Genomic DNA, 59793 nt, shown 5'->3' on the forward strand with positions numbered 1-59793 from the left:
GGGGGAGGGAGAGGATAGGGAGGGAGGGAGGTAGAGGATAGGGAGGGAGGGAGGGAGAGGATAGGGAGGGAGGGAGGGGGAGGGAGAGGATAGGGAGGGAGGGAGGGGGAGGGAGAGGATAGGGAGGGAGGGGAGAGGATAGGGAGGGAGGGGAGAAGATAGGGAGGGGAGAGGATAGGGAGGGAGGGGAGAGGATAGGGAGGGAGGGGAGAGGATAGGGAGGGAGGGGAGAGGATAGGGAGGGAGGGGAGAGGATAGGGAGGGAGGGGATAGGGAGGGAGGGGATAGGGAGGGAGGGAAGGAGAGGACAGGGAGGGAGGGAAGGAGAGGACAGGGAGGGAGGGAAGGAGAGGACAGGGAGGGAGGGAAGGAGAGGACAGGGAGGGAGGGAGGGGGAGAGGACAGGGAGGGAGGGAGGGGGAGAGGACAGGGAGGGAGGGAGGGGGAGAGGACAGGGAGGGAGGGAGGGGGAGAGGACAGGGAGGGAGGGAGGGGGAGAGGACAGGGAGGGAGGGAGGGGGAGAGGACAGGGAGGGAGGGAGGGGGAGAGGACAGGGAGGGAGGGAGGGGGAGAGGACAGGGAGGGAGGGAGGGGGAGAGGACAGGGAGGGAGGGAGGGGGAGAGGACAGGGAGGGAGGGAGGGGGAGAGGGGAGGGAGGGGGAGAGGATAGGGAGGGAGGGAGGGGGAGAGGACAGGGAGGGGGAGAGGACAGGGAGGGAGGGAGAGAGGACAGGGAGGGAGGGAGGGGGAGAGGACAGGGAGGGAGGGAGGGGGAGAGGACAGGGAGGGAGGGAGGGGGAGAGGACAGGGAGGGAGGGAGGGGGAGAGGACAGGGAGGGAGGGAGGGGGAGAGGACAGGGAGGGAGGGAGGGAGGGGGAGAGGACAGGGAGGGAGGGAGGGAGGGGGAGAGGACAGGGAGGGAGGGAGGGAGGGGGAGAGGACAGGGAGGGAGGGAGGGAGGGGGAGAGGACAGGGAGGGAGGGAGGGAGGGGGGAGAGGACAGGGAGGGAGGGAGGGGGAGAGGACAGGGAGGGAGGGAGGGGGAGAGGACAGGGAGGGAGGGAGGGGGAGAGGACAGGGAGGGAGGGAGGGGGAGAGGACAGGGAGGGAGGGAGGGGGAGAGGACAGGGAGGGAGGGAGGGGGAGAGGACAGGGAGGGAGGGGGAGAGGATAGGGAGGGAGGGGGAGAGGATAGGGAGGGAGGGGGAGAGGATAGGGAGGGAGGGGGAGAGGATAGGGAGGGAGGGGGAGAGGATAGGGAGGGAGGGGGAGAGGATAGGGAGGGAGGGGGAGAGGATAGGGAGGGAGGGAGAGGATAGGGAGGGAGGGGGAGAATAGGGAGGGGAGGGGGAGAATAGGGAGGGGAGGATAGGGAGGGGATGGGGAGGGAGAGGATAGAGAGGGAGAGGGTAGGGAGGGAGAGGAGAGGATAGGGAGGGAGAGGATAGGGGAGGAGGGAGGGGAGAGAGAGGGAGAGGAGGGGGAGTGGGGGGCGGGTTGAAAGGGGGAGGGGGGAATAGTAGGGCCGGAGGTGAAGGGGGAATGAGCGGAGAGAGCAGAGGCATTGAGAGATGGGAGTGGGGGGGAGACAGGGTAGATGGGGGTGGAGAGGAGGCGGGGGGAGAAGAGGCGGTGGACCTGGGGAGGAGAGGCAGGGGAGGGTGTGGGGCAAGCAGGAGTATGGGGGCAGAGGGGCAAGTGGAGGGTTGGGGGTAGTTGAGTGTGGGGGGTGGGTCAGGTGGGCTCTGGCAAATGTGGGGTTGGCGAGTGGGGGTTTGGGAGGACAAGGGCAGGGAGCGAGGGTGGGAGCAATGATGCGAGTGGTAAGCAGGGTGCAGGGTAAGCTGGAGATGTGAATTTGAACACCAGTGCTTAACCTTTGTAAAAGCAACTGGTTTGTTGGGAATCTGAAAATAAGCACACCACCCTTTATCCGCAGTGTACAAAAACATTAACCCAACTGAAAAACACCTAATTAAAGGGAAGATATTCTTCTTGGACAGTCCCTCACGATCAAAGATCACTAGCTTCTACTGCAGTTCAATCGGTTCTGAGATGGCTGGTATGTCCTATGCATGGTCTGCAGACTCTGACACGTGCGGAGCAAATGGTGCATGAAGGATTGGGTAGATGAGCAGATCGGAGGTTTGTGCACCTCCTCCTATGCCTCAACTTCGCGTCTACATGTTCCTGACAAAGTCTCCAATGTGTTTGGTGCCTTCATGAATGAGCCTTCTCCATTTTGTTTGGTCACCCGAGAGTTGGTGGGGATGTTTGGCCTTTTCAGGGATGCTTTTGAGAACATCCCTGAAGTGTTTGTGCTGTCCTCCTGGGCGTCTCCTGCAGCGACTGAGTTGCAAGTTGAGCAGTTGCTTCAGGAGTCTGGTTTCAGGTAACCGAATGACATGTCACACCCAGCGGAGCTGGTTTGCAGTGATTAGTGCCGCAATGCTAGGTGAGTTAGCTTGGGAGAAGATGCCTTACTTGCAACTAAGTTTGGAGGACCTGGCCTAGGCACCACTAGTGGTACTTCTCCAGTGCTTTGAGATGCCTGATGTAGACTATCCAAGTCTCCAAAGCATAAAGGAGCGTGGGGAATCACTGCTGCCCAGTAAACCACAACTTCAGTCTCAGGTTTGAGATCCCGGTTCTCAAATATTCTTTCCCTCAGTCGGACAAAGGCTGAGCTAGCACATTAGAGTCGATTATAAATTTTGTCATCGATTTTTGTCCTCATCAAGAGGAAGCTTCCAAGGTGCGAATGTTCGTCCACATTTTCCAAGATCTCACCGTTGAAGTTAATCGGGTGGGAGGAAAATGCAGTGGGAGCTGGTCGTAATTCAACATGACTTAATAACATCTGCCTTTGCAATTCAAATGACTGGATAATTTTCAAATGTTAGTGCAAAGAAATGGCTGATTTATCAGTGGACCATATATTCATTTTAAGCAGAGAATTATTAGTACAAATATCAGTTAACTATATTCCATTTACCTTCCTCACACTTGAAGTGTCAAAACAATAAAATTGTAATTGGCCCAAATTAGAAAACACCTTTTGGGGTTTTATGTGTGCTATAATTACATTGTCGGTACACCATGTGAGAATTACAGTTCAGTGCTATAAGTACAGAAAGTTTATAAACAGTAAAAGCACTGGTTTATGCCATATGCTTCTTATATACTACAGTAAATTCATTAAATTGTAATTCCAACATGTGAATGTTAAAAATAAGGAAAATTTAACAGTGATGAAATTTGGGTCATGCCAATTTTAATAAAAGTTTACTGATACTCAGTAGCCATATGAATTTTATAACAGTGTATGATATTAGACACGCACCCTTTGGGTGTTCCAATACAATATTTGGTAAAGTTTAATTTTCACATCAATCACAATGTACATTTGCATATGCATTTAAATAATTTACTTCCACTGTTACACTAAATATTTATAAAAAGTTAACTAATACCTTTGTTAATATACAAAAAAACAGAAGCTTAAAGGTAATACAAGGTCAAACCTAATGCTGCTTCTGAATGAATCAGCAGTGCTTTATTTCCCCAACTCATTTGATTTTTCACTAGCTGAACTGCATTTTTCAAGATTATATGTACAAAAGCAAGCTAACAAATTTAACATCTAACTGTTGATGTAACTTAACATCACCTGCAGCTATAAATTAATAGCACATATAGTAAAAGACCATTCTTTATAAGGCAAACTGCAGAAAAGAAATAACTTCAGAGTTTGCAGATGTACATGTTATGAGAATTACTGATTTATTGTGTATTGCACTGAAAACCATGTTGAATTTGGATTTGAATCCTGACATCAAAAACCTTAAAACATTAATCATTAATTTTGATCTGCTCTAATTATTAAGCAATTTCGTTTTGCTTGGTGTTCAAAACTTCTTGCAAGTAATTCAGGTCACTTAGAACTTTGGCTGGTACAGGTAAACTTGTCCACTAAGGCACCCAGAGGCAAGCTGACAATGAGTTGGTGAAAACTTGGTTGTAAGCACAACATCACTATGAGAGTAAATAGTTCTGATTTCCTGCAGTGGAGTGGCTTCTTTGGGTAAGCAATCACACAGTTCATTGCACTGGCTGTCAAAACCCAACAAGCGGATTCCATACCCAAAAGGAGAGCAAATCAGTCGGCCATCTGGACTGAAGCAAAGTTCTTTAATGTAACCACGACCCACATTAGCTTCTTCAATGTAGTGCGTGAGGCAAAGAGAGCAACGAGGAGAGGATGCCCGAACTGGAGGTCCATCTTGGAATTCGTAAATGCAAGTCCACTGGTGAAAACAAAATCATAAGAGATTACTGACCTCCTCCATGGCATTACAACCTCCTTCAGAGTTTGAAAAAAAACTAAGGTATTTTATAAAGTGTTGGTCCAATTGTAAACTACTAAATGATACTGTTAATTGACAAATTTTCAATCAAGTGTTACAATTGAGATTCAAAATTGTTGTGTTTTGGGATGTGTTTTGGGGATCATGTGACCTGTTCCGAAGTCTGCTTGATAGCAAGCCTGGATGCTAATGGTGGATAGCCTGAGTCTCCAACACTTTTCTGGACCTTTGGAATGTCAAGTTATAAACAGTTGTGCTTTAAATTGTCCATTTAGCTCAAAGATGAAAGACTCGACTGCTCAACGATAGCTAATCGGTATCTCCACTTGGATACGAGGTCCATGAGATTCACATTGCCATGACAATAGGCTTTGAGATTGGAAGGGTACAGAGGAAGCCTCTGTATTGTGATATCAGGTTACAGACTTCCCGAAAATATCACTGAATGTCACAGACAGTTTGGTCTTCTCGGATCCGGGAGAGAGAGAACAGTTAGAGGTCAAAAGTCTCTATGATTCACTGCGCCAAAATGCAGGTGAAAATTCGTGCTCAGATTGAAAGGACCAAAGTTGGGAAGGGTTAAAACAAAGCTGAAAGATTTGCCTAGCTTGTGCTAGGAGGAGGATCTCCAGTAATGTTCTCACCGTGAATGACGGTTCTGGGGTTAGAAGTTACCAGGAAAAGAACAGAAGTAAACCCGGGAATTAAGAATCATTTTGGATTGATTCTGGGAGAATTGAATGTCTACTTAAAGGATAGTGTAACATACCTATGAAGTGTTCTTTCGGTTGTGCTAAAATAATAAGGGGGAGTTTCTGTTCCGAGTATAAGTTGTCGAAAACATGGTGATTTGTCAACAGAGTTTTTAGTCTTTTGTTAGAGTGAACATCTTAAAATATGGAATCTTGTCATGTCTTCCTTTCAGCTATTAACTGGAAGTTTGAATTTCTTTTCAGAGGTTATCAGTCTCCATGGGGATCGTAACAATAGTAAAATAGTTTTAAAGTAGCAGACATTCACAAACCTAAACAAAGAACATTTTCTCCACAAACATTTTATAATCCATGGGAATAGTAGCAAAATTCAGCAGGAAACTAAAATACGATGAGATTTATTAAAAATATTTTACTTTAATTGACAGCATTAGTTAGCTAAGAAACAACTACCACTACCAAAGAAATCAGTAATCCAACAGGAAACCAAGGATTTTTCATGCTTTGATGGGCTTTGCATCCAACATTGTATGTTAAGACACTGAAGCAACGATGGTTGCTTCATTAAGTCATGACATTATGTCAACCCGCCCCAAATTATTTTTAAAATTAATTTACAGTTCTTTAGCTCCATATGTCAGAATTTTACACCAAGAACATTTATGGTTTAGTTTAACCAATGTAGTTTTTAAAAACAATGGCTTTTCATAATCTAATCAGTTTCTAAAACCCTAAATCTTACAGAAATAGAAGTGATCTAAAGACCATGACTTAGATTGTTACAATATTCCTCCCAGACTGAATCAATGCTTAGACTCAGCATGTAGAAAGAACCATTACATCACCTATTTGCCTGAACCAGCACCTGCACCTGTGCTTTTAATTTAAGTCTAATTTATATGGTGAGATGCAAGTTTTAAAAAAGCTCTCAAACTGTACTCTCACATGTAGAAGTTAACAGGAGTGAAGTGACCTTCCAAAGGGAGCATCTACAATTCACCTTTAAATGGCATAGGACTGTTCTATTTTTAAAATTAATGATTGGTTCATTTTGAACATCACTTATGTCTTTAAACAGGAGATTGTTGAGAATACATTTCTGGTAATTTAGGAACTAGAAGGCTACCTCTTAGGACTGAACTTGCTACTTGTTGATGAAAAGATGCTGAATGTCATTAAAAGACCCAAAGTTAGTACCACTTGGTGTTCACTGCATTGCTCTGCTTATTTGGTAGATATAATAAGTGAAGGCAAACTGGAGAAGAGGAATAGCAATTCAATGGCCAAAACCAACAGTTTAAATATTGCTGAAACAAGACATGTTGCCAAAGCTTTGCATATTGCTGAAAAAAGAGACATGTCTAAACTTTTTGTCTTGCACTCATCAGAACACTCGCAAGAATACCAACATAAGGGGGAAAACAACAATTTATACTGTATGTGGAGAGAGTGCTGATTGGTTGGCAAATGGCATTGCCTAGTAGAATGCACCACTGACAGTTAACTTCCAAGCATTGTTTGAAATTTAAACCAGGCTTGAACCTGATTGGTCAACGCATTGCCCTGAGGAATGGCTGTCATTACATTGCATTGCGTGAATCAGTATTCATTGAACTTATGAACTTGGCAACTCGCGCAGTTTTGAGTTCAGTTTTAATGACACCAAGAATGCCCAAATAGATGGTGTTGCCATGGGATCCCCTCTAGGCCTACACCTAACCTCCTACCCCTCGCATGTTTCCAGTATGTAGATGATACTTTTGCTACCCTGCAGCTGCATGTAACAATTTCCTTACGTGTCTTAATAGGTTCCATCCTGCGCTCAAATTCACCTACGAAATGGAGCAGTCAAATGAATTCCTTTTCCTTGATGTACTAGTTGAGAAGTCTGCCAGGGGATTCTCTGCCACGGTCGACCACAAGCTTACCTTCACTGGTCAATATACGCGTTGGGATCCTTACAGTTCCACACACTATAAGATTAGTCTTATCGGCAACGCTATAAATAGGGCCTGAGCCATTTGCTTGCCATGCAAGCTTGATGCTGAAATAGAGTGCATCAAAAGGCATCCTGCAGGATAATGGCTCCCCTGATCAGACCATTTCACGCTGTATCTCATGCAAACTCATGAACGGGTCTAAGGCCATCACTTTCAGCCCTGAAAAGCGCCCAGTCTACCTCAGATTATCCTGGAAGGGCAAGGTATCTCAAAAATTTGTGCAACAGCTGAAGCGAGCTATTTCAAGCTGCTATTATGCAATAGCAACACAAGTGGTGTTCGCCACTAACAGGATGCTGCTGTCAAGCCAAAAAAATGTTCTGCCTATCACACAAATGAGTAATGTGGTATATGAATTTCAGTGCCAGTGTGATGCTAGGTACGTAGACCGTACATCCCAAAGACTGGCAGATCATAACAAACAGCATGTTCCAGCCGCTGTTCACAATGGGCAGGGTACAGACTGTACCCAACCAGCCATACTTGCAAAACTCAAAACATATGTTCAACGTTAGATGTAATTCTGCGATTGGACGACATTTGCTAAATAATCCTCAATGTTCTAAGAATTACCCTGACAACCAATTTAAGATTGTCAATTGGGCTCGCAATGTGGTGCATTTGTGTGTACTGGAAGCTACATATATTAATACACAGGACCTTGTTCATTGCAGACAGAAAGAACATGTACATACATTGTGCCTGTTTCAGCTAAACAAAATAAGTGACAGCCATTCGCTGACTCATTCCTCAGGGCAATGCGTTGACCAGGGTCAAGCTTCCTGGTTTAAATTTCAAACAATGCTAGGCAGTTAACTGTCAGTCACGATCAGTGGTGTATTCTCCATGGCAACGCACCTACCAGCCAATCAGCACTCTCTTCACATGCAGCATAAATTGTTGCTTTCCCCCGTATATTGGTTTTCTTGCGAGTGTCCTGTTGAGCGCAAGACAAAAAAGTTAAAAGTTTTGCCTCTTGCACTCATTAAGAGAAACACCAGAATGCAAAATTTCAAACAATCACAATTTATACCACAAGAGAGGAGAGTTTCAACTAGTTGGCAAGTCAACCTCGGTCAATGAGGAATTGCAGGCTCCCAAGCTCCCAGGTAATTTTAAAAAAGACACAAGGCTTCAACATATTGCTTTTGGACTGAAGGCAGCATCCCGTTAGTGGAAAATACCACTTGCGTAGCCACTGCATAAAATGGCTCATTCATGCCTGCTAGAAGCTACATATATTCATATGCAGGGCATGTCCTCTGCAGGCAAAAGAAACATGTCCATTGCAACATTTCGCCCAATTAGAGCCGATTTGTAAACCAATTAGGACCCTTTTCTCATGCAGTATAAAACATTGCTCCCGTTGAAATTTGGCGTTCTTGCATCTGGCCTGATGAATGCAAGACAAAAAACTTCAATAGCATGCTTCTTTTTTTAGCAGCTAAGTTCTGTGTTACAAAGCAACTACTTGTTGATTGTTTTAGAATGTTGTGAATTGTCTCAGCTGCTATAGTGAAAATTGTCACAGTTGTCAAACTGTGAGCAAAGTTTTCAGAGCGGGTTGTGGATGTGAATTGGCCTGAAGTCTCCTCAGTGAGATGGAAGCTCTTAATAAGAAGTTTTCTTTTTTCAGCTTAGTAGTAATAGAGCAATCAGGCAAGGAAAAGCCTCGAGGAAGAGCTGTGTAATTGCAATTATGTTGAGTTAACACAGCGTGGTGGAGGTATGCACTCTACTGAGTGCTCTTTTCGCTTGTAATAGTAATGAAGTGAATACTTGATAAATGCGCACTCCAGTATAGAACTTTGCTCACTGGGAGTATATCAGGAATTTGTGCAGCTAGCAGGGGCAGATTGGTGGAGAATAAAAATAAAATATGCTGGAAATACTCAGCAGGTCTGGCAGCATCTGTGGAGAAAGAAACAGAGTTAACAGTTCAATAGAAGCCTTTTGCAGCCAGTAGGCATTGCAAGATATTTCTGGCATAATAGACTTTACCTGACAGTTAGATGTGTAACTGGGGAATATAGATTTAGTTCAGATAGGTTGCATCGCATTTTATCACTATCACTCTCCCTAAAAGGGGTATATATGAAAAACATTCAGTAGCATCTGGTGTAAACTGGTGCCACCTCCATTGACCCATTTAAAATATGGTTTATGGTGTATTAGGAACTATAATGTGAAACAGCTCATTCTTTGTTATTAAGGTTAAGCATCTTCCATTTAGAAAGGACTGACACTGATTGTACCAGATGTAGTACTGATCAATAAAGGAAGTTGCCAGTCTATATCAATTCATATCATCATACTGTGGTCTCCGCCTACGAGAAATTGGCCATTCCGTCCATTGTTATTTGTGCAATCCTGTTATACGTTGAGCCTACATAACAGCAATCACTCTATCCCAAAGTATTTCCTATATGGGATGCACTTTGAAATGTTTGAGATAATAAAGTGATGTATCTTTATCTTATTAGGAACAGTTTCAAAAATGCCACAACTTTTGCACTACTCTTGATCTCGTGGCAAAGGTCAAAGAAAAAGATAGTACTGCAAAACTAGGTCTGCTGAAGCAAATTCTACTACCTGAACACTTTCACTCAGGGGATTCCCTAATACTATCCAATGTGAGGCTCAAGGAGTCATATGGCCTACTCCTGCTCTGCTCCTATTTCTTACTTTAAATTTCCACTTTTGGTAACAAATAGACTTGAAAGAGCCTCATGAAGGGCATTATACTGGAGGCTGCTTAGATAGCAAAATTCATCTTTCTTGCTGTCTAGATATAGGAAGAAGGCAGAAGAACCCCCACACTGCTCATCACTTGAAATGCAGCTATGTCTTTATGGTTATACGAAAACTTCTAAGATTAATTGTTACAAATCAGTTCCTTAGGTCTTGCTAGGAGCCTTTTAAAGAAGCTTGATTCCATTTAATTTTTATTCATGCATGGGATGTGGGCGTCGCTGGCTAGACCAGCATTTATTGCCCATCCCTAACTGTCCTCGAGAAGGTGGTGGTGAGCTGCCTTCTTGAACCGTTGCAGTCCATGTGGTGTAGGTACACCCACAGTGCTGTTAGGAAGGGAGTTCCAGGATTTTGACCCAGTGATATATTTCCAAGTCAGGATGGTAAGTGGCTTGGAGGGGAACTTCCAGGTGGTGGTGTTCCCATGTGTCTGGAGTCCCACCATCAAACTTTAAGTTTTGCACTAGACATTCTCTCAATCCAGCATCACTACAAGCAGACTTTGCATCTCCTACAATCCAGAGTGCACCTTTTAATGCACAATACAAGTTAAAATAACAGGATTCACATCAGAAAACCTGTTTATTGAAAACTGAAATTTAATTTGTTGCAACTTGCCTTTTCCTCTCTTTATGGAAGAGGGACTGAAAAGCACTTGATTTGGTTGAAACACAACTTTAAGCGAACAGACTGATTTATGTTACGAAAATAAACCAATGAACAAAATAATTTTCAAAGTGAGAACAAATAATTTCCTACGTGCCTCCGTTGGTGAAAAGTAATAAGGTCAGGTCTTTGCTGACTCACTTCTGCTCACTTACAAGTACCATGTTCCAAAGCTACCCAATCCGTGCTTTCCATTACTGGCTGTTAAGTAAATTGCATCTACTCAGTCTCCAAGAGAGAGACTTCTCTGACACTGAAGTTCAGTCATCATGAACTGTCAATCGCAAGGGCTCCAGGTTGAGCCTAGAATTGTGGACAATGGTTACCAAGCAAGAACAAATAAAAATAATCATAGAATCATAAACCAAGAATAGCACAAGAAGAAGCCATTCAGCCAATTGATTCTGCACCAGCTCTTTCAAAGAGCAATCCAGTTAATCCTTTTAACTAAAGGACTTCTCAGCAAGTGCTTCATTAGAAACTTAGATTGGCATCAGGAGTTCAAGCTGTGAATCTTTTTTAAAACTCTGCTCTTTTTCTGGCTTCTTGCTGGAGGTACAATTGCACTGGGAATGATTGTCCACCAGTTATATGCCTGGTTGGTGATTATTTATGCGAACCTTGTGTCAGGAAGATATAATAATTCTCATATTATTGGAATTAATTGTAAAATAGAGTAATAGTGGGATGTGTGTGTGTGTGTGCGCGCGCGTGTGTGTGTGTGAGAGACTTAATTTGAATTAGTCTGTGTGCTTTGAATGTGAGAAGAGAAGTTAGGTTTGAAATGTTAATTAGGTAAACATGGGGAAGTTTAGAAACATAGATGTCAAGGGAACATTTGCATTTTTAAATAAACTAGACTAGATTGTTATCAAAGGGAGGGTGAAATGCGTCACCTAGCCAGGTGAAGTTTAGAAACTGCATTTATTCTTCCCCAAAGGTTACTGATAAAACTTAGTGCTATGAGAGGTTTTTATTATCAGGAAGATAATGTCCAAAGACATAGTGAAACAATGGATATTTGCATTCAAAGGGGAAAACATGTATAAAGGAGCAAAGGCTGTGTGTAAGGGTAGGCATTTTTAAGATCTTACAAGTGTGAAAAAGCCTTCAGCATCTATGCTGTCTTCAAAGGACCGAAGTTAAGAAAACTCACTTTGAATTCAGCTTATTCAGGATGTCATGTTTCTTAATCCAAAACAAATTTTGCTTTTATCTGTCATGTTTCTTTGCCTGGGTCTTTTAAAAATCTGTGTCTTACTGTTGCCTTAACGAAAGTATAACTGGGAGTTAGATTAGTATGGGATTTAGAAGTTATCGTAGTAATAATATGCAGATCTATGTACGTATTTAAAAACCATTTCTCTTATTAATAAATGTTTAATCTAGTTTTGTAAAAACCTATAAGACTTGGTGGTCTTATTACTAATTAAATCAAGGCAGGCATCTCGAAATTTATACAAATTGAAAATTAGCTGTGACAGTTGTTTCAGGTTTCCCTCTGGGATTTGAGCAGCTCAGCATTTACCACCTGCTGTGTCACAACACTTAGCGGTGAACATGGGCACCCTTTTCAATTTCGGAAGACACCAGAGCCAAGTTCAATTCGTCTTCATTAGTTGGCCACTTACATCTATGGATGGAAAACAGAAGCAGCGCTCCTAGACAATTTCTTCCTCCCACCAAAGAGGCAGAGGCAGGTTGAAGCATGCCCACTGAATCAGGTTGCTCTGCACAGACCAGAGATCAAAACTTTACTTTTCTGGCCTATTATGGCTAAGCAATTTACTGGATAAACTTACTAAACCATCAGGAGGAGACACTGAGAATTTGTGTCATGGTTGGAAACAAAAGCACTCAACCAGCATCCAATTGATCGTGAATTTGACATTGAAACAAATCATCTTACAGTTAAAAGTCTTATTTAAACCACTCACCTCTTGGTCATCAGTGTTGCTTGTGCACCTAATTAATGTAGCCCAGCCTTTGGGGTGAAGTTGTAATGATGTAATACAATTCCCTCGATCTCTTTCTGCAGGAATCTCTGGTGTTAAAACTTCAAGACTATTTCTTGGAAATCCAGCTGCAATACAAATTTAATCATTTTGAAGCTTTAGGACGTTGTGTCTATCATACAGTTTCAGACACACTGTAAATTTCTATTGTGAATGTAAAGTATATTTGGATAAATTTACAGAATCAGAAAATTGCTAATTATTAATAAAGAGATGCTGTCAAATTTTTCGTCTTGCATTCATCAGGACAAAGGCAAGAATGCAAAATTTCAAACAATTACAACAGTTTATCCTACAAGAGAGAAGGGAGTGCTGATTGATTGCCAAGAAGAAAGCAATGGGGATCTATAGGCTCCCCATGCTCATTCAAAAAAGGTGCAAAGTTTGAACACATTCCTTTTGTTTGCAAAGGGTCCCTGAGAAAATGCTGATGCGATGCCAGGTATATAGGCCGTACGTCCCAATGACTGGCTAATCAAACAGCGTGTTCCTCTGGCTGTTTGTAACAGGCCAAATACAGGCTGTATTCAAATAGTAAAACAAAACTTCTACTGTTAGATGTGATTCCACGATTGGGCAAGACTTGCTAAATAATCCTGAGAGCATTAACAGCTACAACAAATTTAAGATAATCAGTCAAGCTCGTAACATGAAAGTTCTGATGAAGAGTCATACGGACTCAAAACGTTAACTCTGTCTTCCTCTCCACAGATGCTGTCAGACCTGCTGAATTTTCCCAGTTATTTTTGTTTGAGCTCGTAACATGCTTCATTTATGCTTGCTAGAAACTCATACATTCATATGCAGGGATCCGTTTTCTGCAAACAAAAGCAATAGGTTTAAGTCTTGTCCCTTTTCTGAATTATCCAGAAGAATGGGAAGCCTCCAGTTCCCCGTTGCTTTCTCCGTGGCAATGCCTCGGTCAGAGTTGACTTGACAATCAGCACCCCCTTTCTCTTGCAGTATAAACTGCTGTGACCATTTGAAATTGGGCATTCTTGCATTTGTCCTGATGAGTGGAAGATGAAAAGCTTCAGCAACATGTCTCACTTTTCAGTAATAATCAAGTTCTGTGCTACCAAGAAACAAATTGTTTACTGAATGTGATAATCTGCAACAAGCTGAAATTTGAACTCAGTTGGCTAGCTTGTGGTTTAGAACGGCAACAGAGCAGCTTTGATTCCCATTCTGGCTGAGGTAGATTAGGGACTTATGTCCTCAACCTGCCTGCGGGTGGAAGGCAATGGCAAACCACCACTGAAATACCCAAGAAGATATCTCATGACGAAGCATCAGCAGACAATGAGCCAAATATTACGATCCCCATAGAGACTGATAACTTTCAAAAAGAAATTCTGAATGGATGACACAAGATTTTACATTTGAAGGCGTTTACTGTAACAGACTAAAAACACTATTGAACTGAACGATCTTTGTAGGCAACTTAAACTAGAACAGGGCTGTTAACACAACTAAAACACCATCAGGTATACAATGCACTGTCCTTTAAGCAGACACTCAGTCTAAATGATTCTTAGCTCCCAAGGGTCTACTTCTAATTTCTTCCTTTCCTAGCCTGGAAACTTTTAACCCCAGAACAGTCTTTCATAGTGCAAGTTTTCCTGGAGACATCTCCCTCTAGCTAAAACTAGAAACATTTTCCAGACTGTTTTTAATTCCTCACAAATTTGGTCTTTCCAATCCAAGTGAGAGCTCCCACCCACATTCTAGTGTGGTGAACCAGTGTCTTGCTGCATATAGCTGCTCTCCCTCTCCTGGGTCCTGACAGATTAACCGTGTCTGAGAGTTTTCAGGGATATCTTAGAAACCCTTCCCCTCTCAAAGCCAATTTCCATGGCAACATAAAATCACATGGGCTTTGTGTCCAGGTAGAAATGCTAATTAGCCATCCTTGAGACCCTGACTCTCTTTCACATTGGAACTAAATGGACAGTTTATAGCACAACTGTTTACAACCTTACATTCTCAACACTCCTCTGGGACTTCAGATCCTCAGTCTATCTACTGCTAGCACATGGACTGCTAACATAGTCTCCAAGTGCAAACAGCTTGCATCTTCTTCCCAGTAAAACAACCTGGGTCCCCTTTAATCTCTAACAATCAAACCGCCCAGGCTTGCCGTCAGGCAGACTTCAGGACACTGCACATGACTCCTTTTATCTTAAGTTGAAGGCACAGTCCTAAAACGTAACAATCTTATAAACCTCAAAATTGTAACAAAGGGACCTACCTTCCGACAGAGCACACTTACCGCAGCATAATTGTTAAATGTAACCCCCAGTGTTCATTTAAAAAGTTTTAGAATTAAATCTCCATTAATTCAGAAAGCTCCAAAAAATATTATTGTATCATTTGCAAGTACTCAAAATCTGCATCAAAAGAAGGGACCCCCCTCAATCTTAACAGCACTACACCAAATGGACTGCAGCAGTTCAAGAAGGCAGCTCACTGCCACCTTAGGGGCAATAAATGCTAACCTTGCCAGGAATGCCAACATCCAATGAAAGAGTGGGAAAAAAAGCCTTAATTCAAAAAAGTAAGAGATACTAAAAGTGAATTAAGTACAATGTAATATTCTATTTTAGCTGTTCTATGCTACTGTATTATTGCACTATAGGTTTTGAAAAGCAACGCAGAATAATACAGCAAATTCATCGCATCGTGTGTTTGCCAGCTCTTAGAAAAGATTCCCAATTAGTCTCACTCCCCTATTCTTTCCCCATGGCCTTCCATGATTTTTTTTCCCTTCAAGTATTTATCCAACTCCCTTTTGAAAATTATTATTGAATTGCCTTACACTAACCTTTCAGGCAGTCTGGTCCAGATCACATTAACTAACTGCATAAAAGAAAGATTTTTTCCCCCTCTTATCCCCTCTGGCCCTTTTTCAAATTACCATAAATTTGTGTCCTACTGAAACATCCTGCAGTCCAAGCCAATTTGGTTCATTCCAAGTAACATTAAGAGCAGTTCATCTCTATCCCTTCATTTAGTATTTAGATATAGTGTCAATATTTTACATACATACAAACCATAGGTGAAAAATCGTACAATTGAAAACATAAAACACGGATGAGGATTCCTTATAAATGCTGTTGTCCCATAGCTATATCCCAGTAAAACAAGGTAACTCACAATGCAATTTGAAAATATTGACAAATAATTGCTCTTTTTTCTCAATTCTGCCAATAATTTTCTCCCTTCTCCCTAATACCTAATTGCGCTCAGGTTTCACAGGTGCCAGCCAACATAGGGATATCTCACTGAACTGGTAATTTAGAGAGTCTAGGCAGGCTATTTGAAGAATGAGATTCTCGTCTAATGCCTCTAAACATAAGCTTTCCAGCAGGGCTTACTGGATAGCACTGTGAGAAAGGAAAACTGGCCAATTTCCCCCTCCCACCCACCCTGCCCAACTTCAGAAGCCAATTGTGCAGACTTTACCATTACCCTGATAAAGCTAGGCACCTTTCCAGTCCAAATGGCTTAGTTCTATAATGACTCTTTTTTTGTTGCCATTTTTGGTGTACGTCATATTCAGTGGATAATAGAAACAGTACAGACATTATATTTTAGGCAATACCTTCAGAACTTTTTTATATCACTGTTGTTAAGGCATCACATCACTTTTAATATGTGCCATCCCTCGCTTAAATGCTACTTCACAGTGTGCCTACTGAAAGCAAGTCAGTCCAGAAGTTTGTAAGATCTAGAAAAATTGCTTTACTGTCAGTTAGCTATCACATTAAGCTCATAAGTCGAGTGAAATAAAGCCAAAACATATTCATCTGTATTTCCGTTATATAAGTATTCTTCTAAAAACCGAATAAAAATCTAAGCGGAAACAAAAAATGAGTGAAGTGTAAATTGCAAAGAAAAACAAAGATGTTAAAAAGAGAGACTAAACAAACCAAAATTATTGGTACATTTGAAAACATCCTCACATGACAAGTTCATAGGAACATAGGACTTAGGAGCAGGAGTAGGCCATACAACCGTTCAACCCTGCTCTGCCATTCGATAAGATTATGGCTGATCTGGTTGTGATCTCAACTCCACTTTCCTGTCTGCCACCTATAATCCTGGACTCCCTTGTCTACCAACATCTGTCTAGCTCTGTTTTGAATAAATTCAATGAACCAGCATCCCCTGCTTTTTGAGGAAGAGAATTCCAAAGAGTAACAACCCTCAGGAAAAAATTCTCCTCATCCCTGTCTCAAAGGGAGACCTCTTATTCTTAAGCTATGTCTCCTAGTTCTGGTCTCCCCCACAAGTGGAAACATCCTCCCGGTATCTGCCCTATCAAGTCACCTCAGGATCTTACATGTTTCAGTAAGGCTACCTCTTGCTCATCTAACCTCCAATGGGTATAGGCCCAGCCTGTTCAACACTTCTTCGTAAGATAAGCCCCTCATCCCCGAATGCTTCTAAAACAATTATTTCTCAATTCCTACCTCAAATGTATAAGAAACAGAAGGACACCAAGCATTCTCCTTTCCTTAATTAGAGAGATATCAGCTACGGTCACTTTCATTTAATTTGTAGCACTTAAATAGAGCAGAATTGTCATCCCTAGATTCAGGTCACCAGTTTCAGCCAAGAAATGCCACTTGACTAGAGGGGCCCAAAGGTGTGAAGTTTTTAAAAATAAACCTTTTCAATGGAAATTAGGAACATAACAAAAGTAGAGCCTGTTCAGCCAGTGAGATGATGGCTGACCTACAATTTGACTCCATATATATCTTTGCGCTAATTCCGTGTTGTAACCATTCGATGAAATCCTTTAACACCGTTGATTAACAAAAAATCTATCAGAGTTAAAATTAACAATGGACCTAGCATCAATTATCATTTTCGGAAATTTGTTCCAAACTTCTGCTCATCTTTGGTGTGTACAATTGTTTCCTAATTTCACTCCTGAAAATTTTGACTTTTGATCTCATTGAAACATACAATTCTGAAGGGGATTGATAGGGTAGATGCTGAGAGGTCCTTCGAGCCTGCTCCGCCATTCAATATGATCATGGCTGATCCTCTACCTCAACGCCGAGCTCCTGCGCTCTCCCCATATAGTGGGGGATTCAGCGATGGTAATGCCAGTGAATGTCAGGACAAGTTGGTAGGGTTCTCTCTTATTGGAGATGGTCATTGCCAAGCAATTTTGTGGAGCGAAAGTTATTTGCCACTTACCAGCCCAAGCCTGAATATTGTCCAGGTTTTGCTGCGTATCGGCACTGACTGCTTCAGTATCTTAAGAGTCATGAATGGTCACAATCATCAGCAAATATCCCCACTTCTGACGTACTACCTGTTTTATCATCCTTTGCTGTTCTTCATATTACTAGCAATGGACCATATATTTTTTAATAGTTTGATGTTGTCTTTCAACTTTTCAATTAAACAAAAACTGAAATGATTTAACATACAAATGAAATTAGCAAAATATCTATTTTTAAAGAGGAGGGCTGACAATTGAAAACCATTACAATACACTGTTCCTATTTATCGCCATTACCTTCTCTCTCAGTCCGTGCACAAGACTGTGATGGGTTTTTTTCAGAGTTCTGGTTTGTAGCTATTTGATGATTTTGTGATCGTAAGCCAGGCAAGCTGCAAGAAGATGTGGTTAAATCTAGAGAAATAAAAATAATAAATATTTTAAAGGCTAATGGTTCAAAACTACTACTAAATTTGTAATAAATTGAGATAGAGTAAGAAGCCATCTCCAGAAAGCAAAAATGAGGGTGGCTGAAGAAAAAAAGGTCAGAAAATGCTTGGCAAGGAGTCATGTAGTTATAGCACTTATGATCTGTAGTGAAATGCAAATACTTCTAGGCCACTTCAAATAGGTGGAATTATTAAACTTTGAGTGGATAAAAACGTTAATTTTCCCTTTGTTTACCTTCAATTACCATCAATGTATTTGTATCAAATCACCAAGAGACCTCAGGATTTCAGTATTCAACCCAATTAGTACATGTAATGCAGGATGAAGTCCATATGAGCAACAGAACATGACCCTGCTGGACAATGTACATGCAAAGCGAAGCAAACGACTACAGCAGTGCTTTGCAAACCTTTTTCCAATGTGACCACCACCTTCTCAATGTCAATTAGAGATGGCAAAAGCTGGCCTTGGCGGCATTGCCACATCCCATCAATGTACATAAAATATACACAGCCTCAAACACCAGCAAAAAACAAAACAGCAATAAAGCAGCATAGTAGCATTCAGCATATAATTTTTAAACTTTGCGCATTATAGATCAACATATTATCGTACATTATATAAAGATGAACAGCTGTGCTTTAAGGCATTTGCAAAAATATTTTATGTATTCAGCTAGGTTTCAACCAAGCCCTCCATATTCCATGCTAACAGAAGACTGTGAAGCCCAACTCCCCCTCCCCACCACCATCCCAACCCACACACACATTATAATCAGCTTCTCTCTCTTACCGCACACACCCCTCTTTCCCAGGGACTCAGACACCAGTAGGCCAGGGAGTGTCACCTCTTCCATCACTGGTGCCTGGGTAGCATTGGGGTCCCGAGTAAATCGGGCCAGAGGCAGCAGAAAGCAGCAACTGCTGCCAAGGGTGGGATATGGCTGAGGCCATAGCCAGCTGGAATCTCCCTCCCCTTCCCCCCCCACATGCCATCCTGGGGCTGGAGCCTGAAGTTGAACAGGAAGCTGCAGTTGGGTGGGGGTCAAGTCACTCCATCAGTAATGAGGCCTCAGCAAGACGATCTAGCCATCCTGCACCAGTTACTCCCACAGTGGAGGAAGCACTAGGAAAACGGCCCAGCGCAGGAAGGCACACTGCAGGCTGCAAACTGGAGCAGCGGCTACTAGTGGTGTGGCCTCTACACCTTCCAATCCTCACAGAAAACAAGTCATCGGGGCCATAACTGTATTAATTGGAAGTCAAAGCCAGACCAGAATTGGTAGATTAGAGAGAAAGCGAATGGGCGCTCCCCCGGGCCAAATGGAGGTTGGAAAAAAATTAAAAGGGCAGAACTCCGTGATTTAAAGGTCGAGATTCAGCCAAGTGGCAGAAACTTCTCATCCCTGAATAAGATAATGCATTTGAGCACAAAATTGAGAGATATATGTTTCAAAGTAAACGTGAAGCAATTTTTACATGGTATGATTTGAAGTGTGGTAAAGCCGTGACTGTTCCACGACTCAGGCCTCTGATAAAATAACAGTGAAGCCCAAGAGACGTCACTGGCGCCTGCTGGCTGACCCTCAATTTGAGGACGACACCTACTCAGAGTTACAAGTTTCTGCCATTGGTCTTCATGTAACCGAACAGGCCGATTCTCCACCCACAGTCATTTGAGCACATGGGGCAATATGTCCAACAATGTAGTGGGATCCAGGCTGCAGGATTTGCTTCCTTTTCTTTCTTTCTCTGCTGCCATTACACCTAATCATTAAGACTCAAAATGTGATGCAGCTTGTTGATCAAGTCATTGCCATTTTGAACAATTGGCAGTAAGCTCCTCCAAATCAACGTCAATGAAGCTCTCCTTGAAGTTAAGACTCTTTGAAGCGTTTTCTTTATTCTCCCCAGAACGTTGCCCATTTGAGTGTTGACAAAACAGGATTTGATGGGGGTGGCACTTTTCGGCCATCATGGGAGTGTCCATTCCATCGACGTTGATTTTGCAGGAGTTTTGCCTAAATGCTTGCGGAGCTGGCTTCAGAAATGATGCTAGCGCTTGTTCGAGAGCCCTCTCATTGAAGGGGAATATTTCTCTGGCGCTCTTATATGTCGCTGACACACAGTTCAAGTATCATTGCAGTATAGAAGTGTGGTGGCAACAAGGACTTTTGTTGACTTCGAGGTCTTGTTGTCAAATACTTGTTGTCAAATACTCATTGTCATAGCTTGTAGAAGGCTGATCTGGCACAGCTGATCCGGTGCTCGATCTTCTCATCAATGGCAGCCTTTTGAGATGGGTTACTGCCGAGGTGTGTAAAGCGCCTGGATATTCCAGTGTCTTTCCAGCATAAATGGGAGGTGGAACATTTGGCTGACCAGCTGAGAGTTGATAGAAGTTTTGTTTTGGCAACATTCAAGGACAGGCCAAGTCTCCTGTATGTAGAATTGAAGAGACTGAAAGTGGTGCAGAATGGGCATTGAACACTGCAATTATCTGCAAAAAGATCATTTCTGCTTATGGTGGTCAGTTTAGCTTTTACATGGAAGCAACTGAGGTTAAAAAGTTTTACATCTAGACTGTATTTAATACTGACACCAGAGGGCTGTTGATCTTTGATTAAGTGAAAAGCCATCGTCAGATAGATTGCAAATATCATGGGTGCTAACACAGTCTTGCTTGATCTCGGTCTGGATTTTCAAGGTGCCCATTCAAACTTCCCATTGAAGACAGTTGTAGTCATATCATCATGAAGTAGTTGCAGGATTGCAAAGATGTTTCTTGGACATCCAAATCTTTGGAGCACAATCCACAGGGCCTTGCGATTTAATGAGTCAAACGCTTTGGTCAGATCAATAAATGCAAAGAAACATTCCTGGTGTTGTTCGACATTTTCCTTGGATTTGTCTGTGTCAGAGGTTCCTCTGGAATGTTTAAAGCCAGGTTGCATCTTTGGAAGGATTTCCTCAGTCACAAGAAGTGAAAATGAGTGTCAGGAAAATGTGTCAGGATTTTCCCTACTATGGATATGAGCGAAATACCTTGACAGTTTCCATAGCATGATTTATCTCCCTTCTTGCAGATGTTTACAATTGCCGCATTCTTGAGGTAAACAGGGGTTTGGGGGGGTGGTCTTTTTTCAAATCTGTAGGATTAATACATGGAGTCTTGGTTGGAGCAAATGTCCACCAGCTTTGAAGACCTCAGCTGGAATGCCATCAGGGTCACAGGCTTTGTCGTTTTTCATCTGTTTGATTGCTTGCTGCAGCTCTCCCTTTTGTAGTGGTTCACCTGTAGATTCTACCACAGGGGACTGGGGGACAGGCTGGCAAACATCGCACTGCAGCTTTACAATGGAGGAGCTGTTGAAACCAGAATTACCTGGAAAAACTCAGCAGGTCTGGCAGCATCGGCAGAGAAGGTACACCCTCAAGTGTCCTGCCATCCATTCTTAATTAGCACATTCGTTTAGATAATATCACCACCTTCAACACCTCTTTGTTCCTCTGTCTGTGACATCTTTTGATTATCTGCTCCTATAACTGCTTGCTTGTCCCTACAACCACCCACCCCCCACCCAACTTCTCTCCCCCCACCCCCCCACCTTAAACCAGCTTATATTTCACCCCTCTCCTAATATTACTCAGTTCTGTTGAAGGGTCATGAGGACTCGAAACGTCAACTCTTTTCTTCTCCGCCGATGCTGCCAGACCTGCTGAGTTTTTCCAGGTAATTCTGTTTTTGTTTTGGATTTCCAGCATCCGCAGTTTTTTGCTTTTATATATGAGCTGTTGAAACCGTTCTTTTCAGAGTTGATGGATGGCATTGTCATCCTTAAGAAGAGGAGAAACACCACTCTGAGTGAAGGGGATTTTGTTCATTTGACCTTAGTCTATAGATGGTCTTCGTGGTTTCAAAACAGCTTTGCATATCATGATAGTCAGCACCTTGTTGGATCTCAGGCTCTCCCTCTTCCCACTGCACGTCCTTTATCTTCCTGATTTGTCCTTGGGCATCAGCCTTGAGCTGTTGAAATGCTGCCTTCTTGACTTGTGACTTTGAGTTGTTCTGCTAAGCAATGAAGACTGCTCATTTTTGTTCCAGGAAGCCACATATTTAAGCATCACTTTCCTCAAACCAGTCCTGGTAATGACGATGCTCAAATCTAACGGTTTGGGCACAGTAGTCTAGTATGGCTGACATTATTTGATGCCACTGCTCTGGGATTAAGTTGGATGTATGAAGATTTTCCAGATTGGTCGTTATTTGCACTTGGAATTCCTCTCTTTGTTGTTTTAGGGCTGAGACTTTGATCTTCTTCCTCTTGAACATTTGGCTCTTGCAATGTCTTGGTGCTAGGTGGATGTTCAACATGATTGAACAGGTCAATGATCTGTCCAGCAGACATCAGTCCCCCTACAAAGGTAGTGATACAAACATCACTTAGATCTTTGACTTAAACAATTACAAACCCAGGAGGATATGATCCAGGATGCCTCCATGTGGTTTTGTATTTGTCCTTCTGACAGAAGAGAGTTTGTTTGTTATAATGAGGCCATGCTGAGCATAGTTTGTCAGTAGGAAGGCGTCATTTGCATTGGCTTCTCCCAATGGTTCTGCTCTAGATGTCAGACTAACAGCATTAAAGTTACCCAGAAGGATGATCTTTTCTTCTGGGATGGCAGTGGGGGCTTCAAACTCAGATAAGAATTTTTCCATAATATTTTCATTGGAATCAAGGGCATAAGCGCTGATGACGGTAACATTTTGGTTAGAGTTCAGCAGTAGGTGAAGTGTCCTGAGTCTTTTATTTAAAATTGGGGAGTTCTGGCAGCGCGTCCAAGATTTTATTCTGGATGGCAAAATGAACTCCGCAGACACAAAGACCACTGGCAGCCTTTCCAATAGGTGCGCCCTCCCCCTCCACTTCTTGTTCCTTCAGATGCTCCTCAGAGAGCAGTGAAATCAATTTGGAATCTTGATATTCAACGTGATATGACTGCAGTTCTTCTTTCCAGACAGTCACTTGAGATTAATCATGAGTATTCTAACATTCCAAGTCGCAAAATTTAAAGTTTTGTTTAAAGAATGCTCTGAAGAGACATACAGACTCAAAATGTTAACTCTGTTTCTCTCCCCACAGATGCTGCCAGGCTTGGTGAGGTTTTCCGGCATTTTCTATTTTCTTTCTTTGACCACAAAGATGGTGTTCCCACAGGGTGTGTTTCCCCAGCCAGGTGGAACCTTATTTTAGGACACCATTTGGGGTGAGCAGAGGGTATTCTGAAGAGGACAGCTCAGTCACAGATGCTGCTACCCAACACACCCCTGCCCCAAACAGGTGTCCTACAACCTTGATGCATCGGTGTGCAGATTCTTGACCAGAGACTCCCAGGTTCACGGCCCTGCCCTTGTCGCCAATTCTCCATTGTCACAGGAATTGGCAAATGGACATTGGTAGATCCCCTGGGGGATCAACCCTGTTCAATGAAGAGTGCAGGAGGGCATGTCAGGAGCAGCGCCACGCATACCTAAAAATGAGGTGTCAGCCTGGTGAAGCTACAACACAGAACTACTTGTATGCCAAACAGCAGAAGCAGCATGCGATAGACAGAGCTAAGCGATCCCACAACCAATGCAATCAGATCTAAGCTCTGCAATCCTGCCACATCCAGCTGTGAATGGCGGTGGACAAATAAACAACTCACTGGAGGAGCGAGCTCCACAATTATCCTCATCCTCAATGATGGGGGAGCCCAGCACATCAGTGCAAAAGACAAGTCTGAAGCATTTGCAACCACTTCTGGCTGAAGATGTCAAGTGGATGATCCAGCTCGGCCTCCTCCGGAGGTCCCTAGCATCACAGATGCCAGTCTTCAACCAATTCCGTTCACTCCACGTGATATCAAGAAATGGTTGAAGGCACTGGATACTGCAAAGTCTATGGGCCCTGACAACATTCTGCAATAATACCGAAGACTTGTGCTACAGAAGTAGCTGTACCCTAGCCAAGCTGATCCAGTAAGGCTACAACTATGGAATCTACCCAACAACGTGGAAACTTACCCAGGTATGTCCTGTAGACAAAAAGCAGGGCAAATCCAAACCAGCCAATTACCACTCCATCAGTCTACTCTCAATAATCAGCAAAGTGATGGAGGGGGTTGTCGACAGTACAAGTGGCACTTACTCAGCAATAGCCTGCTTGCTGATACTCTGTTTGGGTTCCACCATGGCCACTCAGCTCCAGACCTCATTACAGCCTTGGTCCAAATATGGGCAGAAGAGCTGAACGGTGGGAGTGGCTGCCCTTGACATCAAGAAGCCCTAGCAAAACTCAAGTCAATGGGAATCGGGGGAAAACTCTCCACTGGTTCATCATACCTAGCACAAAGAAAGATGGCTGTGATTGTGGAGGTCAATCATCTCTGTCCCGGGACATCAGTTTCTAAGCGTTGTGTCCTAGGCCCAACTAACATCAGCTGTTACATCAATGACCATCCTTCCATCATAAGGTCAGGAGTGGGGATGTTTGTTGATGATTTCATAATGTTGAGCATGATTCACGACTCCTCACATTCTGAAGCAGTCCATGTCCATATGCAGCAAGACCTAGGCAACATTAAAACTTGGGCTGATAAGTAGCAAGCAATATTCGTACCACACAAGTGCCAGGTAATGACCATCTCCAACAAGAGAGAATCTAACCATCTCCCCATGATATTCAATGGCATTACCATCACTGAATCCTCCATGATCAACATCCTGGAGGCTTACCAATGACCAGAAACTAGGCCAGCCATAAATACAGTAGCTACAAGAACAGGTCAAAGGCTGGGAATTCTACAGCGAGTAACTCACCTGTTTCCTTAAAGCCTGTCCACCATCTACATGGCACAATTCAGGAGTGTGATGAAGTACTCTCCCACTTTCCTGGATGAGTGGAACTCCAAAAACACTCAAAACATCATTGACACTATCCAGGAAAAAGCAGCCTACTTGACTGGCACCCCATCCACCATCTTAAACACTCACTCCCTCCACCACCGACACACAATGGCAACAGTGTGTACAATCTACAAGGCACATCGCAGGAACTCACCATGGTTCCATCAATAGCACCTTCTAAACCTGCAATCTCTGCCACCGAAATGGACTAGGGAAGTAAATGCATGGAAACACCACCACCTGCAAGTTCCCCTCCAAGCCACATACAATCTTGACTCCACTGTGGCTAGGTCAAAATCCTGGAACTCCCCATCCTAATAGCACAGTGGCTGTACCTAAACCACATGAACTGTAGTAGTTCAAGGCAGTGACTCACCACCATCTTCTCAAGGGCAACTAGGGACAGGCAATAAATACTGGCCTAGCCATCTCATGAAATGATTTTTAAAAATTAAGCCTGTGCACAACTTTAACATCGGGACCTTGGGGTGTCATTATTGTTGGCATGATTTTGATGAGTTGGTGGTCAGGCTTCAGTGATGTGTACAACCATGATAACCAGTGCCATTTTGCCACTGCAGCCTTCTTCCACTTTTGGAGCCAGTGAGATGCACAATCTTCTTTCCCCTATTCTGCCACTGAGGACTTTTGGCAATGCTCTTTCTCCGGCACCTCTCCCCTTCCCCCAACCAATCTTATAATCATAGGTGTATCTGCCAGGAGCATGGAGCTCACAATGGCATTGCTCAAGGTATCAGAGTGCACAAGCCTCTCCATCACATCAAGGTGGTGATCCACAGAGGGTACCACTATACCCTATCTGCATGTTTAAAGAACCCCAATAAGCTGAGGTAGGTATCCTGACCGTCTACAAATTAGGTCTTTCACATCATTGCAGAAACAGAGTTGGTAACTACAATGTTAAATTTAATTGCCTCTCCATCTACCCCACTTTCTGCCAGGTAGATGGACTTAAAATTGGCCCCCAAAAATACAAAGCACAATATAGTTTTTCACCAATCTTCCGACTGAATTGTAACTCAAACAAATTACCAAACTGTCACTCCCCATCAAACAAAATTGATCTGTGATGAGTGCTCTTTTCACATCACGTTACATTTTCATCATCTGAATCTAAAAATGTAGAAAATGTTTTTCCAATTTTTTTTACTCATTAATGGGATGTGGGCGTCACTGGATAGGCCAGCATTGATGCCCATCCCTAATTGCCCTTGAGAAGGTGATGGTGGGCTGCCTTCTTGAACCACTGCAGTCCATGCGGTGTAGGTACACCCACAGTGCTGTTAGGGAGGGAGTTCCAGGATTTTGACCCAGCAGCAGTGAAGAACAGCGACATATTTCCAAGTCAGGATGGTGAATGGCTTGGAGGGGAACTTCCAGGTGCTGGTGTTCCCATGTGTCTATTCCATTTGTCTTTCTAGATGGTAGGAGTCGTGGGTTTGGAAGATGCTGTCTAAGGAGCCTTGGTGTGTTTCTGTAGTGCATCTTGCTGATGGTATACACTGCTGCCACTGTTCGTTGGTGGTGGAGAGAGTGAATGTTTGTGGATGTGGTGCCAATCAAGTCAGTTGCTTTGTTCTGGATGGTGTCAAACTTCGAGTGTTGTTGGAGCTGCACTCATCCAGGCAAGTGGAGAGTATACCATCACACCTCTGACTTGTGCCTTGTAGATGGTGGACCAGCTTTGGGGAGTCAGGTGAGTTACTCGTCACAGGATTCCTAGCTCTGACTTGCTCTTGCAGCCAAAGTATTTATATGGCTAGTCCAGTTCAGTTTCTGATCAATGGTAACCCACAGGATGCTGATAGTGGGGGATTCAGCAATGGTAATACCATTGAACGTCAAGGGGAGGTAGTTAGATTCTCTCTTGTTGGAGGTGGTCATTGCCTGACACTTGTGTGGTGCGAATGTTACTTGCCACTCGTCAGCTCAAGCCTGGATATTTTCCAGGTCTTGCGGCATTTGGACATGGACTGCTTCAGTATCTGAGGAGTTATCAATGGTGAACATTGGACAACCAGCGAACATCCCCATTTCTGACCTTATGATAAGGTCATTCATGAAGCAGTTGAAGATATTTAGGTCAAGGACACTACCCTGAGGAACTCCTGCAGTGATGTCCTGGATCTGAGATGACTGACCTCCAACAACCACAACCATCTTCCTTTGTGCTGGATATGACTCCAACCAGTGGAGAGTTTTCCCCAATTCCTATTGACTTCAGTTTTGCTGGGGCTCCTTGGTACCACACTCAGTCAAATGGTGCCTTGATGTCAAGGGCAATCACTTCACTCTCACCTCACCTCTGGAGTTCAGCTCTTTTGTCCATGTTTGAACCAAGGCTGTAATGAGGTCAGAAGCTGAGTGACCCCGGCAGAACCCAAACTGAGTGTCAGTGAGCAGGTTATCGCTAAGCAAATGCTGTTTGATAGCACTGTTAATGACCCTTTCCATCGCTTTACTGATGATCGAGAGGAGACTGATGGGGCAGTAATTGTCCAGGTTCAATTTGTCCTGCTTTTTGCGTACAGGACATACCTGGGCAATTTTCCACATTGCCGGGTGGATGCCAGCGTTGCAGCTGTACCGAAATAGCTCGGCTAGGGGCACGGCAAGTTCTGGAGCAAACGTCTTCAGTACTATTGCCAGGATATTGTCAGGACCCATAGCCTTTGCAGTGGCCAGTGCCTTCAGCTTTTTCTTGATATTACGTGGAGTGAATTGAATTAGCTGAAGGCTGGCATCTGTGATGCTAGGCAACTTCAGAGGAGGCTGAGATGGATCATCCAATCGGCACTTCTGGCTAAAGATTGTTGCAACATTTCAGCCTTATCTTTTGCGCTGCTGTGTTGGGCTCCTCATTCATTGAGGATGGGGACGTTTGTGGAGCCTCCTCCTCCAGTGAGTTGTTTAACTGTCCACCACCATTCACAACTGGATTTGGCAGGACTACAGAGCTTAGATCTGATCCATTCATTGTGAATCACTTAGCTATGTCTATCACTTGTGCTTTATTGGACAGTTTTGAAAAACTGAATTTGATAGCATTTCAGAAGACTAATTTTTCTTTTACATTCTATGCCCTGCATTCTCTGTGCTAATTAAAATGGTATGGTCTCAGAAAACTTTGAGCTAACCATAGAGAACATATTAGGTCTATCAAGCTTTCCTCTTAATTGTCAGAGCTGCTGAACCCGTTGTATCCTTGATGTTAGACAGGTCGGAGGATTCAAACTTCTGGGATAGGACCCTATATATGTTTCTAATTCTACTCTCCATGTATTTCTCATGTGATGGCTTGTATACAGGGGTATGGTGTGGGTGTCAGGGTATGACATCAGCTGTGCCAAAAAGGAAGCTCTAAAGCCTCTGGTTCCTTTAACAAACAGAGTTTTTTTTTAATTTAAAGGATGAATAATGGTATATTTACTTACTAAATATTTAGATGGCAGGTCCAGTGTAACCTGTGGGTATGTTATAAAACCAATTAGTGTAATTCCTCACATGATGTTGACTCAGTCAATGTTGTTTCATTATAATTCCAGTGGTGAGAAGGGATGATATATTAAATGGATCAACAAACAAGGCTTTATGGATTGAGCTCAGAAATAAAAAAGGGGCAGTCACACTACTGGGAGTATACTACAGACCCCCAAATAGTGAAAGGGAGATAGAAGAACAAATATGTAGGCAAATTTCTGCTTGTAAGGACAAGAGGGCAATAATAGTAGGAGACTTCAACTATCCTAATATCAACTGGGATTCAAACAATATAAGGGGCACTGAGGGAGAAAAATTCATGCAGTGTGTCCAGGAAAACTTTTTCAATCAATTAGTGACAAACCCAACGAGAGGAGATGCAATTCTAGATCTAGTCTTGGGGAACGAAGAAGGGCAAGTGGGTGAAGTGACAGTTGGCGACCATATCGATGACAGTGAGCACAATTCAGTTAGATTTAGCATTACCATGGAAAAGGACAGAGATAAAATAAGGCAGGAGTAAAAGTCTTGAACTGGGGGAAGGCAAATTTTGCAGAAATGAGAAGGGACTTGGCTGAGGTGGACTGGACAGCACTGCTGGAGGATAAAACAGTGGAAAACCAGTGGGAAGCACTAAAAAGCAAGATCCTAATTGTACAAAGTAGACATGTCCCCTACAAAAAGAAGAATGGTACTGCCAAATCTAGACCCCCTGGTTGTCCAGAGGAATACAGGGGAAGATCAAACAGAAAAAGAAAGCGTACAATAGGCACAAAGAACTAAGCACTGCAGATAGCCTAGATGAATATAGGAAGTGCAGGGACGAAGTAAAAAAGGAAATAAGGAAATCAAAGAGAGGGCATGAAAAATGATTAGCAAGTTAAAGATAACCCAAAGGTGTTTTACCAATACATTAATGCTAAAAGGTTAGTTAAGGAAAAAGTGGGACCTATCAGAGATGAAGATGGAAACTTGTGTGTAGATGCAGAGGCTGTGAGAAGGGTTTTGAATGAATATTTTGTCTCCGTGTTTACAAAGGAAAGGGAGGATGTAGATATAGTAGTCCAGGAGGAACACTGCGAGATATTGGACGGGATAGTCATAAAGAGAGAGGAAGTACTTGAAGGGTTGAAATCCTTGAAAGTTGATAAGTCACCAGGGGCAGATGGATTGCTTCCGAGGCTGCTGAAGGAAGTCAGGGAGGAGATAGCAGATGCTCTGAGGATGATTTTCCAATCTTCACTAGATACAGGGGAGGTACTGGAGGACTGGAGAAATGCAAACATAGTTCCATTGTTTAAAAAGGGTTCAAAGGAAATGCCATACAATTATAGGCCAGTTAGTCTTACATCGGTGGTGAGCAAATTACTAGAATCAATCCTGAGAGATAGAATTAACTGTCATGTGGAAAGGCATGGACTAGTCAGGGATGGTCAGCATGGATTTGTTAAAGGAAGGTCTTGCCTCACAAATTTGATTGAATTCTTTAAGGAAGTGACAAGAAGGGTTGATGAAGGTAGTGCAGTGGATGTTGTGTACATGGATTTTAGCAAGGCATTTGACAAGGTCCCACATGGCAGATTGGTCAGGAAAGTAAAAGCCCATGGGATTCAGGGTAATGTAGCAAACAGGATAAAAGGTTGGCTTTGTAACAGGAAACAAAGGTTGATGGATGCCCTTGCGAATGGAAAGTTGTCTCAAGTGGTGTTCCACAGGGCTCGGTGTTGGGGCCCTTGCTGTTTGTGTTATATATTAATGATTTGGACGTGAACTTGGGGGGTACGATTGGGAAATTTGCAGATGACACAAAGATTGGCCGGTAAAATAAACGAAAATCCAAAGTTATTTTACAAGTACATTAAGAGTAAGAGGATAACTAGGGAAAGAGTAGGGCCCATTAAAGACCATAGTGGTAATTTGTGTGTGGAGCCGGAAGACGTAGGTAGGGTTCTAAATGAATACTTTGTGTCAGTGTTCACAAGTGAGAGGGACGACGTGGGTATGGAAATCAGGCAGAAGGGCTGTGATATAATTAAAGAAATTAGCATAGGAATGGAGGAGGTTCTAAGTGCTCTGGCAGGCTTAAAAGTAGATAAATCTCCAGGCCTGGATGAAATGTATCCCAGGCTGTTGAGTGAGGCAAGGGAGGAGATAGCAGGGGCGCTGGCAATAATTTTCAATACCTCTCTGGCCACAGAAGAGGTGCCAGAGGACTGGAGGACAGACAATGTGGTACCGTTATTCAAGAAGGGATAAACCAGGGAACTACAAGCCAGTCGGTCTAACCTCAGTGGTGAGGAAACTATTGGAAGCAATTCTGAGGGACAGAATTAATCTACACTTGGAGAGGCAGGGATTAATCAAGGACAGTCAGCATGTTTTGTTAAGGAGAGGTCATGTCTGACCAATTTGATTGAATTTTTTGAAGAGGTGACCAGGCGTGTAGATGAGGGCAATGTATTTGACGTAGTCTACTTGGATTTCAGCAAGACTTTTTATAAAGGTCCCGCATGGGAGACTGATAACAAATGTAAGAGCCCATGGGATCCAAGGCAATTTGGCAAGTTGGGTCCAGAATTGGCTGAGTGGCAGGAAGCAGAGGGTGATGGTCGATGGTGTTTTTGTGACTGGATGCCTGTGTCCGGTGAGGTTCCACAGGGATCGGTGTTAGGTCCCTTGCTGTTTGTGGTATATATAAACGATTTAGACTTGAATGTAGGAGGGTTGATCAGTGAGTTCGCAGATGACACAAAAATTCGTGGGGTGGTAAATAGTGAGGAGGATAGCCTTAGATTACAGGAGGATATAGACGGGCTGGTCAGATGGGCTGATCAGTGGCAAATGGAATTTAATCCAGATAAGCGTGAGGTGATGCACTTGGGCAGGACAAACAAGGCACGGGAAAACACGATGAATGGTAGGACCCTGGGAAGTACCGAGGATCAGAAGGACCTTGGTGTGCATGTCCACCAGTCCCTTAAGGTAGCGGGACAGGTAGATAAGGTAGTTAAGAAGGCATATAGGATACTTGCCTTTATTAGCTGAGGCATAGAATATAAGAGTAGGGAGGTTATGCTGGAACTGTATAAAATGCTGGTTAAGCCACAGCTAGAGTATTGCGCGCAGTTCTGGAATCCGCATTATAGGAAGGATGTGATTGCACTAGAGAGAATGCAGAGGAGATTTACCAAGATGTTGCCTGGGTGGAGAGTTTTAGTTATGAGGAGAGATTGGATAGACTGGGGTATTTTCCCTGGAGCAGTGGAGATTGAGGTGTATAAAATTATGAGGGGCATAGATAGGGTAGACAGGAGGAACTTTTCCCCTTAGTGGAGGGATCAATAACCAGGAGGCATAGATTTAAGGTAAGGGGCAGGAGCTTTAGAGGGGATGTGAGGAAGAATTTTTTCACCCAGAGGGTGGTGGGAATCTGGAACTCACTGCCTGAAAGGGTGGTAGAGGCAGAAACCCTCATAACATTTAATAAGTATTTGGCTGTGCACTTGCGATGCCATGGCATACAAGGCTATGGGCCTAGTGCAGGAAAATGGGATTAGAATAGTTAGGTGCTTGTTTGACCGGCATGGACTCGATGGGCCAAAGGGCCTTTTTCTGTGCTGCAGACCTCTATGACTCCATGACTCTAAGATCTGAGATTTACCTTGACAAATAATCTCACAATGTACCTAATGGCAATCTCAATCCCCATGGTTTTCACTGGTCTGCTCTCCCTCGGCCGAGATATAGCCAATGAGCACTGCTCTCACACTCCACAGCTCACAGAACCTTTTCATCTGCCGTTGACCTGGAGGAGGTCCAACATTAACTTCTGTTCCCAAGTTAACACCGGAAAAACCGCCCAGTGCCCCGAAGCCGGTGAGTGGGATGACATTTTACAATTTTCCCCTGCACTGTTGGGGTCAGTGCAGCTCCACACCAGAAAGTCCTTCAGCTGTCCTTTCCCCTCCTATCAGCTTTTGCCGAAGTTCCCAGTATCTGCCACCACTACCAGGAATTCCTTCAATTGCTCCAGCACCAATGCCATCTTCTGCCACTAGATGGAGCCTCACTCCGGAAATATACATGAACAAGCTCCATAACCATCAATGATATGAGTATAATCTTATTTACATATATATTCCTTTTATATTTATAAATTTAATTTATTTTAACAGCTATTTCATTTAGAAATGTAGAAATTTAGGAAAATATATAATGTCAGCCTATTTTTTTTCCTCTGATGAGAAAGTCCAAAAGAACCTAACTACAGTTTTTACATTAGTTGTAATGGGAAAATCTAATTCACTACATGTTCTTTTGCTTAAAGTTGCACTTCTCAGGAATACAACTGCAACATTAAATGAGGACTAACTGTATCCCAGTAGTATCAGAGAATCCAACCAAAAGCAATATCCTTCCTCTAACATTTCGAACAAATATAGGAATTTAAGAATGAACAAGTTCACTTGTTATTATATTTACTCCAAGGTGATGTCTCTCAGGATAGCAACATTAACAATGCAAGTATCACCTTATGTTGCATTGCCATTGGAGTCACATTCTCAAAAAGGAATACAAGTTAAGCTTTTACGTAATGAGCTGCCTAATCAATGAGAGGGGTAGCTTTGTCCAATTACACTCAGTTCTGGTCCACTAAGACTTGCAGGGGTAAAGCAGGGATACTGTCTTGCAATCACTAGTCATCACTAGGAAGTAATTAAAGCATCATTGTACATATGAGAATTTCTTGTAGAGAAGAAACAAGGCAGCTTGTTAATACTGTTCATACTGTTATTCTCATGGGATTTTTCCTTATGGTATGACAAGTAACAGGCAAAGAAGTTATTCCATAGCACAGTACTCCACAGAAGATACTCACTATTAAACTTTAACTAAATATAAATTAATAGGACTAAATTCTATTAAAGAAGTTATTTTAAGGCAGCAACTTTTGGAAGAAGGAAGCCATAATGCTCAACGTACTCACCTGTATTTGAAGCAGAACGTTTGCCTCTCAAACTGCGGTAATTGGAAACTTCCAGTGACTGAGTTAAATCAAGGTCATGGAGAATTAGAAGATAACCAGATGATGTTGATATTAGCATTTTTGAACAGTCTGGTGTTAAACGCATTCGCATCAGGTAACGGGTGTGGAAGAATTTCTTGTGTGGACAGCCATCTTCTGTACATCTGTTTCAACACAAAATGAAGGTTAAAATCACTGTAACCATATACACATTACTAGTGAATACTTATGACACGCAATCCAATAGATTGCTCCCACAGGGGCAAACGTTTAGGTGTATCAAGCAGCAATGCCATATAAGCTGATGCTCCCAATTTCTACACAGCGAGACCTTCAGGATCAGCTGAAGGTTAGGTATAGCTGTAGCAGTGCTGCAGCCGGTATTGCCATTGTGTTATGTCTAAATGTGTAATATTGAAACAACTTTGAATCAGCACTTAGACTGTTTTCTGAGGCAACCAGGACCTACCCGTTTAAACACATTCTTTACAGTAAGTGAATGCATGCTGAATGTAACATCAAGTAATAAAATAACCGGCTAATGCTACACTGAACATACAGCAAACCAAAAGTTTTTCAATATACTGGTCTGGACTGCAATGGGAGTGGAATAGACAAGTGCAAACTCTATTTTTAACGCAAAAGATATTCTCATTAATTATATAAAGTCAGTCTGTAGTATTTTGAAAGTCACACAGAGGATGAATCAGGGCAACGAGGTGCACTTGAAAAGGTTTAACTCTTCTGGTTGAATGGAATATGCATTTTAAATTAAAGTCTATGTATTAATACAAGAGGCAATTATTTTGGTTTCTAATTTTTGACCGGTATATATTATATATTCCTTTATTACCACATTACAAATAAAATCAACTGGATTTAATTTCATAGAAAACTACTTCTATGGCTTTAATCACTACAAAAATGTTATTAAAACAGTCTAACTTCCTGAAACTGTACCCCTGCTCCTTAAGTCGCAAAGTTCTCATGTATGCTATTATTAAAGACTCAGGGTACAGATTGGTTTCACGAAAGAAGCCAGAATGGCTGGCAGCCCAGGAACAATAACCAGTGAAGTTCCATCACATGGCAATATCATAAAATTCACTAATAATATACAGCTAAGTTATGAAAACTGATGATTTTCAAACGTGTTTAAATCAAATAAGGACATGGCTTCAAAAACAGCAAATAGATTCAACGTACATAAATGTAACTTGATGCATTTAAGAACAAGAAACACTGGACATGCGTACAACATGAAGGGTTCCATTTTGTAATGGGCTAGTGGATTGTGGGTAGGTGGTGTCTTAGTGATATTGTCACTGGACTCGGAACACAGAGGCCCAGGGCAATGCTCTAGGACCCTGGACCGAATCCCACCACAGCAGATAGTGGAATTTGAATTCAATAAAAATCTGGAATTAAAAGTCTAATGGTGACTACAAAGCCATTGTTAATTGTTGTAAAAACCCATCTGGTTCACTAATGTCCTTTAGGGTGGAAAGCTGCCGTACTCACCTGGTCTGGCCTCCATGTGACTCCAGATCTACAGTAATATTTTTAAAATCATTTTACGGGATGTGGGCATCGCCAGCTAGGCCAGCATTTATTGCCCTTGAGATGGTGGCAGTGAGTTGCCTTTTTGAACCACTGCAGTCCATGTGGCGTATGTACATCCACAGTGCTGTGAGGAAGGGAGTGCCAGGATTTTGACCCAGTGACAGTGAAGGGACAGCGATATATTTCCATGTCAGGATGGTGAGCGGCTTGGAGGGGAACTTCCAGGTGCTGGTGTTACCAAGTGTCTGTTGCCTTTGTCCTTCTAGATAGTAGAGGTCATGGATCTGGAAGGTGCTGGCAAAGTGAATCTTGTAGATGGTACACACTGCTGCTTCTGTGCGTCAGTGGTGGAGGGAGTGAATGTTTGTGGATGTGGTGCCAATCAAGCGGGCTGCTTTGTCCTGGATGGTGTCAAGCTTCTCGAGTGTTGTGAGAGCTGCACTCATCTAGGCAAGTGGAGAGTATTCCACCACAGTCCTGACTTGTACCTTGTAGATGGTGGACAGCCTTAGGGGAGTCAGGAGGTGAGTTACTTGCTGCAGGATTCCTAGCCTCTGACCTGTAGCCCTCTGAAAGGGCCTATCAAGCCACTCAGTTGTATCAAAATGCTACAATAAAAAGGAATGAAACCAGACAGACTACCCGGCATCGACCTAAGCAAACATGGACAAAAGAGGTTAATTCCAGAGGTGAGGTGAGAGTGACTGCCCTTGACATCAAGGCAGCATATGACTGAGTGTGGCATCAAGGAGCCTTAGCAAAACTGGAGTCAATGGGAATCAGGGGGGAAATTCTCCACTGGTTGGAGTCATACCTAGCACAAAGGAAGATGGTTGTGGATGTTGGAGGTTAGTCATCTCAGCTCCAGGACATCACTGCAGGAGTTCCTCAGGGTAGTGTCCTAGGCCCGACCGTTTTCAGCTGCTCCATCAATGAGCTTCCTTCCATCATAAGGGCAGAAGTGGGGATGTTCGCTGACTATTGCACAATGTTCACCGTTGACGACTCCTTAGATACTGAAGCAGTTCCAGGTCCAATGCAGCAAGACCTGGGCAATAGCCAGGCTTGGGCTGACAAGTCGCAAGTAACATTCACACCACACAAGTGCGAGGCAATGATCATCTCCAACAAGAGAGAATCTAAACCATCGCACCTTAACATTCAATGGCATTGCTGAATCCCCCCACTATCAACATGGGAATTACCACTGACCAAAAACTGAACTGGACTAGCCATATAAATACTATGGCTACAAGAGCAGGTCAAAGGCTAGGAATCCTGTGGCAAGTAACGCACTTCCTGACTCCCCAAAGCTGGTCCACCATCTACAAGGCACAAGTCAGGAGTGTGATGGAATACTCTCCACTTACCTGGGTGAGCGCAACACTACTCAAAATGCTTGACACTATCCAGGACAAAGCAGCCCACTTGATTGGCAACCCACACAAAAGCATTCACTATCTCCACCACCGGTGCACAGTGACAGCAGTGTGTACCATCTACAAGATGCACTACAGGAATTCACCAAACCTCCTTAGACAGCACCTTCCAAACCCACAACTGCTACCATCTAGAAGGACAAGGGCAGCAGATGCATAGGAACACCACCACCTGGAAGTTCCCCTCCAAGTAACGCACCATCCTGACTTAGAAATGTATCGCCATTCTTTCACTGTCGCTAGGACAAAATCTTGGAACTCCTTCCCCAACAGCACTGTGTGTGCATCTATACCACGTGGACTGCAGCGGTTCAAGAAAGCAGCTTACCATTACCTTTTCAAGAGCAATTAGGGATGGGCAATAAATTCTGGCCTAGCCAGTGACACACTCATCCTGTAAGTTAAAAAAAACATGGGGATACAGTCAGGCAGTGAAGACACCATTAAAACTTCATGAGGGGTTCGGCCCACCTAACCTGGCCACACCAAAAGATGATACTCGGTATCAGTCAGTCAATGAAGGCATCAATTTATTTAGCAACTGCCACATTTAAGTGTTCACGAGTCATACAGGTAACAACAATTTGCATTTATAAAGCACCTTCCAAATAGTAAAACTTCCAATAACAGGGTGGAAAATGCAAACCATTTGGGAATGATCAATGACACAGGAAATAATTCAGAGAAGAAGAGTGACCAAGCTGACTTCAGGCTATCAGGGAACTAAGTCAGAAAGAAAAGAACAGTAAATTCAACTTGACTTCATGGAGAAAAGGAAACTTGATAGACATTTAGAAAAATTAAACAGAAATAGAGTGAACACAAAAGCCCAAGGATTGCGGGTCACAGGAGACATTAATAAATGAGAATTCCAGCATCTGCAGTTTTTTCACTTTTACTTTATATTAATGTGCTTAATTCAATATAAGAGCATGCAGTATAGTGGTTATGACACTGGTTTAGTAATCCAGAGGCCTGGACCAATGATCGAGAGAGAGACCAGTTCAAATCACACCATGGCAGCTGGGGAATATAAATTTAGTTAACTAAATAAACATGGAATTAAAAACTGGTTTTACTGACATGTCATTAATCCATGTAAAAATCAAAAACTGTGTACATCAAACTTTATTCATTTTTGCTATTTTTAAAATGGACTTTTGCCTAACCAAAATATGTCTGCTACAAGTCACATCACTTACAAGATTGGCCATACGAACAAGGAGGAATAGGCCATTCTGCCCCTTGAGTCTGTGCTGGAAATCTCCAACAGCAGTTACAAGGACGAGAGAGGCCCACTTTCATCCTTGTGGAATCTCACACCCCATTGCAAGAATACATTATAATCATGAAACCAAGGGGCTCGCAGACATCGAAGCTCATTAGTCCTGCAGAGATGCTAACAGACTGATCTCACATCTGGGACTGCCAAGGTGCATTTCAAAAAGGGACCACTGAAAGGAAATGGGTGTCATTTATAAGTTTATCTTGCTAGCAGAGTCATAGGGTCTATCAAAACAATGGCTACCTAAAACAGGGTCATCAATGTGAATAGTGACTCTTTCAGAGGTTAATGACTGGGACATTATAAGCCATAAAACAAAAGTCAGACCTAGAGACCAGGTTAACATCCCTTTTAAAATCATTTTGGAGGAAGGAGGTCACTTGACTCGAGTAGCCATTTTGAAATCTCTTTATACAGTTGAGAACTCGGAAGCAGACCAGTCTGCTGATTTATCTCCAACCTGAAAAGAACAGCAGGACTCTCGGCTGGCCAAGCAGTCGACAACAAATTTGGACTCCTTAAAACCTGTTCATCTAGAAGCCACTGGCCACCATCTCTGAACATCAATCTCATCTTGCTGCACTGCCCTCACTTCACAGGAATTTTGTGCTGCTGTCTTCAGCCAGGAAACCGCTGGAATTGGAACCTCTCCATACAGGAATCCCCCTTTGGACTTTGACTTTCTGGATTCCGGAAATCATGTGAACCAATATTCATTTCTGTGGTGCTTTTACTGTTGTTATCCACACTTGTAATACTCTTTTCCACCCTCTTACTGTATATACGTGTTTGAGTGTGTGCACATGCGTGTGTGAAAGGTTGCGAACATCCCACCCTGGGTTAGATATGTGAATAAACCAACCTTCTGAGTTAATCATAAACAGACCTTGCTGTGAGTTACTTATAAAATTGGACCCCATAAACTGAGGGTTTGGTGAAACACGCCATAATCTAGTTTTAAAACAATTAGAAACATGGACAGATGGTGAGATGATAAAGAAGTTCAATTTGCCTCTCTCTCCTGTCCATTAATTAATAATGGTGGTCATGTCATTACCGGATTGTCCTTCATAGAAGGAATTTTGTCACATTTACCTGGTCTGTCTTATATGTGACTCCAGGCCCAGAGCAATGTGGTTGACTCATAACTGCCCTCTGAAATGGCCTAGCAGTTATAATTAAGAAAGCGGTTCACCACCACTTCTCAGGGCATTAGGAGTGGGCATTAAACGCTGGCCTTAACAGCATCACCCGCATCCCACGAATTACAATATTTTAAAAAATTCACAAGGGATTATGAAGCAAGCGTAAAGATCTTTGGTGACAAATCCTTGGTTGAGATAGTCACATGAGGACTCAAAGCAAAAGACCTGCTGGGCTGATTGGTCTCTTCTTGGTCCAAGCTTCTGTAAATTATTACCTCCTTTGTGGAATATAACAGCCATGATAATAAAAGCAGAAAGTAACCAATTTGAAAGTAGAAAGAGTCTTAAACACTTAACCAATAAAAAGAACGTCACTGTGGTTATAACCTTTTTGAAATTACACAAGTAGATTTCCTGTCATATTGTTTATGGGGAGTCCTTTCACCTACTGATCTTTTTCCACTCTCTCATTGTCACCATGAGCTCTGTCCTGCTTCCAAATCCCTCTCCTCCTCTTACCCGTTGGCTGAAAATACATCTGATCACCCAAAAACAAAGTGAAAAACAAAACAATGACAAATCGAGGATGACGTCACATTGTTGACTAGAGGCCTGCAAATACTGCATGACAGATAAATGGTAACAAACGATTTTGCCATTAAAAGTGTTGGCGTAAGAAGTGCAACTCAAAAAACATGACAAAGTAAATTCATGCAGAAAAGAGGCCCCAATTTAATTTTTAAAACCTCAGCTATTATTCTTTCTAAAAAAAAATCAGTTTTTGAAGTGCCCACCTATTTAAATTTTAACTGTTGGACAAAAATTAATGACAAAAAATACTGGTGCCTTCCAAAGGTATAAAAAATATAGCTTATTTTTAAATTAAATTCACACAACTTTGTATTGCAGTAGTCTTTCCAGACCTGTACATTCTTATGTAACACAAATGCAATTTACTCAGCAAACATCAAAGGCTTGTTGAAAAATATAAATAACACCAACCTATTTGTGTCCCAAGTGATTACATTCCCATCAAATCCTGATGTTACCAGCAGTCTTGTATTGGTATCATATTCAATGTTCTTTACCCAACTGGTATGGCCATGCAAGGTGCAGACCTTTGAGTTGAGGTTACGCAAATCCCACAGTGCTACTGTAGTATCATCAGAGCAGGTTGCAAAAAGCCTGTTATCAAGAAACCTAAAAATGAAACGTACAATATGCTGATATTGAGAATAATGGAACGATAAAATTTCTCAGCCACAGAACATTGAAACAATATCTGAAACAGTTCCAGGAGAAGATATATATTCACAAGTCATCCTAAATTATTACACTTCACATTGTGATATTTCCATGCACATTTTTGAGATTGCATTTTCTAACACAAATTCTAGGACAATGATACACAGATCGACGCTTAGACAAAAAAGATGAATACATTAACTTTTTCATGCAGAGAGTGCCAAATATGTGAGCTACTCAGTAGGCTACAAATGTAAACAAGATTTAAACATTTCCAGTCCATAGAGATGTTATTTGGCAGACAAGTTTATTGAAAGCTAAGAGGGACAGTAAAAGATAGGATGTCTAAGGCCTTTGGGACTGATCCAATGGAAGAATTAGAAAACACCATTTCTAATGTCCCCAAGGACAGTGGTGCATATTGGAAGTGGGAAGATGGGAGTTAGATGCCTAGTGCTGTATTGTGGGTAGCCATGGCTTCTGGAGTTTGCTTGCCTTAGGGAACCTGGGAGGAATTATTATAATCCTGATAGCCAGTCAGCAAAGGAAAAAACCAGAGCCAATCTTTACTTGGCATAGATTTAGTTACAGAGTGAATCATTACAGGTATACACCTCCTAGATTTCTGAAAGTTAATTAGTTAACATGCAAAGGTGTTTTTTAATATAGTCTTTAAAATTTAAGAAGGAAATTGATGGGATGATTAGGGAAAGACTTTCATCCAATTGGGGAGTTAGTGATGAGGGTCAGCAATTTAAAATTCTCATTGAAGTGTGAGGAGAAAGGTTAGGAGTAATTTAATTACAGAGGTTTGTTGGAGCATGGAATGCTTTGCCACTGGGTGTAGTTGAAGTCTAGAATATTGCATCTTTTAAGGGAAGTGGATAAATATTTGAAACAAGGAGGCATGGGTTTATGTCACTGCTGCTCAAGTCCATCCTTGTGCTCAACCGAAGCTGATTTAATTCTTTCACCTAAATGTACATTGCCCTTATGTTCTTCTAGCTGATCGCATATTTGAACACTCTTTAAAGCATTTAGCAGCACAGATGTAAGAGACACATCTGAAAGCTAAACTAAGGTTCTGCAGTACTACAACAAGAGAAAATCCATTTATATTTAAATTTTATTTGGTTATTTTTCACTTTCATTTTCTCCTTCCCAAAGGAGGGGCAAAAGCTCTTTCTCAGGCCTCCACCAATGCCACTTTACAACCAGCCACTGGGAGGTGCATAAGAGTATTTTGGAGGTGAATCACCCAGCCTTTTGTTTTATAACGCTCCTGTGATGTGCCTTGGGACGTTTCATTGCATTAAAGGCACAATTTAAATATAAGTTGTTGTGCAACTCCAATCTGAGCGGATCTGTGCAGCACTATTAATTACTGAGCATCATTGTTTGTCAATCCAATGTGGCCATTGCTAACTCTCTGGGTGTTGGCAAAACATACATCAGTGATCTAGCACTTAATAATACTAATTATCATAATTAATGATTATTGTATGGGCCAATGAATACAGGGACATTCTGGACAAGACCCTGATTCACCAAAATCTAAAGTTACCAGCATAGGTACAGATCCAGCTGGCTTGAACAAGATCTGCAAATGTAACAATGGGCTGTGCCACAGAAGATCATGGCATGGGCTCACAACTGCTGTACTGCACATCTGAGTTCCTGATCTTGGTTGTGCCATCAAGGAGAAAAGTTGTGTGGAGGCTTTCCCAAAGGGAAAGCAATAATAATAATAAATTACAACCAATCTCATGCACCTTCCAGCAGCCACTTACAGAGAAACATCAGCAGAGGCCTAGGAGCAGGTCACCTGCATGCCCTCCCAAACGGTGAATGGTGCATGGCATGGGGGAACCTAAAGAGGGGAAGAAGAAGAATATATTAAAACAAAGTCCCCCAGGCATTATGTCTGCTTATAGTTAACCAAGATTTGCATAGCAGAACTCAAAAAGGATCAATGTGCTCCTTTGGGAACCTCCTATTTAACTTGATGATTAATACAAATTCACTAGAATGTGCCTTGGGAACAATATCTTTCTAGTGTATTGAACCTTTCTTAGAATCTCTTCATAAATCAATGCAAAAAGCTGTGAAGTTGCAGGACAGCCAGATAGTGGCAACAAAATTCTTGCAATTTTTAAAAAACTTTAAAGTCAGGGCTTGGGAGCAGCACAAATATGATGGACATCAATGAGAGAAGGGGAAACAATGGGACAGTATAGACATGCTTTACAAGACATGGGAAAATTGAAGATCAAACAATAAAAAAGCACCTTAAAGCCTTCCTGCTGGGTACAATGGCTTTGGTTTAATTAACTGATTACCTGTAATATGCAATGGATCAAAGAAAAATAGCTTTGGCTGTATGTTTAGTATGCATGTTTCCTTCACAATTGCAATTTGTATTCAGTTCTCTGGATGTCAAGGTATAACGATTGAATTTCACATTCAGTTTGGGGGAGAGAAAAGAGTGGGTCTAAGACTAGTGTTTTAAACTTAAAGAAAGGCAATTATAAGGGTATGAAGACATAGCTGGCTAAAGTAAACTGGCAAATTAGGTTAAGGGATAGGTGATTAGAGATATTTCATAACACAAAGATACATTCCAGTGAGAAAGAAATACACTAGCCATGCTTCCCAAACCTTTTTCCCCACTGTGACCTCACATTAATGCCTCAGACTTTATGTGGCCCCCAGAGTGGAAATCTGGAGGATGAGAGTTGTTTTTTTGGGGATGAGGGAGAAGCTTTTGCTCTTGACGGGGGTGGGGTGGGGGGGCAGTCGAAAACAGGAGTTGGGCAGGGAGTTGATGAAAAGGCAAGGTTTTTCCAAAAAAAATAAAAACACCTACTTATTCACGGGTTTTTTTGCAGCAGCAACCAAGTCACAAAGTACAGTCCATTAGGCCACACCCATCAACAACTAAAAACACAGGCATTTAAAGGGGCTTCACAGTTGTCAGAAATGAGTCAAGCTCCACAGCAGCCATTGCTGCCTCAGGGCTTATGTCGCTAAAATTTCATCTCGTGACCCTACTTGGGTGGGGGTGGTCATTGGTATTTAGGAATCTGTCAATCTCTGCTTTAAACATACTCAATGACTGAGCTTCCACAGCCCTCTGGAGTAGAAAACTCCAAAGGTTCACAACCCTCTGAGTAAAAAAAATTCTCCTTATCTCGGTCCTAAGTGGCTTTGCCCTTATTTTGAAATTGTGTCCCCTGGTCCTAGACTCCCCAACCAGGGGAAACATCTTACCTGCATCTACCCTATCCCTTTAAGTATTTTGTAGGTTTCAACGAGATCACCTCTCATTCTTCGAAACACAAGAGAATACAGGCCCAGTTTCCCCAATCTCTCTTCATAGGGCAGTCCCTCCATCCCAGGAATAAGTCAAATGAACCTTTGTTGCACTCCCTCTATGGCAATAATGTCCTTCCTAAGGGAACCAAAGCTGCACACCGTACTCCAGGTGTGGTCTAACCAAGGTTCTATTGACTGAAGCAAGACTTCACTACACCTGTACTCAAATCTTCTTGTGATAAAGGCTAACATACCATGAGCCTTTCTAATTGCTTGCTGCACCTACATGTTAGCCTGCAGTGACTTATTGACAAGGACACTTAGGTCCCTTTGTACATCTACACTTTCTAATCTCTTACCATTTAAGAAATACTCTGCACATCTGTTCCTCCTACCAAAGTGGATAACCTTTCAATTTTCCACATTATATTCCACCTTGATTTGAAGGAAGGGACTGAATGTATGTTTGCTAAATTTGTTGATGATAAAAATATAAGTAGGAAAGTAAGGTGTGAAGAGGACAGGAGGAGTTTGCAAAGGCATACAGAAAGGTTAGGGAGTCGGCAAAAATTTGGCAGATAAAGCATAATGTGGGAATGTGAGAACTTGTCCACTTTGCAGGAAGTACAGAAAAGCAGATTATTATTTATACGGAGAGAGATTGCAGGGCTCTACGGTACAGAAGAATTTGGTTGTCCTAGTCCATGATTCAGTAAAAGCTACAGCAAGCGATTAGGACGGCAAAATGGAATTTTGCTGTTTATTGCAAGGGGAGTAGAATCCTGTTTCCATTGGAGTTTAGAAGAATGAGGGGTGATCTTATTGAAACACAAGATCCTGAGGGGACTTGACAGGGTGGATGCTGAAAGGGTGTTTCCCCTTGTGGGAGAGACTAGAACTAGGGGACACAGATTAAAAATAAGGGATCACCCGTTTAACATGGAGATGAGGAGAAATTCTCGCTCTCAGAGGGTTGTAAGTCTTTGGGATTCTCTTCCCCAGCGAGCACTGGAGGCAGTGTGATTGAATATTCTTAAGGCTGAGTTAGATAGATTCTTAGCCAACAAAGCAGTAAAAGGGTATAAGGGGTAGACAGGAAAGCAGAAGCCACAATCAGGTAAGACATGGTCTTATCAAATGGCAGAGCAGGCACAAGGGGCTGAATTGCCTACTCCTGCTCCTAATTCGTATAACTAATTGTGTGCACAACACACTACATATTATCCTAGTCCACTCAGTGACAAACTGATTTTTATTCCAGCATTATAATTAATTAGATTGGATCCTATAAATTTATTGCTGAATTATAGATGATTTAAATGGCTAGAAGCATTAAAGGCTGCACAACAAATCAAAGAAGTTAACCCTGGGACTGTTTCCAGCAGACTATAATATTAATGATAAAACGAGTCAAATGCCAAGAGTAATTTGTTAATTTACCATAATTTATTTCAATTTCACACTTCTTATAGTTTAAATGCTTTATTTTCTCTATTTTATGGTTCCCACGATGATTGGGAAATGGAACTCATTTCAAGAAAATGGTTACCTGATCTTTTAGTTTTCAGCAAAAAGACTGCTTTTTCATCTCTTGAGGCTTTGAACACAAAAGGACTTGATGTTCACAGCATGTTATCTTTGACACTATATTCTAAGGGCAAACTAATTTTGCTACCAGTGAAGCGTTCATGTTCCGACAGCCTTAATGCAGTCAAATCATATCGTTGGTTCACAAGGCATTAGGAATTAACACCATTTATAGAGAAAGAGAAACCTTTTTTTGGCAGAAATCTTAGCAAGATTTAGCAAAGAAATGTCTCAAAGCACTTCACACAACAATTAAATACTTCGAATAACATTGGTTCACTACATGGGTAAAAGAAAAGTGTTTTGTAGCATGATTCTACACGTTTATAGTAAGAAACAAATAGAAAATTTTAGGAATACTCAACACGTCAGCCTGCATCTGAGAGAAAAGACAAGTTAATGTTTTGGATGCAAACTCTTTTTCAAAAACGTTTTTGAAATGTTTTGAAAAGGATTCTACACCCAAAAAATTACTTTTTCAATTTTCACCACAGATGCTAACAGACCTGCTCAGTGCTTCCAGCACTTTGATTCCTTTGTTTCTGATGTCAGGTATCTGCAGTATTTTGTCCTTTCCTAGGGTAATGCTAGTGTCAGAGAATAGGAAGTAAAGGATTTCATGAAAATTGCATGATTTTATTGCATAAAAATTGGGGGGGAAAGTACAAACATATCTGCATTGTATCCCTCCACATCCTTGCCCTTCACTACTCTATGACCACGTAAAGTCTCACAACCCTGCGAGACCTCTACACATTTCTAATTATGGCCACTTGTGGAACCCAATTTCCTTTGCTCTATTACTGGCGGCTGTGGCTTCAACTGCCTAGGCTTTTAGCTCTGGAGTTCCCTCCTTAAACATATCCATTTCTCTGCCTCCCGCTCCTCCTTTAATGCGCTGCTCAAAACCTACCTCTTTGGCTAAGCTTTTGGTCCACCTGTCCCCCTAATAATTACTTGTGAGCTGGTGTCAAATTTTTTTGCTTACATGTCTGTGAAACATTTTGGAATGCTGTACTGCATTAAAGGTGCTATAAAAATTAAAAGTTGTTGTAGTATATGCTTGAGAGACTTCTTCAGTCCTGAATGGTTGAACTGCTTACCTTGATTTAAACTATGCACAATTATAAACAGTATTTGAAAACTTTGTGCAGCTGTTTGAATAAAACAATTTGCAATATATGTCCAGCATAGCCTCTAGATTTCTGAAATATAATTATTCTGTGGGATGATTAAACTTAAAAATCAATAGCCAACAAGGAATCTAATCCCAAATGTTAAGAGGAAATGGAATAGCTTAAAACAAACAACATATAGGGCCCAGCAAATTCAAAACATCGATCACTGCAAGGTTGCTGCATAACTGACCTGATGTTATTGACACAATCTTCATGTGCTTCAGACAGAGTTTTGATGTGTTTTGAAGATACTGGGTCAAACAAGAGAACTTCAGTCTGTTCACATGCCACCGTCAACACAGATCTACATAGGGAATAAAACAAAGACTTAGCAGCAAACCAAATAAGATTTTCTATTCAGACTGTAAATGGTAAATTACTCTAGTATTTGTTTTTTTAAAGTCATTTCAAAATTAAGCCCAAAACATTTTATATATGAATCTAGACCAGTCAGCCTGACGTCAGTAGTGGGGAAAATTCTAGAGTCCATTATAAAAGATTTAATAGCTGAGCACGTGGAAAACGGTGGCAGAATCGGACAGAGTTAGCATGGATTTATGAAAGGGAAATCATGCTTGACAAATCTACTGGAATTTTTCGAGGATGTAACTAGTAGAGTTGATGAGGGGGAGCCAGTGGATGTAGTTTATTTGGACTTTTAGAAGGCTTTCGACAAAGTCCCACATAAGAGATTGGCGTGTAAAATTAAAGCGAATGGGATTGGGGGTAGTGTATTGAGATGGACAGAAAACTGGTTGGCAGACAGGAAACAAAGAGTAGGAATAAACGGGTCTTTTTTCGAATGGCAGGCAGTGACTAGTGGGGTACTGCGGGGATCAGTGCTGGGACCCCAGTTATTCACAATATATATTAATGATTTAGATGAGGGAATTAAATGTAATATCTCCAGATTTGCAGATGACACAAAGCTGGGTGGGGGGGGATGAGCTGTGAGGAGGATGCAGAGATGCTTCAGTGTGATTTGGACAAGCTGAGTGAGTGGGCAAATGCATGGAAGATGCAGAATAATGTGGATAAATGTGAGGTTATCCATTTTGGTAGCAAAAACAGGAAGGCAGATTATTATCTGAATGGCTATAAATTGAGAGAGGTGAATGTGCAACGAGACCTGGGTGTCCTTGTACACCAGTCGCTGAAGGTAAGCATGCAGGTGCAGCAGGCGGTAAAGAAGGCAAATGATATGTTGGCCTTCATAGCCAGAGGATTCGAGTACAGGAACAGGGATGTCTTGCTGCAATTGTACAGGGCCTTGGTGAGACCACACCTGGAATTTTGTGTGCAGTTTTGGTCTCCTTATCTGAGGAAGGATGTACTTGCTATAGAGGGAGTGCAGCGAAGGTTTACCCAATTGATTCCTGGGATGGTGGGACTGACATATGAGGAGAGATTGAATCGATTAGGATTACATTAGCTGGAGTTCAGAAGAATGAGGGGGGGGTCTCATACAAACCTATAAAATTCTAACAGGACTAGACAGGGTAGATGCAGGAAAGATGTTCCCGATGTTGGGGGAGTCCAGAACCAGGGGTCACAGTCTGAGGATATGGGGTAGACCATGTAGAACTGAGATGAGGAGAAATTTCTTCACCCAGAGAGTGCTGAGCCTGTGGAATTCATTACCACAGAAAGTAGTTGAGTCCAAAACATTGTATATTTTCAAGAAGGAGTTAGATATAGCTCTTGGGTCAAAACGGATCAAAGGGTATGGGGAGAAAGCGGGAGCAGGCTATTGAGTTGGATGATCAGCCATGATCATAATGAATGGCGGAGCAGGCTCAAAGGGTCGAATGGCCTACTCCTGCTCCTAGTTTCTATATTTTCACTACTGGCAAATTATATCAGAATTTGTGCACTATATATGTAGTGTTTTCATATTCCCCTTGTGTCAAATTTATATTTACACATAAATGACAATTTTAAAAAAAACTTAAACTACTGTTTCTCTATTTGCTGTTCTTCATCTGTCCTATTCAGCGGTATTACAGTATGAATATTGCAACTTGTATGGTAGTGTTAAGGATCATCATCATCGTGAATGGCTGGTGTATCACAGAATTGTTACAGCACAGGAGGCTATGCAGCCCACAGCTCTCTGTAGGAGTAACTGATCTAGAGCCATTCCTCCACCTTCACCCCGTAGGCCTGCACATTCTTCCTTTTCAGATAACAATCCAATCCCCTGCTGAATTTCTCAAATGAGCCTGCCTCCATCACAGTCTCAAGCAGTGCATTCCAATCCTAACCACACGCTGTGTGAAAAGTTTTTCCTCATGTCGCCTTTGCTTCCTATGTCAATTACCTTAAATCTGTGCCCTCATGTTCCCTATCCTTCTACCAACAGTTTTTATCTATCTATTCTGTCCAGACCCATCATGATTTTAAATACAAACAAAAAACTACTGCGGATGCTGGAAATCCAAAACAAAACAAAAACAGAATTAGCTGGAAAAACCCAGCAGGTCTGGCAGCATCGACGGAGAAGAAAAGAGTTGACGTTTCGAGTCCTCACGACCCTTCAACAGAACTGAGTAATATTACTCAGTTCTGTTGAAGGGTCGTGAGGACTCGAAACATCAACTCTTTTCTTCTCCGCCGATGCTGGCTGACCTGCTGAGTTTTTCCAGGTTATTCTGTTTTTGTTTTGTTTTTTATGATTTTAAATACCTCTATCAAGAAGTGGTAGGGATAAATCAGGGAACTATTGGCCAGTGAGTTTAACATCAGTGGTAGGGAAACTTTTGGAAAAAATTCTGAGGGACAGAATTAATCCCCACTTGGAGAGGCAAAGATTAATCAAGGACAGTCAGCATGGCATTGTCAGGGGGAGATCATGTCTAACAAATTTGATTGAATTTTTTGAGGCGGTGACTAGGTGTGTAGATAAGGGTAGTGCAGTTGTTGTAGTCCACATGGACTTCAGTAAGTCTTCACAAGGTCTCACATGGGAGACTGGTCAAGGTGGTGAGAGCCCATGGGATCCAGGGCAATTTGGCAAACTGGATCCAAAATTGGCTTAGTGGCAGGAGGCAGAGGGTGATATTCAAAGGTTGTTTTTGTGACTGGAAGCCTGTGTCCAGTGGCATAGCGCAGGGTTCGGTGCTGGGTCCCTTGCTATTTGTAGTGTACATTAATGATCTAGGCATGAATGTAGGAGGTATGATCAGTAAGTTCACAGATGACATGCAAATTGGTGGTGTGGTAAATAGAGAGGGGGACTTGGACTACAGGACGATGTAGACGGGCTGGTCAGATAGGCAGGACAGTGGCAAATGGAATTTAATCCTGAAAAGTGTGAAGTGATGCATTATGGGAGGACTAACAGGGTAAGGGAGTACACAATGAATAGTAGGACCCTAGGAAGTTCAGAGTATCAGAGGGACCTTGATGTGCATGTCCATAAATCCTTGAAAGCAGCAGGACAGGTACATAAGGTGGTTAAGAAGGCATATGGGATACTTGCCTTTATTATTCAAGGCATTGAATACAAGAGCAGGGAGGTTATGATGGAGCTGTATAAAGCGTTAGTTAGGCCACATCTGGAGTACTGTGTGCAGTTCTGGTCGCCACACTATAGGAAGGATGTGATTGCACCAGGATGTTTTCGCCTTAGTGGAGGGGTCAATAACTGGGGGCCATAGATTTAAGGTAAGGGGCTGGAGGCTTAGAGAGGATTTGAGGAAAAATTTTTTCACTCAGAGGGTGGGGGCTATCTGGAACTCTCTGCCTGAAAGGATGGTAGGGGCAGGAACTCACACAACATTTAAGATGTATTTAGATGAACACTTGAAATGCCAAAGCATATAAGGCTACGGGCCAAGTGCTGGAAAATGGGATTAGAGTAGATAGGGGCTTGATGACTGGCGCAGACATGATGGGCCGAAGGGCCTTTTTCCGTGCTGTAAAACTCTGATTCTAAATCTCCTCTCAACTTTCTCTTCTCCAAGGAAAACAGACCCAACTTCTCCAATCTATGTAAATGAAGTTGCTCACCCCAAGACCATTTTCATGAATCTTTTCTGCACTCTCTAATACTTTCTCATCTTTCCTAAAGTGTGGCTTCAAGAACTGGACACGCTACTCCAGCTGTGGCAGAACCAGTGTTCTTTACATGTTTAACATAACTTCTTTGCTTTTATATTCTATGCCCTTATTAATAAAGCCCAGGACGTATACACCCAGGAACAAGAACAGAAAATGCTGGAAAATCTCAGCAGGTCTGACAGCATCTGTGGAGAGAGAAACAGAGTTATCGTTTTGAGTCCCTATGACTCTTCTGCAGAGCTACAGAGAAGTAGAAATGTGATGAAATTTATACTGTTTAAGGGGGGTGGAGCAGGTGAAGCTGGATAGAAGGCCAGCGATAGGAGGGGGCAAAGGAGAGATTGACAAAGATATCATGAACCAAAGGACAAACGGAGTGTTAATGATAGTGGTAAAAGCTAAAAAAGGTGCTGATAGTGGCATTAAGGTGAGAAAGCTATGGGCTGAATGGCCTTCTGTGCTCTTCTGGTCTAGAATTGGCGAGTGAGCTGTACCTCTTGCTACCTATTCCATAAGGTCCCTTGGAATCTTATTATGTCATACGAACATAGGAAATATGAGGAGTGGAGTAGACCACGCAGCCCCTTGAGCTTACTCTGCCATTCAATAGAACTGTGGCTGATCTTCTGCCTCAACTCGATTTTCCCACCTGCTCTCCATATCTCTTAATTCCGTGTGACCAAAAACCAGTCTATCTCAGCCTTAAATATATTCAACGATGACACATCCACGACCCACTAATGGAACTCTCCGCCTGAAATAGTAGAGGCAGAAACCTGCAGTGCTATGGACCAAATGCTGCAAAGTGGGATTGGACTGGTTGGCTCATTTTTCAGCCAGCAGACACGATGGGCCAAGTGGCCTCTTCCTGTGCCATAAATTATCATTCTAACCCTCTGGGTACAGGTTACAAAGATTCATAACCTTTTTAGAGATGAAATTCCTCATCAGCCCTAAATGATCTGCCCTTTCTCCTGAGACTGTGCCCTCGTGTTCTAGATTTCCCAGCCAGGGGAAAGATGCTTTCAGTGTCAACCCTGCCCAGCCCCTTCAGAATCTTGTATGTTTCAATGAGATCGCCTCTCATTCTTCTAAAATCCAGAGAGTATAAACCCAATTTGCTCAGCTTCTCATCACAGGATAACCCTCTCCGCCCAGGAACCAATCCAATGAATAATCGGCATACTACTCCAAAGCAAGTCTATCCTTCCTTAAATACGGAGACTAAACCTATGCATAGTATTCCACGTGTGTTCCCACCAAAGCCCTGTACAACTGTACTTATTCTTGTGCTCCAATCCCCTTGCAAGAAAAGTGAATATGCCATTTGCCATTCTAATTGCTTCCTGTACCTGCATGCTAACTTTGTGTTCCCTGTACAAGTATAATCAGCTCCCTCTGGTCATCAACATTTACAATATAGGTACATACAAATCACGAGTAGGAGTAGGCCATTCGGCCCGTCAAGCCATCATGGCTGATCGGAATGTGTCCTCAGCTCCACATGCCTACCTACCCCCGGTAACCTTTGACTCCCTTGTTAGTCAAGGATCTATCTAACTCTGCCTTAAAATTATTCAAAGGCCCTGCTTCCACTGCTCTCCAGGGAAGAGAGTTCCAAAGGATCTAGTTTCTCCCACAAGGGAAACTTCTTTTCAGCAACCATCCTGTCAAGTCCCCTCAAGATCTTATGTTCCAATAAGATCACCTTGCTACCTTCTAAACTCCAATGGATACAGGCCCAGCCTGTCCAACCTTTCCTCATAAGATAACACCCCCATCCGAGGTATCAGTCAAGTGAACCTTCTCTGAACTGCTTCGAATGCATTTATATACTTTCTTAAATAAGGAGACCAAAATTGTACACAGTATTCGAGATGCAGTCTCACCAATGCCCTGTATAGCTCCACCAAAACATCCCTACTTTTATATTCCATTCCTCTTGCAATAAACAACAACATTCCATTTGCCTTCCTAAACACTTGCTATGCCTACACACTAACGTTTTGTGATTCATGTACCAGGACATCCAGGTCCCTCTACCTCAGAGTTCTGTAATCTCTCTCCATTTAAATATTATGCTGTTTTTCTATTCTTCCTGCCAAAGTGGGCAAGTTCACATTTTCCAACATTATACTCCATCTGCCAAATTTTTGCCCAGTCAACTTATCTGTGTCCTCTTCACAACTTATTTTCCTATTTCTCTTTGTGTCATCAGTAAAGTTAGCAACCATACATTCAGTTCCCTTTATCCAAGTCATTGTTATAGATTATAAATAGTTGAGGCCCTAGCACTGACCCCTGTGGCACTTCACTTGTCACAGCTCGCGAACCTGAAAATTACCCATTTATGCCTTTGCTCAGTTTCCTGTTAGCTAACCAATCTTCCATCCATGTTAATAAGTTACCCATACACCATGTGCTCTTATTTTGCATAGTAACCTTTGATGTGACACCTTATCAAATGCCTTCTGGAAATCCAAGTACACCATATCTACAGGTTCCCCTTTATCCACCTTGCTCGTTACTTCCTCAAAGAACTCTAATAAATTAATCAAATATGATTTCCCTTCCACAAAACCATGCTGACTCTGCCTGATTGCTTTGAGATTTTCAAAGTACCCCGCTATAGCCTCCTTAATAATAGATTCCAGCAATTTCCCTCTAACAAATGTTAAGCTAACTGGCCTGTAGTTTCCTGCTTTCTGTCTCTTTCCTTTCTTGAGTACAAATTTTATGCTTTTAAAAAATGATTGTGCTTTTCTGTTCTCACTACCCAAGTGAATAACCTCACTTCTCCCCACACAGTGCTCCATCTTCCACCTTATCCATTTGTCCCTGTGTGTCAAGAAGATATAATAATTTTCATAATGTTATTGGAATTTATTGTAAAGTAGTGGGGTCTGTGTCTATGTCTGTGTATGTGTATGAGACTTAATTGAATTAAAGGCAGCTGGTCTGAAGGATTTGATGTGTCAGAAGATAAGCTAGGTTTGAAGTGTTAAGTAGGTAAACATGGGAAAAGTTTAAGATGTAAGATGTAAAGGGAATGTTTGCATTTTTAAATAAACTAGACTAGTTTGAATTCAAAAGAGGGAGTGAAATGTTACACCTAGCCAGGAGAAGTTAAGAAACAGTGTGTTTATTTTTCCCAAAGATTACTGATAAAATTGGTCCTGGTAAAATCGGTATTGAGAGATTTTTATTAGCAGAGAGATAAAGTCCTAAGACATAGTGATACAATGGGAGTTTGCATTCAGAGGGGAAAATATGTATAAAGGAGAGAAGGCTTCATGTAAGGGCAGGTGTTCTAAGATCTAACAAGTATGAAAAGCCTCCAGCGTCTAAGCCCCAAGCTACTGTCCATAAAGAACATAAGTTAAGCCAACTCACTTTGAATTGGATAAAAGCAAAAAACTGCAGATGCTGGAAATCCAAAACAAAAATAAAAATACCTGGAAAAACTCAGCAGGTCTGGCAGCAACTGCGGAGAGGAACACAGTTAACGCTTCGAGTCCGTATGACTGTTCTGTTGAAGAGTCATACAGACTCGAAATGTTAATTGTGTTCCTCTCCGCAGATGCTGCCAGACCTGCTGAGTTTTTCCAGGTATTTTTATTTTTACTTTGAATTGGGTTGTTCAGGCTATGGTGTTTCTTTGCCTGGGTCTTTTAAAATCTGTGTGTCTTACTGTTGCCTTAATGAAAACGTAACTAGCAGTTAGATTAACTAGGGGAATTAGAAGTTATCATAGTGGTAATTTGTGGATCTATGTATGTGCTTCAAATCATTTCTTCTATTAATAAAAAGGTTCAACTTGGTTTTGTAAGAAACATATAAGACTTGGTCTTATTACTACTGAATTCAAGGTACGCATCTCAAAATTTATACAAATTGCAAAACAGTTGTGGCAGTTGTTTCACCTTTCCCTCTGGGATTTGAGCAGCTCAGCATTTACCATCTGCTGTGCCATAACACGACTACCATAACACTACTCTTTGCATTCTGTTCCTTAACCAATGTTAATATAAATTCCCACAAAGGGCATGGTAGGGCAAACAAATCCAGAGTTCCCTGGATGACAAAAGAGATAGAGATTAAGGTGAAAAAGAAAAGGTGTGCTGATGGCAGCGGGGTTGGGGAGGACCCGCGGTCGATCCCGCTGTCGATCCCGCTGTGACTCCCTTACCCATCGGGCGAGTACTCCAGGTTGAAGGCGGCTCCATGGGTCTGGGTGCTGAGCGTTACCGAATCGGCGGGGTTCATGGAGCCATACAGGCTGGTCATGATGCAGTAGGTCTCCCGCACGGGATCAACCAGTGGTCCGAGGCCGCGGCCCATCGAGCGGTCCTGGACCCAGGAGAAGACACCATTACGGCGGCGGTTAGGACCCAGGTCGTGGGACGGCGGCTCCCGGTCTCGGGGGGGCGGTTTCCCGCTCATGGCGGCCCGGGACTCAGGCTGCGCGCGCACTCCAACCGTCACAACCGCCGCGTCTCCGGCGCATCTTCAATCCTTTCCGGCCGCTCCTGGTCCCCGCAGTAACGTTCCGCTTCCGGCCGCTCCTGGTCCCCGCAGTAACGTTCCGCTTCCGGCCGCTCCTGGTCCCCGCAGTAACGTTCCGCTTCCGGCCGCTCCTGGTCCCCGCAGTAACGTTCCGCTTCCTGGTCCCCGCAATAACGTTCCGCTTCCGGCTGCAGGTGAGGGGACAATAACATCCCAAAAGAATAAATTCCCAATCCTCCAGTGACTAAAGATAAACCCACGAGGCCCGACTGTCTTCTACAAACATCATAGGGACTTTGAAGTATTCTGAACTGTGAGGAGGATAGTGTTAAACTTCAATAGGACAGGGAGGATGGGTAGACAAGTGGCAGATGCCGTTTAAAGCAGAAAAGTGTAAAGTGTTTAATTTTGGGACGAATAATTCAGAGCAACAGGATAAAATATGGAGTAATCCTAATGGTGGGGTTGGAGCAGAGGAACCTGGGATTGATTGTGACAGGACAAGTTGACAGTGTAGTTAATAAAGCATAATAAATCCTCCTGGGACTTATCAATAGGGGCTTAGAATATAACAGCAAGGACGTTATGTTGAATCTGTATAAAACGCTGTGTCAGCCTCAGCTGCAGCATTGCGTCAAGTTCTGAGCAACATTGTCTAATGCCAGACAGAGGACAGAAAAGATTCACAAGAGTGGTTCCAGGGAGGAAGAACTTCAGTTATCTAGAGATTGGAGAAGCTGGGACCGTTTTCCTTGGAGAAGAAAAGGTTGGGAGAAAAAAATGAAAGATATATTCAAAATCATGAGGGATCTGACAGAGTACATAGAAATTATTGCCTGTTGGAAGGATTGAGAACTAGAGAGCAAAGATGTAAGGGTAATTGGCAAAAGAATGAATGGCAACATGAGGAAAAACTTATTTACACAGCGAGTGGGGTTAGGATCTGGAATGCATTGCCTGAGAATGTGGTGGATTCAGGGTCAATTAAGGCATTCAAAAGGGAATTGGATCATTATCTGAAAAGGAAAAATTTAAAGGGTTACAGGGAAAAGGCAGGAGAGTGGCAGTAAGTGAATTGCTCTTACTGAGGGAAGCAAGGGAGGAGATCACAGGGATTCTGAACCAAATTTTTAATTCCTCTCTGGCCATGGTGAGGTGCCAGAGGACTGGAGAACAGCTAATGCAGTTCTGCTATTTAAGAAGGGTTGTAGAGATAAGGCAGGGAACTATAGGCCAGTGAGTCTCATATCAGTGGTAGGGAAACTATTGGAGAAAGTTCTGAAGGAGAGAGGACAGGCAAGGTTTGATCAGGGATAGTCAGCATGGCTTTGTCAGAGGGAGGTCATGCCTAACAAATTTGATTGAATTTTTTGAGGAGGTGACCAGGTGTGTAGATGAGGGTAGTGTAGTTGATGCAGTTTATATGGATTTCAGCAAAGCCTTTGACAAGGTCCCACATGGGAGACATAAAAGAGGGCAAATGCACATGGGATCCAGGGTAATTTCATAAGGTGGATTCAAAATTGGCTTAGTTGTAGGAGACTGCAACCTGCTGAGTTTTTCCAGCATTTTTTGTTTTTGTTTCAGATTTCCAGCATCCGCAGTATTTTGCCTTTACATCCATAAACTGACTATTTACTAGGTTATGTGATTTTCTTGTAATAATCAGCATTTATCTTAATAAAGATCATCTCAGTCAGGCATTAAAAAGGCACTGAAGACAAGAGACAGGACATTATACCTTTCCTTTTCGGAACTATTTATGTGAAAGGTGGATGGAAGAAAAAACAAGGTGTGTGAAGAAGCTAAAGTCAATGCTCAGGTTCTGGAGTGGAACCCAAAGTCAGACTGATGCCTGAATATATCATCTTTCCAGCAACTCCGACAACCAAGCTGGTGCCCAGTCTTGTGCTCTGCATTCCTCTGAACTCAACCAGGGAGGTTAAGGAGGTGATTCTGGCATTTTTTCCCAGACTTGTGCCCTGGAGAGGGCACTCCAATTTCAATTTGCATAAAGAACAGGTACTACAGGCTATCTCCGACGGGGGAAGGGACCATCGTGTCCCACTGGTCAGCCATCGACCACCTCAAGTTGGGCTGCCCCCAACTGGTAAGGTGCCGACCCAGTACGGTCCATCTGCTTCAGTGGGTGCTTGGGAGTTTAGAGTCTGCTCACAAGTGGACTGAATCCATCACACCAGGCAAACAAACGAAACAAACAAAAATAAGAAGCTAACTCTTCGATTGGCAGGCTGGAATGTCAGGATCATATGCACAGGATGAACAGACATCTTGCAGCTACTGCTACAAGAACAGCGAGATATGAAGGTGGCAGATATTGACTTTTGTTACGATTTCAGTCAAGACCAACTTTCTTTCATAAAACAAATCTGAAATCCCAGTTATTTACTGAAAGAATGAAGTCACAAGATTCCATAGTTTAAAACAAAAATACTTCTACTATACAAGAATCAGACCAAGCAAATATATTATCTTGGGTAACCAGCTATACTCTAAAACACAATCAATGTAAGTTAAACACAAATTAACAGACAAATTATGGTTGATTATAAACTATACATTACACATTAAATGACAGATATAACTAAAACAGATCTGACAAATTGGCTTGGCAGTCCACTCAGCATATATGTCATCAAATGTAATCAGGAAGTCCTTTAAAACTTTGTCTTCCTCACAAAGAATTTTAACTCCTCACCTTCTAGGATTTAGTCTGATCCTCAGTTGACAGCAGAGTACAACCAACCCATGCTCCACAGGCATGGTCTTCACCAAAAATAGCACATCTGCAGAACTTCCTCAATTCTGCTTACGACAGTCTGGATGGCATAGATGCAGTAACGCTACCTTCAAATAACAGAAGCAGCTGCAGAAACTGGATATTTTACATTTCTCAGCTTCTGGATCTAGCCTCCATCTTCTTCAGTCCTGCCTGTACCGCACCACCAGGATATCGCGAGTTCTCAGAATCTGAGAATTGTTACGGTGCAGAAGGAGACCGTTGGACCCACAGTGTCTGCACTGGCTCTCCAAATGAGCAACTCACCGAGTGCCAATCCTCCACCTTCTCCCCATAAACTTACACATTCTTTTCAGATAACAATCTAATTCCCTTTTAAATGTTTCAATTGAATGTGCCTCCACCACACACACAGGCTGTGCATTCCAGACCCTGACCACTCACTGCATGAAGGTTTTCCTTGTATCACTTTTGCTTATTTAAGAATAAAACTGTGCTCTCTTGTTCCTTTCAAGTGGGAAGTTTGTCCCAATCTACTCCATCCAGACCCTTAATGATTTTGAATACCTCTATCAATCTCCTTATAGCCTTCTTTTCTCCAAGGAAAACAGTCCTAACTTTACCCATCTATCTTCAAAACTGAAGTCCCACACCCCTGGAAACACGCTCGTGAATCTTTTCTTCATCCTTTCTAAACCTTTCACGTCCTTCCTAAAATGTGGCACTCAGAACTGGACGCCATACTCTAGCTGAGGCCAATCTAGTGACTTATACAAATTCGACATAACCTTCTTGCTCTTGTACTCCAAGTCCCTATTAATTAAGCCCAGGATAGCATACTCTTTATTAACCCCTCTCTCAACCTGTCCTGACACCTTCAATAAACTAATGCACATATACACCGCAGGTACTACTGCTCCTGCAGCCCCTTTAGAGTTGTACCTTTTTATTTCGTCTCTCCATGTTCTTCCAACCAAAATGAATCATTTCACATCTCTCTGCATTGAACCCCATCTGTCACCTGTCCACCCATTCCACCAACTTGTCTATGCCCTTTTGAAGTTCTACACTATCCTCCTCGCAGTTCACAACGCTACCAAGTTCTGTATCATTCACAAACTTTGAAATTGTGCCCTCGACACCAAGGTCTAGGTCATTAATATATATCATTAAGGGCCACAACACTGACCCCTGGGGAACTCCATTACAAACCTTCCTTCAGGACAAAAAACATCCATTAACCACTGTTTCTTGTCACTCAGCCAATTTTGTATTTATGTTGCTACTTCCCCTTTTACCGTGAGCTATAATTTTGCTCACAAGTCTATTGTGTGGCACTGTAACAAATGCCTTTTGAAAGTCCATGTACACCACATCAACAGCATTGCCCTCAAATTCTCTTTCTTAACTCTTCAAAAAACTCCAGCAAGTTAATTAAACATGATTTTCCCTTAAGGAATCCAAGTTGGCTTTCCTTAATTAACCTGTATTTGTCCATGTGATTATTAATTTTCTCAAATTATTGTTCCTAGATACTTCCCCATCAAAGTTAAACTGACTGGCCTGTAGTTGTTAGGCTTATCTTTACATCATTTTTTGAACAAAGGTTATCAATTCTCCAGTCCTCTGGGACCACCCCTTTGCTTAAGGGTGATTGAAAAATTATGGCCGGTAACTCTGCAATTTCCACTCTCACTTCCCTCAGTATCCTTGGGTGCATCTCATCTGGTCCCATTGCCTTGTCAACTTTAAGTACAGCTGACTTATCCAATACCACCACCTTTTCAATTTAAACCCTTCAAGTGTTTGAATTACCTCTTCTTTCACCAGAAAAGCATCTTCCTCATTGGTAAAGACAGATGCAAAGCATTCCATTTAATACCTCAGCCATGTTCCCCTGCCTCCAAGTGTAAATCCCCTTTTTGGTCCCTATTAGGCCTCACTTCTACTTTTACCACCTTTTTACTATTTATATGGCTATAGAAGACTTTGGGGTTCCCTTTTATGTTAGCTGCTAGTCTC

General features: G+C 42.4%; 1 protein-coding gene across 1 annotated transcript; it reads right to left on the minus strand.

Annotated features, from left to right (window-relative positions):
- Positions 1-3302: 3302 nt before the first annotated feature.
- wdr32 (WD repeat domain 32) lies at positions 3303-55062 on the minus strand. Its single transcript, XM_078536204.1, has 7 exons — positions 54694-55062; positions 46633-46746; positions 40120-40317; positions 33647-33849; positions 18055-18171; positions 12441-12586; positions 3303-4310 (listed from the first exon to the last, which is right to left on the minus strand). Exons 1-7 carry the CDS (start codon positions 54945-54947, stop codon positions 3942-3944), a joined length of 1401 nt encoding a protein of 466 aa, XP_078392330.1. The 5' UTR covers positions 54948-55062; the 3' UTR covers positions 3303-3941.
- Between the last annotated feature and the right edge of the window lie 4731 nt (positions 55063-59793).

The sequence above is a fragment of the Cetorhinus maximus genome, unplaced genomic scaffold (assembly GCF_964194155.1).
Source record: "Cetorhinus maximus unplaced genomic scaffold, sCetMax3.hap1.1 HAP1_SCAFFOLD_991, whole genome shotgun sequence".
Lineage (NCBI taxonomy): Eukaryota > Metazoa > Chordata > Chondrichthyes > Lamniformes > Cetorhinidae > Cetorhinus > Cetorhinus maximus.

Coding starts and splice junctions, on each gene's coding strand:
- wdr32 (XM_078536204.1), bottom strand. CDS start 54,947: ATGAGCGGGAAACCGCCCCCCCGAGACCGGGAGCCGCCGTCCCACGAC. Junction 18,172..33,646: donor ACGTTCTGCTTCAAATACAG/GTGAGTACGTTG, acceptor TTATTTCTCTAG/ATTTAACCACATCTTCTTGC. Junction 12,587..18,054: donor TGCACGGACTGAGAGAGAAG/GTAATGGCGATA, acceptor TTTGTATTGCAG/CTGGATTTCCAAGAAATAGT.